General features: G+C 47.7%; 1 long non-coding RNA gene across 2 annotated transcripts; it reads left to right on the forward strand.

Annotated features, from left to right (window-relative positions):
* Window positions 1-49,884: 49,884 nt before the first annotated feature.
* On the forward strand, window positions 49,885-60,445 carry LOC113613385 (uncharacterized). Of its 2 annotated transcripts, XR_003430223.1 has the most exons (6): window positions 49,885-50,070; window positions 51,595-51,648; window positions 52,246-56,598; window positions 56,840-57,093; window positions 59,644-59,912; window positions 60,121-60,445. It is a non-coding gene; the product is annotated as an uncharacterized LOC113613385 (long non-coding RNA). The 2 variants fall into 2 exon arrangements; XR_003430222.1 differs by lacking the exon at window positions 60,121-60,445 and having other exon boundaries at window positions 59,644-59,930.
* Window positions 60,446-71,136: the final 10,691 nt, after the last annotated feature.

A 71,136-nucleotide genomic window follows, 5' to 3' on the forward strand; every position in this document is an offset into this window, starting at 1 on the left:
CTGACAGGAAGCAGAACCAACAGGATTTACTGATGGATCAGACAGGGATGTGAGAGAAAGAAGGGAATCAAGGATGACCTGAGAAACTAGAAGGATGGAGTTGCCATTTGATGATACTGACTGTGGGAGGAGGAGGTTTGGGGCAGGGAATAAGCTAATAGTTTGTACGTATGACATTTTAAATATCTATTAATAATCCATGTGGAGATCTGAGGAGGTAGCCATATAAAGAATCTGGAATTCAGAACTGAGGTCTGGAGAACAGTATGGAGGTTCCCTAAAAAACTAAAAGTAGAACTGCCATATGATCCAGCAATCCCACTCCTGGGCATATATCTGAAGAAAACCATAATTTGAAAAGATACATGCACCCCAATGTTCATTGCCTCACTATTAGAATAGCCAAGACATGGAAACAACCTAAACGTCCATTGACAGAAGAGTGAATAAAGAAGATGTGGTACATATTTACAATGGACTATTACTCAGCCATAAGAAAGAATGAAATAGTGCCATTTGTAGCAACATGGACAGATCTAGAGATTGTTGTACTAAGTGAAGTAAGTCAGACAGAGAAATATAAATATCATATGATATCACTTATATGTGGAATCTAAAAAAAAAAAGATATAAAAGAATTTATTTACAAAACAGAAACAGACTTCAAAAACAAACTTATGGTTACCAAAGGGGAAACGCAGAGGGAAGGGATAAATTAGGAGTTGGGGATTAACATATATACACTACTATATATAAAATAGATAATCAACAAGGACCCACTGTGTAACACAGGGAACTCTACTCAATATTCTGTAATAACCTATATGGGAAAACGATCTGAAAAAGAATGGATATATGTATATGTATAACTGAATCACTTAGGTGTACACCTGAAACTAACACAACACCATAAATCAACGATACTCTAATATAAAACAAAAAATTAAATTAAAAAAAGTGTATGGGCTTCCCTGGTGGCGCAGTGCTTGAGAGTCCGCCTGCCGATGCAGGGGACACGGGTTCGTGCCCCGGTCCGGGAAGATCCCATGTGCCGCGGAGTGGCTGGGCCCGTGAGCCATGGCCGCTGAGCCTGTGCGTCCCGAGCCTGTGCTCCGCAACGGGAGAGGCCACAACAGTGAGAGGCCCGCGTACAGAGAAAAAAAAAAAAAAAGTTTAAAGGTCTGGGTTAGAAATATGTATTTAGAAATCATTAGCATATAGAAGCTATTTGAAGTCAAGAGACTGGATAAAATCAATGAGGGAGTGAGCGTAGAGAATAGTTCCCTGTTCAAAACCTCACACTGGCTTACCGTAAAACACAAACCTTTCAACATGGCCAACAGAGCCCCACGTGTGGCTCCCTCTCATTTCCTATTACTCCCACCTCACTCTCTTAGCTCTCTTAGGCCATTGTGCTATCCCTTGGGTAATCTCATTCCCAACTCAGGGCCTTTGCACTTGCTGTTCCCTAGGACAAGGATCTGTTCCCCCATATGTGAGCCTGCACACTCACATCATTCCACTCTGTGCTTAAACGCCAGCTCCTCAGAGACGTCTACTGACACCCTATCTAAAATAACTACCCCCAACCATACCTACCATACTCTCTAACCCCTTAATCTGCTTTATTTTTCCTCCATTTACAGGTTGCCTGTTACAGTTTCTATTGCTGCATTAACAAATTACCCCCAAACTTAGTGGGTTCGCGGAACTATCTTATTATGAACACGGATTCTGTGGGTCGGAATTTGGATAGAGCACAGAGAGGGTGGCTTGTCTATGCTCTACAATGTCTGGGGCCTCCACAGGGAAGACTCAAAGGCTGAGGGTGACTTGACAACCAGGGTTTAAAATCATCTGAACGATTCTCTCATGTATCTGGCATGTGGGCTCGGCCAACTCAAAGACTAGGACTGCAGACCAGAGGTCTACGTGTGGCCTCTCCATGTGGCTCAGCAGCGTGGAAGCCACAAGACAGTCAGACTTCTTACCTGGTTACAGAGATGCAAGAGCATTGTCCCAGCAAACAAAACAGAGCTGCGCTGCCTTTTGTGACCCAGCTTCAGAAGCTGTACAGTGTCACTTCCCCCATACTTTCCTGGTCAAAGTAGTCTCAAGTCTGTCAAGAGGAGGGACATGGACTCTATCTCCTACTGGGAAAAGAATCAAAAGAATTCTGAGGCTAGGTACTGCCACATTGCCTGAGATGTATTCTCATTGCTGAGCTAGTCTTCCCAAGCCTGCTACCAGCTGTCTGTTGAGAGAATTGTTTCCTTAACGTTCTTCTGTTGACCTGTGAATATCTTGCTCTATCTCCCCCTACTCCTAACTATCTGAATTCTCAGCTGCTCTACTATTTATCAAGAAGTCTTCACTGGATATAAGACCCTGACTCCACAAAATGGAACACACAGTGTCTCCCTCTTTACAGGAGGGTTTCTAAATCTGTCAACAGCCCCTCCTCCATGATGGATGGTCTGTCTCCAGTTTACAACCTGGTCCCTGTTAATCCTCTGAAAATTCTTGTCAGGACTCCTTAAAGGGATGAAAGACTTCTCTGAACATTGAAAAACAACACAAAAACACAACAGAAGAGTTATTAAACAAGTTCACAGTGGCTTCTTCACAATGCCATTTGATTGAAAATAACTGGACAGGAAAAATTAATTCCAGACTGCACTGAGTAGTTATTTTCCGAAATGGAAAGAAATGCTTCTCTTTCAACCATCAAAGCCCCTAAAAATGCCACCAAGATTGTTGAATACCACTAACCTGAGACAGGAAGCCAAATGACTGGAAATCCAGCTGCCCCTGGTTTATTCATATTCACGCCCACAGATTCACCCTTTGGCCTGAGCATACTTGACTCAGAGAAGAGTTACATGTGTCTGAACACCTAGCACTGAATTTGAGAAGCTTCCCATGGCAATGACCAACAAGAATCTCTCTCCGAGTAAACCTGAGGCTGGGCATGGAATTATATGACATAATGGGACAGAAAGAGGCAGGGGACTGCATCCCAGAGGGAGATGGAATGAAGCAAAACAAAGGAAGAGAAGGACCAGACCCAAACCCAGACCCCACACACAGGCTAGGACATGGCTTGGGTTGTCTGGAAGCAGTTCCCAGACAGAAACCTCAGTGTGATGAATCAGTTTCCTTGGACATTGAGGGGATAAAGAGTCCGCTGTAGAGACAGAGCATATTTATCCAAGGAATGGCTGTGAGAATTGGGCTTGGGGGGTGGGGGGCACGTTGGAGTGTGGAGTATGTGGTGGGGAAAAGCCACCATGAATCCCCAGTCTAGACACTGAACCCATAATGCCTGAGGAGAAGCAAACTATCTAAAAGAAAGGGCGTCTTTGGGAGAAGCCAGTTGACCCTGACTCTGAAATCGCTGGTTGTGATACCAGAGTCAGATTTTGCAGACAAGTCCTTAAAAATCACAGAGAGGAGAAAATAGAGATGAATTTAAGACAGATATTAATAGGAGCACAAGTCTTCTTTTCTACCCCATACAATTCCACTGTAAACAATGCCATAAAAAACATCTACACCTCTAAACAGCAAAATTTTCCCAATATTATAAAAAGCCCCCTTTATGTGAAGCAACACAATTACATTAAGCACAAAAGCAATGTTTAGACAACCTTCCATTATTCAGGACTATTGTCAGTCTCATAAAAGAGTGTTGAGACCAATGATGTGCATCCCACGCACAGGCAAACCCCACCATGAGACCAGCAGAGACCCACAGTATACACTTTGGAAAAAATGGTACTCTTCCTCTTCTACCACCCCTCCAAAAAAGTCCCAGTTCTTTTGTGACCAGCCCTACAAATGCCTGATAAATGCCAGGTTGGCCGCGGGAACTAGGGCTCTAGGTTACTTTCAAGTGTTTTCATACTGAAGAAATAACAGCAACTGATATTCATATCACATTTTTGTGCTTAAGAGGCATTTTTGCATATATTATCTCTGTGGATTCTCACAAAAACCATGTGAGGTCCGTTTGGCACATACAAGCCCTTAGCCAGAAGCCCTTCTGTCTCTCCTTGGAGAAGGGGAGGCATTTGGAAGGAATGAAAACACTCTCCCTTCCCTGGCCTTGCTGTGCACCAGGGCTTTCTCATCCTCCAAGAAAATAAACACGTTTTTATGGTCCTAGGGTGTAGGTGCCACTTTGGTGGGCAGGGGGCACCGTACAGCATGCTTTTGTCGCGGGGACTGGAAAAGGGAGGGAGCTAGGATGGGGAAAGGGGAGTCAGTCTCCAGGTCTGAAGGACCATAGACGGTTGGGGATCCCGGAAGTTCTGAAGGCAGTGCCAGGGGGCGAAGAGTAGCACGAGAACAGTGTCTGAGATGCGTCCTTGTGCTCGGGCAGCACCAGAGAGCCACGGCCAGTACTGAGGAGGGAAGGCAGCTGGTTCAAGTAGGAAGCCCACAAGGACGGGGTGTGAGATCGCCGACCTTCCCAGGAGCACAATCAGCTTCCTGCCGGGACTTCCACTTCCCCCGCTCAGTGCCAAATTGCTCTGCCACCCCACAACAGCCCACGGACACCTGGGAGACCTAGTGGAAGCCTGGACCCCCAGGGACGATGGAACAAGAGCTCTCACTCTTGTTCTGTGGGGCCACGTGGGCACACTTGAGACCCCCACAAGCCAGGGACAGATGGGAGTGGACACCACCTTTCCACTGGATTTATCACCATCATCACCATTATCATCATCCCATCTTTACTGGTAGATCCTTAAGGCCCAGCAAAGTAAAAGGACTTGCCAGGATCTCACAGCTGCTGAGTGACACCACCAAGTTACTCTGCCTCTAAGGCCCTGATTACTTTATTATACCAGCTCTAAGGGTAAATAACCCCAACCTCTGTGTTCACGTGTCAGGTGAGGGAGGCCCTGGGACTTCCCTGGCGTCCAGTGGTTAGGACTCAGCGCTGTCACTGCTGGGGCCCAGGTTCGATCCCTGGTCTGGGAACTAAGATCCCGCAAGCTAGGCCGCACAGCCAAAAAAAAAAAGAAGAAGAAGAAAAGAAAATGAGGGAGGCCCCATGTTCTCTCCATCCCCTCATTCCCTGGCCCCATGGTTCTAGCCGTGGGGCCCTGACTTGGAAGAGGTCAGCGTGTGCCTCTCCTGCGGAATGAGCACCCTCCCTCCGTTCGCCCTTGGCCTCCTCTCAACAGTGTTTCCTTTGTCTCTGTCCTGGGCCTGCTTTATAAGGTGAGAGACCTCCTTTTCATAATGAAGCCCTTTTAATACTGAAAAAAATGTAAAACCTTGGCTTGGAAAGAATCCCAGACAGGCACGGCTGACACAGACTCCCCGGAAGCGGAGAGCGTTTCCGCTCAGCCCAGGTGCAGTCACCCAGGACGTGATTTGGAGGCGAGGGGCTATTTTGTGACCAGACAGAAGAGCCCTCTTCTCTACTATGCTTGTGAAAGTAGCAGCTGTGCTGTGTTCCTCTGTCCAGGAAACTAGTGCACAACTCAGAGAAAATTCCCGAGGAAAGCGACAAAGATGATTAATGAGCTAGAAAAGCAAGTGACGGCCTTGGGGGATCACACTGGCAGAGCCGGGTGGGCACCACGCATGGCAGAAGGAGCCGGACCCAAAGACAAATATTCAGCTGGGCCCCGGGGGTAGTAGCTCCGTAGGCGTAACGGGAATGAAATGGAGAGAAAAGTAGGATGTCAGCTGAATATCAGGAACAAATTCCTCATGCAGGGCACCCCCAGGATGCAGATGGAAAAGCACACTGTTTTGGTTGTGTCACGGAAGGCCAGGATGAAGATTCAAGCTGAGACCGGCTGGGACCTGGGACCCTTTGCTGCAGGGCTGCAATGCTTGCACCTGGACACACCTCTCTCCTCAAACAAGGAAATACAAATAAACTATATGGCACTAAAAATAACTACGTGTATGCGCAGCTGGGGCAAATGATGGACAAAAAGATACAAAAGACCAAAAATCTCAACTGCCACTTCTGAAGAGCTGGAAGCAAAAACAGGGTGTTGGGAGCAAAAGCAGGGTACTGCACGTGCCCCCTGCACACACCACCTACGGGGTGGGCAAAACTCCTAAGCCGCCCCTCCAGCCCCATCCCTGGACACACCCCTGCCCTCTCCCCAAGCTGGCTCCACCCCTCCGGGAGGGAGCAAGCAGAGGAACCTCCGACTTGTTTTTCCTCCTCAGCCCCAATAAAGCCTCGCCTGAATTTCTTTTCTGGCTTCTAGTCAATTTCTATTGACTGGGGAAAGCCAAGAACCCTGGTCGGTATCAACAGCAGCTGGATGTTTGCAGTGCCGAGGGTAATTCGACTCTCTGGGCAGGGAGGCTGGCTGAGGAGGTCCCACAGCAGCTCCCTGGCCACCAGGCCCCTTGACTCCTCCAGAGCCAGCTTCCCTCCAGGGTGCAGGGCTCCTGCAGCCCACGCCCCTGGACGGTCACTGTGATTTACGGGATCACCGGCCCTTCCCAACGTCGTCCAGGGACCCCAGGAACAAGTCTTCCTTTCTCAGTCCGCCGAAGTCACTGGAACCCATCAGTGAAGTTTCATCCCCGTCTGTAAATCACTGCCTTAGTCAGGCAGCGTAACTCTCAAACAACTGGGTAGGTTTGTTTTTAATTCCCTTAGAAGATGAGCATAGGTGCAAACACTGGCTGAAAGCGGCCTTGGCTCCTATTGTCCTTGCGCACACCACCTCCCAGCCTCTGCTCAGCTGCGGGAAGCGGCCAAGGCCAGAGGGCTCTTTGGGGCGTTGCAGGAAAAGGGGCAGGAGGGGTGGCCGCTGTTAAATCAGGAACACTGACTTGGGGCCGTCAGTCACTGGGGGCCGGCTGCAGGGTATTTTCGCAGCAGCCGCTAACCCCAGACACCCTGATCTTTCCTCCCACACACCCTCCTCCTCAGCCACGGCTTCCACCTGTGGCCTTTTTTCACAGCCAGTCTCGGAAGTGTCTGCCCAGCGCGGACCGAGCTCTGGCTATTTCACTCCCCATCCCTCCCCCTCCCCCCTTCTCCCTCCCCTCCCCTTCTTCCTCCCCTCCCCTCCCCCTTCCTCTTTCCTTCCCTTCTCCCCTCCCCTTTTCCTCCTTCCCTTCCCCTCCCCCCCGTCACTCCCCCTCCCTCTTCCCCTCCCTCTCCCTTTTCCCCCCTCCCCCCCTCCACTTGCCTCCCCTCTTCCCCTCCCTCTCCCTTTCCTTCCCCCTCTCCCCTCCTCCTCCCACCCCCTCCCACTCCTCCCCCTCTCTCACTTCTGAAAGCCAGTAGGCACCGTGAGAAAGGCATTTTTTCTTTCAGCCCACACGGAACTTTGACCCTCGACAGTGTTCTTAAATGCAGAGAAGGCTTCCCAGGACTCCTATCAGAAACCTTAGCGTCAGGCTCTCTGGGAGTCTCCCAGGTGCTTCACCGGCTGCTCTGGGAAGATGCGCTTGGTCGGGGTGATGGCACCCAAAGCTGTGGGACCCCTCTCTCCACCTCCTCCACCCGGCTCTTCAGAAGTTTGTTCCATCTTAGAGAAGCCACTTCACCTCCCCAGGGGTCATGTTCCTCCTCGTGTAACACACCCGCCACCATTCAAGCCAGAGGCAGAAGACTCCAACGATTTTGCTTGAAGGTTATGTGCACGTATTTCCAACGTTCCTATATTCCATGGAGGTGTCTTCAATAGACATTTGTTTTCTGCCTAATTGGAGCACCGTGTGGTATAAATGATAAAACCCAAAGGCAGGCTCAGAGTATTAAAGAAATATTACAAACATCACACACCTCTTGAAGCACCAAGGCCAAGTTTCAAACCCGTCTTACTCCAAAGCCTTTGCTTTTTCACTTATGTCCTCCTTTGTTGGACCTTGTTGGTCCAACAAAATGCTTGCTTCCAGGCCCTTGGGCTGACTCTCTGAGACCCAGTGGTCACCTGAGGATGGGCATATTCATCAGAGCTCTTGAAGGCACATAGCTTAAGCAAAAAATAATAAAGAAATGAACAAATTCTCCACCCCTGAGAACTCCAGGAATGGACTGGAATTGCAGCTGGGCCCTGGGCTCTGACAGGGCTCTCAGGTGCCTGCCTCCTTCGAGGCCCTGCTCTGCTTTGTCATTTGATGTCATTCTTAGGCAGGTCCCCCCACCCCACCCTGAGGGAGAAGAACGGCCACAGGTGATTTCACATTCTCCCTGAGCAGCCCAGAGGAAAGACACTCCAGTAAAAGTCTTGGGTTGGGTCTCATAGAACCAGTTTGTGTCAACATGCTCAGCCCTTACTGGGTTTAGGAGGTCAGAATATGTTGAGTGGTCAGGTCTGGATGCTCAGGTCGCCCCTGCACCTGCGGAGCGGTGACACCATTTACAGAAGAATGGGACAGACACAGAGTGGGCCAAAACAGCCAATGGCCCTGCTGAAAAATTGTCAGGTACAACGTTGTACACGAGGCCGGCCCTGCCACCTCTCCTGCCTTTTCTCAGTTCCTTCCCCCTAAAACCACACCCTCTCCCCTCCCTCCACTGCCCCCAGTTCCCACCTGTCCTTCTCTACCAAGCTGCTTCTGACCTCCCTGGTCTGAAAGAAACGACCCTCCTTTGCATTCTCACGGTGTCTCATCCTGGGATGGCCATGGCCCTTCTCACAATGGGTCATCATCACCAGCTTACTTGCCTGTCTGCCCCGTGAAACTGAGTCTCTCGATGGTGAGACCATGTCACAGTACTTAGTGCATAATAAGTGCTCGATACACAAGTATAAAGGAAAACAGGCCTTTGGGGAAATGAAAGAAATCATTTTCAATAAAGTCTATTATTTTATATGAATTGTAGGAAAATGAATCCATTAATGACTGTCTAACTTGAGTTTCAAAATACAGTTTTTCAGCAGAGATCTGATTATGATAACCAACCCTAATGAAGGACTATTCCAAAGCCTGTTTAATGGTACCTCCAATATACTATTCCTCTAACTTCCTATTCAACTGATACATTAAAAAAAAAAACAGTAATAGCAGAAGCAAGAAAACTACAATCCTGCAGCCTGTGGAACAAAAACTGCATTCACAGAAAGACAGACAATATGAAAGGCAGAGGGCTGTGTACCAGACGAAGGAACAAGATAAACCCCCAGAAAAACAAATAAATGAAATGGAGACAGGCAACCTTCCAGAAAAAGAATTCAGAATAATGATAGTGAAGATGATCCAGAACCTAGAAAAAGATGGGAGGCAAAGATCAAGAAGATGCAAGAAATTTTAACAAAGAACTAGAAGAATTAAAGAACAAACACCTAAAAAAGAACAGAGATGAACAATACAATAACTGAACTGAAAAATACACTAGAAGGAATCAACAGCAGAATAACTGAGGCAGAAGAACAGATAAGTGACCTGAAAGACAGAATGGTGGAATTCACTGCTGTGGAACAGAATAAAGAAAAAACAATGAAAGGAAATGAAGACAGCCTAAGAGACCACTGGGACAACATTAAATGCAACAACATTCGCATTATAGGCATCCCAGAAGGAGGAGAGAGAGAAAGGTCCCGAGAAGTATTTGAAGAGATTATTGTCGAAAACTTCCCCAACATGGGAAAGGAAATAGACACCTAAGTCCAGGAAGTGCAGAGAGTCCCAGGTAGGATAAACCCAAGGAGAAACACGCAGAGACACATAGTAATCAAACTAGCAAATATTAAAGACAAAGAAAAATTATTGAAAGCAGCAAGGGAAAAACGACAAATAACATACAAGGGAACTCCCATAAGGTTAACAGCTGATTTCTCAGCAGAAACTCTACAAGCCAGAAGGGAGTGGCATGATACACTTAAAGGGATGAAAGGGAAGAACGTACAACCAAGATTACTCTCATTCAGATTCGAAGGAGAAATCAAAAGCTTTACAGACAAGCAAAAACTAAGAGAATTCAGCACCACCAAACCAGCTCTACAACAAATGCTAAAGGAACTTTTCTAAGTGGGAAACACAAGACAAGAAAAGGACCTACATAAACAAACCCATAACCATTAAGAAAATGGTAACAGGAACACACATATCAATAATTACCTTAAATGTGAATGGATGAAATGCTCCAACCAAAAGACACAGGCTTGCTGAATGGATACAAAAACAATAACTATATATATGCTGTCTACAAGAGACCCACTTCAGACCTAGGGACGTGTACAGACTGAAAGTGAGGGGATGGAAAAACATATTCCATGCAAATGGAAATCAAAAGAAAGCTGGAGTAGCAACACTCATATCAGATAAAATAGACTTTAAAATAAAGAATGTTACAAGAGACAAGGAAGGATACTACATAATGATCAAGGGATCAATCCAAGAAGAAGATATAACAATTATAAACATATATGCACCCAACACAGGAGCACCTCAGTACATAAGGCAAATGCTAACAGCTATAACAGAGGAAATCGAGGGCTTCCCTGGTGGCGCAGTGGTTGAGAGTCCACCTGCCAATGCAGGGGACACGGGTTTGTACCCCAGTCTGGGAAGATCCCACATGCCGCGGAGCAGCTGGGCCTGTGAGCCATGGCCACTGAGCCTGCGCGTCCGGAGCCTGTGCTCCGCAACGGGCGAGGCCACAACAGTGAGAGGCCCGCATACCGAAAAAAAAAAAACAGAAGAAAAACATGCTGATGGTTGAAAGCAAAAATTATAATATTTTTGTAATTGTTTTCTGGTTGTTTTTGTAGTTCTTTTTTGTTCCTTTCTTCTGCTTTTTTGTTTTTCCTCTCTTCTCTCCTGATTTGATGACGATCTTTTGTGCTACAATTGGATTCCTTTCTCTTTTTGTGTATGTATTATAGTTTTCAGTTTGTGGTTACCATGAGATATATGTATAGCAGCATGTATATGATATCTTAAGTTGATAATCTGTTAATCTGTTAAGTTGGAATGCATTCTAACAGCTCTGCATTTTTACTCGCCCCCGCCATGTTTAATGTCTTTGACATCATACTTTACATCTTTTTCTTTTGTGTATCCCCTTAACCGCTTATTGTAGATACAGATGATTTTTACTACTTTTGTCTTTTAACCTTCCTACTAGCTTTCTAAGTGGTTGATCTACTACACTTACTGTATATATGCCTTTACCAATGAGATTCTTCCTTTCATAATTTTCATATATCTAGTTGTGGTCTTTTCTGCTTAGAGAAGTCTCTTTAACATTTCTCGTAAAGCCAGTTTAGAGGTGCTGAACTCTTTTAGTTTTTGCTTGTCTGTAGAACTCTTTCTTTCTCCTTCAAATCTGAATGATAGCCTTGCCAGGTAGGGTATACTTGGTTGTAGCTTTTTTCCTTTCACATTTTGATTTTTTAATTTATTTTTTATTATATTTTTTATTTTTGGCTGTGTTGGGTCTTCATTGCTGTGCACAGGCTTCCTCTAGTTGCAGTGAGTGGGGGCTACTCTTCATTGTGGTGTGCGGGCTTCTCATTGTTGTGGCTTCTCTTGTTGCGGAGCACGGGCTCTAGGCGTGTGGGCTTCAGTAGTTGTGGCACATGGGCTCAGTAGTTGTGGCTCGCAGGCTCTAGAGCACAGGCTAAGTAGCTGTGGCACAAGGGCTCAGTAGTTGTGGCTCTCAGGCTCTAGAGTGCAGGCTCAGTAGTTGTGGCGCATGGGCTTAGCTGCTCAGCGGCATGTGGGATCTTCCCAGACCAGAGGGATTCTTAACCACTGCGCCACCAGGGAAGTCCCCCTGCCATCATTTTGAATATATCGTGCCACTCCCTTCTGCCCTGCAAAGTTTCTGCTGAAATGTCAGCTTACAGTCTTATGGGAGTTCCCTTGTATGTAACTAGTTGCTTTTTCCTTGAAAGAAAAGAGTCTCTCTTTATCTTATACTTTTTAATAAATGAATTTATTTTATTTTTGGCTGCATTGGGTCTTCGTTGCTGCACGTGGGCTTTCTCTAGTTGTGGCAAGCAGGGACTACTCTTCGCTGTGGTGCGTGGGTTTCTCATTGCGGTGGCTTCTCTTGTTGTGGAGCATGGGCTCTAGGTACGCGGGCTTCAGTAGTTGTGGCACATGGGCTCAGTAGTTGTGTCTCGCAGGCTCTAGAGTGCAGGCTCAAGTAGTTGTGGTGCATGGGCTTAGTTGCTCCGTGGCATGTGGGATCTTCCTGGACCAGGGCTCAAACCTGTGTCCCCTGCATTGGCAGGCAGATTCTTAACCACTGCGCCACCAGGGAAGTCCCCTCTCTTTAATCTTTAATTGTTGCTGTTTTAATCATTATGTTTCTTGATGTGGACCTCTTTGGGTTCATCTTGATCAGGACTCTCCCTGCTTCCTGAGCGTGGATGTCTATTTCCTTTCCCAGATTAGGGAAGTTTTCAGCTATTATTCCTTCAAATAATTTCTCTGCCCCTTTCTCTCTCTTCTCCTGGGCCCCCTATAATGTGAATGTTAGTATGCTTGATGTTGTCCCAGAGGTCTCTTAAACTACCCTCACTTTTTAAATTCTTCTTTCTTTTTTCTGTTGAGCTTGGGTGATTTCCACCACTCTGTCTTCCAGTTCATTAATCTGTTCCTCTGTGTCATCTAGTCCACAGCTGATTCTTCCTAATGTATTTTTTATTTCCTTTATTGTATTCTTCAGCTGTTTGGTTCTTCTTCATACTTTCTAACCCTCTGTTAAACTTCTCCCTGTGTTCATCCATCTCCTCTCCCAAGCTTGCTGAGCATCTTTATGATCATTACCTTAAACTCTTTATCAGTTCTTCTGGGGTTTTATCTTGTTCCTTCATTTGGAACATAGTCCTCTGTCTCCTCATTTTGCCTGATTCTCTGTTTTTTATTTCTGTGTGTTAGGTACACTGGTTACGTTTCCCGATCTTAGAGAAGTGGCTTTATGCAGGAGACATACTATGGGGCTCAGCAGCATGCTCCCCTCTGGTCACTGGAGCTACATGCTTTAGGGGTGCCCTCTATGTGGGCTGTGTGAGCCCTTCTTTTGTGGCAAGCTGACTACTGTGGGTGCTGGTCAGCTGGGGCTGACCCTGCCCCATGTGGCTGCCAGGTCCTGCTTCATGCAAAGATTGCTGTGGGGCAGGTGGGGCCAGGCCCCAGTGCAATTGGCTGTGTGGCCCAGGGAGTCCCACTGCTGGTTTCGGCCCACTGATGGGCAGGGCTGGGTCTCAGAGCAATTGGCTGTGGGGTCTGGGGGGGTCTGAGACTGGTGTCAGACTGCTGGTGGACAGGACTGGGTCCCTGGGTGGCTGGCTGTAGAGTTTGGGGATCTCAGTACAAGTGCCAGCTCACTGGTGGGCAGGGCCTGGGCCTGGGGGGTCCTGGGCTGGTGACAGCCACTGGTGAGCAGGGCCGGGGCATGAGCCTACTGGTGCGTGGGGCTGGGTCCCCAGATAGCTGACCACTTGACCTAAGGGGTCCCAGAATTGGTGTTACGCAGCTGGTGGAAAGGTAAGCCTTCAGTGCTAATAGGCTAGAGGGAGGACTCCAAAATGGTGCTTGCCAGTACCAGTGTCTTTGTGGTAGAACAAGCTCCCAAAAATGGCTGCTGCCAGCATCTATGTCCCCCAGGGGAGTCCTAGTTGCCTCCTGACTCTCCAGAAGGTTCTCCAAGATCAGCAACATGGTCCAACCCAGGCTCATTTCAAATTACTGTCTCTGTACTGGGTCTTGGAGTGTGCGAGATTTTACATGTGCCCTTTAAGAGTGAGTTTCTGTTTCCCACGGCCCTCCAACTCTCCTGTACACATGCTCCCCTAGCCTTTAAAGCCAGATGTCTGGGGGCTTGTCTTCCCAGTGCAGGACCCCTGGGCTGGGGACCCTGATGTGGGGCTCAGGCCTCTTGCTCCTTGGGGAGAACCTCTGCAATTGTGATTATCCTCCCATTTGTGGGTCACCCACACAGGGCGTGGGTCTTGATTATACTGCATCTCCTACCCCTCTTGCTATGGTTCCTTCTTTATATTTTTAGTTGTGGAAAATATTTTCTGCCAGTCTTCAGGTCATTCTCATCAATAGTTGCTCTGTAAACAGTTGTAATTTTGGTGTGCCCGTGGGAGGAGATGAGCTTGGGGTGTTCCCACCCTGCCATCTTGGCCACTCCCCTCTAAAATTAATAACTTCTGTTCATAAGCCTTTAAAAGGGAAATAACAAGCTACAAACAGAGAAGATAGATAAAGCCTTGTCATAAATTGATAAGCAGGATCTAAAAAATTCAACTTCATAAAATGCAGGATTGCATTTTTGCAAAATTGTGAAAAAGTATTTTTGAAAAAAAAATTTTCAATCAGTATTTCAGTTACTGTATGAAAAAAACTGGGGAAAATGTATTTATGAGTTGTGTAGGAGATAGACATTTAAATGCTGACCTAGAAAATTCCAAATGATCAAGAGCATTTGTTTCCAGATGCCATTCCCCTCTCAACAGAGGAAAAGAAATTTAACCCACTCCTGTTTGTATGCCCAACCGAATGGGAAATATTTTTCAAGAAGGAGAGGGAAAAAGAGCATTTTTAGACAACTCAAACCAAGCAGACTTTTGCTCACTTCAGACAGAAGTAAAATGATCCCAGAAGAGGAAGATCTGAATGCAAGAATAAATGAACAGACAAAAATGTAAATATGTGGGTAAATCTAAATAAAAATTGATGGTGTAAAACAATGATAATTATGTTCAATTTGTGCAATTAAAATAAAACATGTCAGAACTAGAATACATGACAATAATAGTACATACATCTGGAGAGAATGATGGGAATCAGGTGTTCTAAGGTTTTACATTATTCAGGAGGAAGGAAAAGACAGTAATTAACTTCACATGTTAAAAATTTAAGGTTAACTACTAAAATAATAGAAATAAGAAATATAACATCCAAACCTGTATAGGGAAGTAAATGGAATAAGAAAAAATACTCATTCAATTAAAAAAAAAGTCAAGAAAAATGGAAAAAAGTTTTTAAAAGTTCAGGACAAACAGGAATCACCAAAGATGATAAAAAGAAATCCAAAATTATAAGTAATTACAATAAATGCAAACAAACTAAATACTCCAGTTAAAAGACAAAGATTGTCAGATTGAGCATTAGAAAGTGAATTCAGCCTTGTGATGTTTATGAGAGATAAAACTAAAATATAATAATACAGAAAGAGTGAAAATAGAATGCAATATTCCAGGCATGCCTAAAAAAAAAGAAGCTTATGTATTCATATATTAATATGAATTAAAATAGACTTTAAGGCAAAAAAATAATTGCTAGGGATAGAATCAGTACATAATGATAAAAGGTACAATTCTAAATTTGTACCTACCTAACAATGTGGACACAAAATATATAAAGGAAAAACTACAAGAAGAAAAAGACAAAACCACCATCACAGTAGGAAAGTTTAGCACATCCTTTCATAGAATAAACAAGTGAAAAGTCAGAAAACATAAAGCATATTTTAACATCACAATTGACAAGCTTGATCTGAGAGATCTGTAAAGAAAACCTCTAACAACTACCTATTACACAATTTTTCAAGCACATACAAATATTTATGAAAATAAATCACACACTCATCTATAGAGCCAGTTTCAACAAATTTCAAAAGATTAATATTTTACAAACCATATTTTTTAACTAGAATGCAATAAAGTTAGAAATCGATAGTAAAAAGATAAATAGAAAACTTAAAATATTTAGAAGATATATACTTCTAAATAACTCATAGATCAAAACAGAAATCAAAATGGAGATTAGGAAATATTTCCAGTCAAACTATAAGATAAATACCATATAAAAAAAATTGTGAGATACAACTACAGTGCACTTAATAGAAATTTATAGCCTCAAATGCTATGTGAAGTCAGTTTTCAACTTAGGAAAAAGACAAAAAAATAAACCCTAATAAATTGAAAGAAAAAGTAATAAAGGGGAGAAATTAATTAAATAGAAAACAAATATATGGGGGGATGAATTAGGAGATTGGGATTGACATATATACACTAATATGTATAAAATAGATAATAAGAACCTGCTGTATAAAAAATAAATACATGAAATTCAAAAAAAAAGAAAGAAAACAAATATACAATTAGGATTTTAAAAGCTGATAGGTGGGTCTTATAAAGACTAATGAAATTGACAAACTTATGATAAGATTGATCAATTAAATGAAGAAAGGATACAGATAAAAATTATTAAGAATGACAAGTGATTAAGTTGCTGGGGCATGGGCAGGGCAGGGGTGTGGTAATGAATAGACAGAACACAGAGGCTTTTTGGGGCAGTGAAAATACTCTGTGGGATACTATAATGGTGGATACATGTCATTCTGCATTTGTCAAAACACACAGAATGCACAACATCAAGAGTGAAACCAAATGTAAACTACAGACTTTGGGTGACAGTGACGCCAAGGCAGGTTCATCAACCATAACAAACGTACCGCTGTGGTGAGGGATGCTGATAGCAGGGGAGGCTGATCCCGTGCGGGGACAGCAGGTATATAGGAACCCTCTGCACTTTCTGTTCAATTTTGCTGTGAACCTAAACCTGCTCTACAAAAAAGGAAAGTTTATTATTTTTTTAAAAAGTGACTTAAGTATAATGTTGTATAGAAAAAGAAAAAGGTTAAGAAGATAGTGCAAAAAATAAATGCCAGGAAGTTTGCAAATGAATGCATTTCAAACCTACCAAAACTGACTCTAGGGAAAAAAAAGCGGGGGGAGTATTAATAGTTCAATAACCGCTCATGAAATCGAATTCAGTAGGTAAAACTCTTCTCACAATGAAAACACTAGGTCCAGATGGTTTTACTAGCAAGTTCTACCAAAGTTTTGACTTGTTCTACCAAGGAACCAATACTATTCCAGAGTATAGATAAAGAAGGAGCGGTCCGCAACTCCTTGTATTAAGCTATCACAGTCTTGATTAGAAAACTCAGTAATAATATTACAAGAAAGGAAAGTTATAGGCTACATCAATGAAAGTCCCAGCGGGAAATAAGATGATTTGGGGAGGATTTATTTACAACGTGTGGTTGAAGGGGAACAGCAAAGGATCTTGTACCTGGGATAGGAAACAGGGAAGAGAGAAATTACCAGAATCCAATAGGACAGAGAGTGAAGTAAACTGGGCCTCTTTGACAGGGCCTTCTATCAAAGGGTACAGCCAGCCTGAGGTGACCTCACTTTCCTCCCTCCCACCAGTCTCCTGCCAGGGCTCCCCATTCACCCAGCCCAACTGTGAACCAGAGAGTACACTGAAGATGGTCATACCTTTATACCAGCCAGCCCCACTTAGCAGCGAGCACATCTGCAAGGGCAAATAGAAAATCTCCAAATCACAGGCCAAACTTGCTCACGAATTTAGATTTAAAATCCTTTTGTAAAATTAGTGAATTAAATCTAACAATGTATGAAAATTCTAATACAGAATAACTACGATGGATTTCAATTAAAAATGCAAGTTCGGTTTAACTTTAGAAAACAAATTAATGTAGTTCACTATATTAGCAAATCAAAGGAGGAAAAATCATGATTATCTCTATAGATGTAGAAAAGGTATTAACTAAAATTCAATATCTGTTCATGATTTTAAAATAAACATATTCTCAGCAAACTAGGAATAGAAGGGACTTCCTTAACCTACCAAAAGCCTAGCGCCAACACGAGAAACTAAAATGTTGAAGGTTTTCGCTTGAGACTACGAATACGACAAGAATGCCTGATAACTCCACTTCCTTTCAACATTGCATGGAAAGTCTTAGACAACACAATGAGGTAAGAAAAAGAAATGAAAGGCAAGAGGCTTAGAAAGGAAGAAACAAACTTATTATTTGCAGACGATATGGTTTCTACAGAGAAATCTCCCTAAATAATTTACATTTAAGTTACTAGAATTAATAAGAGTATAACAAGACTCCTGAACACAAAATCTAAATTTAAAAATCAGTTGCAATATTTATACACCAGCAACAAAAATAAAAAGTAGTTTTTAAACATTCCAAAAGTATGAAAAAATAAAATACTTAGAAGTACCAAATAACCAAAGATGCGCACGTCTTTAGAAGAAAATTCTAAGCCTTTATTGAAAGATATTAAAGAGCTAAACAAATGAAGAGAGGGGTCTTGTCCCCGGATTAGGAGACTCAATATTGCAAAGCTCTTCCCTGAATTAGTGCACACGGACCCCAGGTCCTGAGAACTATGGGGAAAGGGGCTCGCAGGGAACTTCTGAAAAACCCAAGAAAGTGACCACAACTAAGAGTCGGCTTTCATCTTTTTTTTTAAGGTGACAATTTTTAGGTGATTTTTAAGGTGCTTTTTGTTTAAGGTGCCAGATGTTTTTCTAACACAGTCCTTTGTTTCCCCTTGGTCTGTGTCTTTTGTTCGATGTTGGGCCTTTGTCCATGTGTAACCTATCTATAGTTTGCAAATTGTACAGGCCAAGCAGATAGGACTAGTCCAAGACTGCTCCAGCTGCGGGCAGTGGGGACCAAGGGCCAGAAGAAAAGCAAGAAAGCGGTTTATACACCAGGTATATTAGTCTGCTACGGCTGCAACAACAAAGTACCACAGACTGGGTGGCTTAAACAACAGACATTTATTTTCTCACAATTCTGGAGGCTGAAAGTCTGAGATCAAGGGGTCAGCATGGTCGATTCCTTCTGAGGCCTCTCTCCCTGGCTGGTAGATGGCCGACTTCTCCCTGTGTCTTCACATGGTTTCCGCTCTGTGTGTGTCTGTGTCCTGATCTCCGCCTCTTATAAGGACACCATTCATACTGGATTAGGGTCCAGCCAAATGACCTCATTTTACCTCAGTCACCTCTTTAAAAGCTGCATCTCCAAATACAGTTACATTCAGGGGTATTGGGGTCAGGGCTTCAACATATGAATTTGCATGGACCCAATTCAGTGCATACCACCAGGTTTCAAGTACTTTACGTGCTTGGTTTCAAGTAATCCTCCCAGCAACGCTATGAGGCAAACATTCCTTCCTCATTCATATATGATGAAACTGAGGCCCGAGAAGATTAGGTAAACTGACCAAGGCCACACAACTAGTAAATGGCAGAGATGAGTCAAAGCAGGTCTGACTGCCCCCAGTGTACCACAATGCCTGCTGGGACCAGGTGGCTACGGGTCACGAGGGCTACAGTGGTATATTATAAACAGGCACTAAAATTACTGCACAGAGGGTCACATGCCCATGTGTAGTCAGCCCTAAACTTTCCTTCTCACTCCCCTGTCCAATGCCCCATTGTGTCTCCTTTTCCCCTAGGTCAGCCCTTATATTTTATTTATGTCTAATTTGACTGCGACTCTTGGCAGGAATTGGAGAGATTCCCTCTGCCTAGGAAGGAGGCGGCCTCTTATGGTTTCCATAGAGGTGGGTCTTAAAGGAGCAAAGAAGGATGCTCAGAGCCAGGGAGAGGTCTGTCCCTGACTGAGGGCTGGTGCGGGGAGCAGCTCGGAGGCTGGAGCAGGAACCAGGAAGAAAGCTGTGGAATTCTGCTGTGGGTAGGAACGGGGCTGTGAACAGGCAAGTATGCCCTTACCCACTTCTTCCCCGGGAATTCAATCCCAGTCTGGTCCAGAGGGGCTGAGTTCAGATCAGGGGTTCCCAAGTGCTATGAGCTGAATTGTGTCCCCCAAAATTGATATCTTGAAGTCCTAATGCCCAGTAGGTCAGAAAATAATTGTATTTGGAAATAGGGTTTTTAAAGAGGTCATTTAGGTTAAATGAGGTCATTAAGGTGGGCCCTCATCCAATATTATGGTGTTCTTATAAGAAGAGATTAGGAAAGGGTGGGATGAATTGGGAGATGAGAATTGACATATGTACAATACCATGTATAAAACGGACAGCTAGTGGGAACCTGCTGTATAGTGCAGGGAGCTCAACTTGGTGTTCTGTGACAACCTAGACAGGTGGGACGGTGGGGGGGGAAGGGGGGGGGGGGGGGGGGGGGGAGGGAGGTATACATATAGCTGATTCACTTCGTTGTACAGCAGAAACTAAGACAACATTGTGAAGCAATTATACTCCAATTAAAAAAAAAGAAGAAGAAGAAATTAGGACACAGACACACACAGAGGGAAGACCATGTGAGGACAGGGAAAGGAGACAGATGTCTACAAGCCAAGGAGAGAGGTCTCAGAAGGAACCAGCCCTGCCAAACCCTTGATCTCAGACTTCCAGCCACCAGAGTTGTGAGAAAATGAATTTCTGTTGTTTAAGCCACCCAGCCTGTGGTACCTTGTTCTGGCTGCCCGAACAGACTAAGGCACCAGGTCATAGGTCTCATCACACTGGAGAAAGCCTGGCTACCAAGGCTGTCCCCAAATCTTCCTCAGTTTTCCCCCAGGATTCTCCAAATAAGAGAGATGGGCCCACTCACAACAGACCCTCATCTGAGCCTCTGAGAATCAAGAATAAGGTGAGTTGGGAGAGAATATGAGAAAACTCAAACTTTCTACCGTCATTGGTAGGGATTTTGTGGTGGCAAAAGGAGAGAAGAGGGGGAAAGAAATATTCAGTAATAAAAAAAATTAAAAATCAAGGCACACTGATCCATCCCTGAGTAAGCTCAGCCTTTGGTGACTGTCTTTTTAAACAATATCTTTAGGGATATCTGTCACCCTCTTCTATAAACTGCAATTCTCCCAGGTAGCTCTGTGAACCAATGGGTTTCATGTTACCAGCCGACCCAAATCTTTAGGAATTTAGCCCAGGTCTTTTGATTTTCTATCCCCTATCCTAGCAGCCAAGAGGCAGGCTACTTGTCCTCACTACTAAGGTGGAAGAAGGACATAAAAGGATTTATGACCTGAACATTCCAGAACCTTCTGAACAAATCCACCCCACTGTCTCCCCTAAAAGCTGGACCCACTTTCTGCAAGCTGAGGAATTCCTTGTGGACCAGCCTGTCCGTCTCAGCTTAGTTCACACAAACATGAAACCCTTATCAAATGACAAGCTGCTCACCCACAGAATAGGAAATTTCTAGATCAGCATGACAGTTGCCAAGTTGGAAGCCCAAAGATGGAAGTGGCCTGTGTCATTTGTCACCAAAGTTCCACAGCCACGATGTAGCCCCGGCATCTCTGCCCTTCCCACTGGCAAGTCCTTGGACTGTTCGAGAACTCGTCATGGTCTGCCCTGCAGTGTGAACTCACAAACGGGGCCCCGCGCTCCCCACAGGCGGAGGTGTCCATGCCAGTCTTATCAGGCGCATTCCAGCCCCTGTGGCCTCTTTTGCAGGGACAGCCTTGAAGGCCACAGTCCCGGGCACCATCAACCACTAATCATTCCACTACAGAGGTAACAGAATGTTAAAAGTGACACTTCGGGGGCCAAGCTACTTTCACCGTGAAATTCCAAAGCAAGACATGTTCACAAGAAATGCTCGAGGTCCGTAACCTGCCAGCCTCCTCTCCCATCTGGAGAATATAATGAGTCAGCATGTTGAGAGACGGGATTTTATTTATTTATTTATTTATTTTTATTTTTGGCTGCGTTGGGTCTTCATTGCTGCACGCGGGCTTTCTCTAGTTGCGATGAGCGGGGGGTTACTCTTCGTTGTGGTGTGCGGGCTTCTCATTCCTGTGGCTTCTCTTGTTGTGGAGCACAGGCTCTAGACACTCGGGCTTCAGCAGTTGAGGCACGTGGGCTCAGTAGTTGTGGCTCACGGGCTCTAGAGCACAGGCTCAGTAGTTGTAGCATGCGGGCTTAGGTGCTCTGCGGCATGCGGGATCTTCCCAGGGCAGGGCTCGAACCCGTGTCCCCTGCATTGGCAGGCGGATTCTCAACCACTAAGCCACCAGGGAAGTCTAAGAGACGGGATTTTAAAGAGAGGATTTTCTGAAAAGAGTATCTTTGGAGAAAGCTGTGCTTCTTGGGCAGGTGAGGGCCTGCCCCCTCATCTGAAACACGTTGGGGGTTTCCACAAAGCCACTTGGCCATCTTACCATGTGACTCCCTCCCGCTGAGGGCAGAAAAGGCTGGGGCCCTTTCCCAGACAGGAAATCCAGGGGCGGTCAGGCTGCAGTGGGCTGAATAAAGGCCCATAGATGTCAAGTCTAATGCCTGGAACCTGTAAATGTGACCTTATTTGGAAAAAGAGTCTTTGCAGGTGTGATTAAGTTAAGGCTCTTGAGACAGGGAGGTGATCCTGTATTATCCAGATGAGCCCTAAACGCAATTACACGTATCCTTGTAAGAGGGAGACAGAGGGAGACTTAAGCGCACACAGAGAAGGCCATGTAACCAGAGATGCAGGGATTAGAGCGACGGGGCCACAAGCCAAGGAACGCTGGCAGCCACCAGAAGCCCAGAGAGACAAAGAGCAGATTCTCCCCCAGAGCCTCCAGAGTGAGCTCAGCCTTCCTGACACTGGATTTCAGCCCAGTAAACTGATTTCAGACTTCCATCCTCAGAACTGTGGAAGAGGACATTTCTTTTCAGCCATCAAGTTTGTGGTTATTTGTTACAGCATCCACAGGGCACTAATTAACATGCAGGGTGACTCCTGCTTGGGTGGTGACGCCAGATGCAAGCGTCTGAGTTGGGGTCACCCTCCATCCCGGAATTTGTCAGGGCAGGCGATGCATGAAGGTTAGAGCCAGATGTGGGCCACACAGGGCGGGAACCAGGATGGCCTCATCCAAACTCATCATCTCTGGCTGGAGGGGCAGAGACCCCAGCCGCAAGAAGTTGGAGGTAAACCCTAAGGGAAAAGTCCCAAGTGACCACCCAGAAGAGGGACACCTCCCCCTGGGTCAAAGACACACAGAGCCTTAGAAGAGCCCACCAGGAGAAAGGTCAGCTTAAACTGTAGTGGGTTCCCACTACACCCACTTAAGTAAGAGCTATCCTATGCCTCCCACTCGCCCCGAGCCCCAGCTTCCACCTTGGGGAAGAGCAGGAAGGAGACAGAAGCCCAGCAGAGAATCCCCCTTTCCCACGCAAGGCTCCAGCCCTGAGCAAGCTAAGCTGGAGAGCTGGAGTGGGGGTGGGGTGGGGGTGGGGGGTGGGGGTGGGAGGGTGCGGGGGGGGCAGGGGGAATGGAATGTCAAAGTTGAGAGTTTTGACTAATATCTTGGCCTGGACATTCAAATTCCAAATTGAGACTGTTTTCCATTTAAAGCGACCTTAGGACAGACTATTTCCTAAGAGGAGCAGAAAAGGCAGCGCCTGCCAGCGTTTTCATCCCAGGCCAGGGAACATTAATCCCACTGAACACATTTCAAAGGGGCAGCAGCAAAGAAACCCTGAAGTTGCATGCCCAGTACACCGCGAGCCAGGTTTATTCAACATGCTGGTTGCAAAGGCTGGTGAAAACATCTCAGTGGAACGGAGCATCGCTGAGCTCCTGTGAAAGGAAAAAATGCAAATTTGTTTTCGGTGTCACTTTGAAGCTTCCTGCGCAGAGCCCTTGGCCTTGACAGACTCGCACTGACGTCAGCGCAAGTTAGCCAGATCCCAGCAGCTGTTCACCTCCTCCCTCGACGGCCTCGAAACCTGGTGCACAACACGCTGATTTTGTTTCACGGAAGATTAAAAACATTTGCTGCTGCGTCCATAATTCACAGGCCCTGTTATCACTGGGACCAGGAATCCTGAACAATAAATGCTTAGTCCCCTCTCAAAACCGAGGAGCAGCCCCCAGAGAGAGGCCAGACACAGGATGATGCATCATCTGGGACCCAGCCCAGAGCCGGGTCATTACATCCTTTGCCTTTCTTCTGGAACAAGAGGAGAAGGATCTATACACCCTTCAGAACACGGTCATGCACCCCAAGCTGCTTTGTCCTCACATGCTGTAAGAGAGATGGGGCTACATAGCCCTGGATGAGCGCCCCCTTGCCTCCGGTCTCACAGCAAAGCATCAGCAAAGCAAGATGAGAAATGAGCTCCCTGGCTCCTCGCAGGGGTGTAGCAGGGCTGGTGTTGATGGTGGCAAAGCTGATTGTCATGCGGCCCTCCCTGAACCTGCAGCCGGGACCCCAACTCTACCTGGAACCTTCTGGTCCCTCCCCGCACCCAGCAGGAGACTTGGGCAGGCAAAGCCCAGCTGAGATGGTTCCTGCAGCAAAGAGCCAGTTCTTCTCCAGAAATCCTGGTGGGACAGATGGTTTGTCAAGCTGGTAGGTAACTCCACATCTTTCCATCAGGCTGCTCAGACACATCCCTTAGGTAACTATTGTTTGGCGCCTCCTCTGTTAAAATTCAGCAGAGGCCAGTAGATTCTTTATCCCTTTCATTTGTTTAGTTGCAGGAAGTAATGTTCTTCCCTAATTAAGCCAGTGAGTTGGGCGAAGAGAAGGGATGTGAGAGAAGGAAGCAGGGACTGGGGGAGGCTGGAATGACGGTCACACCTCTCTGTGGTCTTCAGATGCTCTCAGCAGGGACCTGAAACATGTGGGTGTGCCTCAGAGGTAACCCCCCCACTCAGAGCCAGCAGAGACCTGAGTCTGATTCCTCCCCGTGCCATCACTTGCTCTGGACACAGCAGTGTTGGTCTGAGCACTGCACCAAGCTCCAGCTAACGCTCAAGGTCCAGCTATTGCTGGACTTTCCCTCTCCCCTCTCCTGGGGGTCTCCCCTGTGCCTCCCACCCAGAGGCTGTGTGGGACCCTCATCTGAGATCACCTCCCTCATCATGGTTGGCTGCAGTGGGCCGTGGCATTTCCCAGTTGGCTGTGAGCCACGGGAGGGTAGAGACTGTGCCCTGTCTAAACCCCATCACATAAAATGCAAAATGAAGTATGCCAACCTCAGAAAAAGAGTCGAGATGTTACTGTTGTTGTTGCACTGTTGTTATTTATCTAGTAGGGTAAGTCCCCTACACACGAACCTTCAAGTTGCGAGCTTTCAAAGATGCGAACACGCGTTCCATCAACATCAGGCATGAGTGAAATTGCAGCTTGCCCTCCGTCTCCTATTGCTGATGATTGCTTAGCTCTACCATCTCCCACCTCCTCTCCCTCCTCCAGTCAGTAACTCTTCTTGCCTGTTCACTCAATACCAGCCCCTGTATGCCAGCTGCTGTACTGGACTACTGTACTTTTCAAGGGACTGTACTGTAAGATTAAAAATGTTTTCTTTGGGGACTTCCCAAGTGGGGAAGTGGTTAAGAATCCGCCTGCCAATACAGGGGACACATGTTCGAGCCCCGGTCCGGGAAGATTCCACATGCCGCACAGCAACTAAGCCCGTGTGCCACAACTACTGAGCCTGCACTCTAGAGCCCGCGAGCCACAACGACTGAGCCTGTGAGCCGCAACTACTGAAGCCCATGCACCTAGAGCCTGTGCTCTGCAACAAGAGAAGCCACCGCAATGAGAAGCCCGCGCATCTCAACGAAGAGTTGTGGCCCGCTCGCCACAACTAGAGAAAGCCCGCATGCAGCAACGAAGACCCAACGCAAGCAAAAATAAATAAATTAAATAATTAATTTTTTAAAAAGTTTTCTTTATTTTCTGTGTTTGTTTCTTTTTAATGTATTATTTGTGTGAAAAGTATTATAAACCTGTCACAGTACAGTACTACATAGCCGATTGTGTTAGGTGGGTACCTAAGCTAACTTTGTTGGACTTAGGAGCAAATTGGACTTACAAACGCACTCTCGGAAGGGAACTTGTTTGTATGTAGGGGACTTACTGTAACGATAAATAACCACGTTTCCCTTTCTGGAATCTGAGTAAACCCATAAGATGCTGCGGATTCACATCACGGACTGTCTGCACTCTCTGTTCGAAGTTGGGGGACTTTTCTGGAGGAAGGCAGACTGAAAGAAGGAGTTATTTTTGCTGTTGTTACTTGTAATCAATCTTTTACTCACAGCTGCAAACCTTTACTCAATTACGGATGAAACGTAAGAAGCTTTTTGAAATGCTAAGAAAGGGGTGGGTACCAAGGGACCAAAGTAAAAATCCAAAAGCTGAGTGGGGAACAGGCCGGGGTTGTCCACTGCACATGAGCCACACAGAGGCAGAGAGATGGTGGCACCAACGGGAAGGAATTCGGGAAACTCTTGTCTCCCCCCAGTTGCTAAATGCTATTGAAATACTATGGACAGAACAATGAGAGGAGGTTCAAGGTTGGCGTGAAAAAGTCAAGATGCCGTCAAAAAAAAGAAATTTAATGGGACTTCCCTGGCGGTCCAGTGGTTAAGACTCCGTGCTTCCACTCCAGGGGACACGGGTTCGATCCCTGGTGGGGGAACTAAGATTCCACATCCCACATGCCGAATGGCTCGGCCAAAGGAAAAAAAAAAAAAAAAGATGCCATCATTCCCTCAGCAAACATTTATTGAGCCACTTCATGTGTCAGGTCACAACTGTAAGGGGACGCACTCATTGTCCCCCAGGAGTTCCCAGCCTCTGGGAGACACTGTCACACCAGGCTGAGCAAATGCTATACAGTCAGGTCTGGAGGAGCAGTGGGCACAGAAAGGGGATGCTACGTGGAGGCTCGTGGTAACAGCTCAACCCAAACACCAGGCAGACCCGGGCCAAGCCCTGGGTCCGAATCTTGTTAGCACTGGGACCGAACCCTGCTAGCACTGGGACCATTGCCAAGTTATTCAATCCCTCTCAACCTGTTCATGCCCCTTGAAAATGAGACTATCAGTGCCTGCCTCAGAGGGTTATCATAAAATGATTAAATAGAACATACAATAAAGTGGCCAGCCTAGATCACTGCTTGAAGAAAATACTCAGTAATATTGACTTTCATTCTTCTTCACCTGTCGGACAAAGTCAGACACTTCCACAGAGGAGGTAAGATTTTAGATGCATCAGGGCTTACAAAGGAGGACCGGGGATTTGGTGAAAAGGAGATGTCATTCACAAAGAGACCAACACGTACGTAAATGCATGGCATGTTTGGAAACCAGCAAGGGGTTCAAAGTCTTTGGCCTGAGGGACTCACAGGAGGGAAGAGCTGGACGAGTGGATTTGATCCATGCTAAGGAATTTGGACTTTGTCCTGTGGGCATTTGGTCAAAAGACAATGGGTTCTGGAATCGAATAGTTGGATTCCATCCCCACCCAATATTGTGGGTGGTGAGATCGGGGTTCAGGGAGGCAAGCAAGTGGGATTAATAACATCCAACCTGATGGGCTCCTGAATGGTTTACATCTGGGGTCAGAAAACTTTCTCTAAAGAGCCAGGTAGTAAATATGTTTTCTGTTGCAACTACTAAACCCTGTCAATGCAGCATGAGAGCACCCATAGACCATATGTACATGAGTGAGTACAGTTATGTCCTAATAAAACCTTATTTATAAAAACAAGCAGTGGGCAAGATTTGGCCTTCAGGCAGTAATCTTCCCACCCCTGCTTTAGATTAGGAAACAAACCTGAAATCCCCTACAACACGGTGCCCCCCGACCCTTTCCACATGCCAACAACCAGCACTGTTCTTAGATCCTTATAGCAGGTCCAGTGGCTCCAAGACATTGCTAAATGATCTGAAGATTATCCTGAGCTCCCCCAATCCAAGCTCTAGAGGCTGCCACGCATCAAGATAATGTGTTCCACAGAATGAGAACTGCTTTGCCACTGAGTGTTTTAGTAATCAATCAATCAATCAGTCAGAGAAAACTCATTAAGCACAAATGCTGGAAACGTTGAGATCACTGAGGCTGGATCTGCAGGAAGAGCACGTGGTTCGGTGAGAAAGTCCCGCTTCCCAGTTGCCTCAGTTCTACTCACAGTTTTACACAGTTTTAGTTGTGCACAATCCTCGAGAGTCACAGTTTCCATTTCTTAATCTGTACGATGAAGGAATTCAGCCAAGCGAGGGTGTGGAGAAAAGGGAACCCTCCTACACTGTTGGCGGGAATGTAAATTGGTGCAGCCACTATGGAAAACAGTATGAAAGTTCCTCAAAAAACTAAAAATAGAGTTGCCATATGATCCAGCAATCCTACTCCTGGGCGTATATCCGGAGAAAACTCTAATTCGAAAAGACACATTGGGCCGCAATATTCATAGCAGCACTATTTACAATAGCCAAGACATGGAAACAACCTAAATGTCCATCAACAGATGAATGGATAAAGATGTGGTACACAGAGGACCTGCACGGAAGGGGAAAAGCAGCATGTGGAAAGGAGGGCCTCTGGAGTGTGGAGTTCTGGAGTTTGGAGCCATGTGGCTGACAGAGTCTTGGTGTTCCAGCCAGGTGTCAGGCCTGTGCCTCTGAGGTGGGAGAGCTGAGTTCAGGAAATTGGTCCACCACAGACCTCCTGGCTCCAGGTAATATCAAACAGCGAAAGCTCTCCCAGAGATCTCCATCTCAACGCTAAGACCCAGCTCCACTCAACAACCAGCAAGCTACAGTGCTGGACACCCTATGCCAAACAAATAGCAAGACAGGAACACAACCCCACCCATTAGCAGAGAGGCTGCCTAAAATCATAATAAGGTCACAGACACCCCAAAACACACTACTGGACGTGGTCCTGCCCACCAGAAAGACAAGATCCAGCCTCATCCACCAGAACACAGGCACTAGTCCCCTCCACCAGGAAGCCTACACAGCCCACTGAACCAACCTTAGCCACTGGGGGCAGACAAAAAAACAACAGGAACTACGAACCTGCAGCCTGCAAAAAGGAGACCCCAAACACAGTAAGTTAAGCAAAATGAGAAGACAGAGAAACACACAGCCGATGAAGGAGCAAGATAAAAACCCACCAGACCTAACAAATGAAGAGGATATAGGCAGTCTACCTGAAAAAGAATTCAGAATAATGATAGTAAAGATGATCCAAAATCTTGGAAATAGAATTGAGAAAATACAAGAAATGTTTAAGAAGGACCTAGAAGAACTAAAGAGCAAACAAACAATGATGAACAAAACAAAAATGAAATTAAAAATTCTCTAGGAGGAATCAATAGCAGAATAACTGAGGCACAAGAACAGATAAGTGACCTAGAAGATAAAATAGTGGAAATAACTACCACAGAGCAGAATAAAGAAAAAAGATAGAAAAGAATTGAGGATAGTCTCAGAGACCTCTGGGACAACATTAAATACACCAACATTCGAATTATAGGGGTCCCAGAAGAAGAAGAGAAAAAGAAAGGAACTGAGAAAATATTTGAAGAGATTATAGTTGAAAACTTCCCTAATATGGGAAAGGAAATAGTTAATCAAGTCCAGGAAGCACAGAGAGTCCCATACAGGAAAAACCCAAGGAGAAACACACCAAGACACAGATTAATCAAACTATCAAAAATTAAATATAAAGAAAAAATATTAAAAGCAGCAGGGGAAAAACAACAAATAACACACAAGGGAATCCCCATAAGGCATTAGCTGATTTTTCAGCAGAAACTCTGCAAGCCAGAAGGGAGTGGCCGGACATATTTAAAGTGATGAAAGGGAAAAACCTACAACCAAGATTACTCTACCCAGCGAGGATCTCATTCAGATTTGACAGAGAAATTAAAACCTTTACAGATAAGCAAAAGCTAAAGAGAATTCAGCACCACCAAACCAGCTTTAAACAAATGCTAAACAAACTTCTCTAGGCAGGAAACACAAGAGAAGGAAAAGACCTACAATAACAAACCCAAAACAATTAAGAAAATGGGAATAGGAACATACATATCAATAATTACCTTAAATGTAAATGGATTAAATGCTCCAACCAAAAGACACAGACTGGCTGAATGGATACAAAAACAAGACCTGTATATATGCTGTCTACAAGAGACCCACTTCAGACCTAGGGACACATACAGACTGAAAGTGAGGGGATGGAAAAAGATATTCCATGAAAATGGAAACCAAAAGAAAGCTGGAGTAGCAATTCTCATATCAGACAAAATAGACTAAAATAAACACCATTACAAGAGACAAGAGACAAAGAAGGAAACTAAATAATGATCAAGGGATCGATTCAAGAAGAAGATATAACAATTGTAAATATTTATGCACCCAAAATAGGAGCACCTCAATACATAAGGCAAATGCTAACAGCCATAAAAGGGGAAATCGACAGTAACACAATCATAGTAGGGGACTTAAAAACCCCACTTTTACCAATGGACAGATCATCCAAAATGAAAATAAATAAGGAAACACAAGCTTTAAATGGTACATTAAACAAGATGGACTTAATTGTATTTATAGGACATTCCATCCAAAAACAACAGAATACACTTTCTTCTCAAGTGCTCATTGAACATTCTCCAGGATAGATCATATCTTGGGTCACAAATCAAGCCTTGGAAAACTTAAGAAAATTGAAATCCTATCAAGTATCTTTTCTGACCACAATCCTATGATACTAGATATCAATTACAGGAAAAAAATCTGTAAAAAATACAAACCCATGGAGGCTAAACAATACACTACTAAATAACCAAGTGATCACAGAGGAAATCAATAAATACCTAGAAACAAATGGCAACATAAACAGGACGACCTAAAAGCTATGGGATGCAGCAAAAGCAGTTCTAAGAGGGAAGTTTATAGCAATACAATCCTACCTCAAGAAAAATCTCAAATAAAGAACCTAACCTTACACCTAAAGCAATTAGAGAAAGAAGAACAAAAAACCCCTAAAGTTAGCAGAAGGAAAGAAATCATAGAGATCAGATCAGAAATAAATGAAAAAGAAATGAAGGAAACAATAGCAAAGATCAATAAAACTAAAAGCTGGTTCTCTGGGATTTTCCTGGTGGCGCAGTGGCTAAGAATCTGCCTGCCAATGCCGGGGACACAGGTTTGAGCCCTGGTCCGGGAAGATCCCACATGCCACAGAGCAACTAAGCTCGTGCGCAACAACTACTGAGCCTGCGCTCTAGAGCCTGCAAGCCACAACTACTGAAGTCTGCGTGCCACAACTACTGAAGCCCGTGGGCCTAGAGCCCGTGCTCCGCAACAGGAGAAGCCACTGCAATGAGAAGCCTGCTCACCACAACGAAGAGTAGCCCCTGCTCGCCATACCTAGAGAAAGCCCGTGTGCAGCAATGAAGACCCAATGCAGCCAAAAATAAATTAATTAAAGAAATAAAGTATAGTTTTTTAAAAAAAATAAATAGTAAAAGCTGGTTCTTTGAGAAGATAAACAAAATTGATAAACCATTAGCCAGACTCATCAAGAAAAAAAGGGAGAAGGCTCAAATCAACAGAATTCGAAATGAAAAAGGAGAAGTAACAACTGACACTGCAGAAATATAAAGGATCATGAGAGATTACTACAAGCAACTAAATGCCAATAAAATGGACAACCTGGAAGAAATGGACAAATTCTTAGAAAAGCACAACGTTCCAAGACTGAACCAGGAAGAAACAGAAATATAAACAGACCAATCACAAGAACTGAAATTGAGACTGTGATTAAAAACCTTCCAACAAACAGAAGCCCAGGACCAGACGGCTTCACAGGCGAATTCTATCAAACATTTAGAGAAAAGCTAACACCTATCCTTCTCAAACTCTTCCGAAACATAGCAGAGGGAGGAACACTCCCAAACTCATTCTACAAGGCCACCATCACCCTGATACCAAAACCAGACAAAGATGTCAGAAAGAAAGAAAACTACAGGCCAATATCACTGACGAACACAGATGCAAAAATCCTCAACAAAATACTAGCAAAGAGAATCCAACAGCACATTAAAAGGATCATACACCATCATCAAGTGAGGTTTATCCCAGGAATGCAAGGATTCTTCAATATACGCAAATCAATCAATGTGATAAACCATATTAACAAATTGAAGGAGAAAAACCATATGATCCTCTCAATAGATGCAGAAAAAGCTTTTGACAAAATTCAACACCCATTTGTGATAAAAACCCTCCAGAAAGTAGGCATCAAGGGAACTTACCTCAACATAATAAAGGCCATATATGACAAGCCCACAGCCAACATCATTCTCAATGGTGAAAAACTGAAAGCATTTCCTCTACAGTCAGGAACAAGACAAGGTTGTCCACTCTCACCACTATTATTCAACATAGTTTGGGAAGTTTTAGCCACAGCAATCAGAGAAGAAAAAGAAATAAAAGGAATCCAAATCGGAAAAGAAGTAAAGCTGTCACTGTTTGCAGATGACATGATACTATACATAGAGAATCCTAAAGATGCTACCAGAAAACTACTAGAGCTAATCAATGAATTTGGTAAAGTAGCAGGATACAAGATTAATGCACAGAAATCTCTTGCATTCCTATACACTAATGATGACAAATCTGAAAGAGAAATTAAGGAAACACTCCCATTTACCATTGCAACAAAAAGAATAAAATACCTAGGAATAAACCTATCTAAGGAGACAAAAGACCTGTATGCAGAAAACTATAAGACACTGATGAAAAAAATTAAAGATGATACAAACAGATGGAGAGATATACCATGGTCTTGGACTGGAAGAATCAACATTGTGAAAATAACTATACTACCCAAAGCAATCTACAGATTCAATGCAATCCCTATCAAACTACCAATGGCATTTTTCACAGAACTAGAACAAAAAATTTCACAATGTGTATGGAAACACAAAAGACCCCGAATAGCCAAAGCAATCATGAGAAAGAAAAATGGAGCTGGAGGAATCAGGCTCCCTGACTTCACACTATACTACAAAGCTACAGTAATCAAGACAGTATGGTACTGGCACAAAAAGAGAAACATAGATCAATGGAACACGATAGAAAACCCAGAGGTAAACCCACACACATATGGTCACCTTATTTTTGATAAAGGAGCCAAGAGTATACAATGGAGAAAAGACAGGCTCTTCAATAATTGGTGCTGGGAAAACTGGACAGCTACATGTAAAAGAATGAAATTAGAACACTTCCTAACACTGTACACAAAAATAAACTCAAAATGGATTAAAAACCTAAATGTAAGGCCAGACACTATCAAACTCTTAAAGGAAAACATAGGCAGAACGCTCTATGACATAAATCACAGGAAGATCCTTTTTGACCCACCTCCTAGAGAAATGGAAATAAAAACAAAAATAAACAAATGGGACCAAATGAAACTTAAAAGCTTCTGCACAGCAAAGGAAAACATAAACAAGACAAAAAGACAACCTTCAGAATGGGAGAAAATATCTGCAAATGAAGCAACTGACAAAGGATTAATCTCCAAAATTTACAAGCAGCTCATGCAGCTCAATATCAAAAAAACAAACAACCCAATCCAAAAAATGGGCAGAAGACCTAAACAGACATTCCTCCAAAGAAGATATACAGATTGCCAACAAACACATGAAAGGATGCTCAACATCACTAATCATTAGAGAAATGCAAATCAAAACTACAATGAGGTATCACCTCACACCCGTGAGAATGGCCATCATCAAAAAATCTACAAACAATAAATGCTGGAGAGGGTGTTGAGAAAAGGGAACCCTCTTGCAGAGTTGGTGGGAATGTAAATTGATACAGCCACTATGGAGAACAGTATGGAGGTTCCTTAAAAAGCTAAAAATAGAACTACCGTACGACCCAGCAATCCTACTACTGGGCATATACCCTGAGAAAACCATAATGCAAAAAGAGTGATGTACCACAGTGTTCACTGCAGCTCTATTTACAATAGCCAGGACATGGAAGCAACCTAGTGTCCATCGATAGATGAACTGATAAAGAAGATGTGGCACATATATATACAATGGAATATTACTCAGCCATAAAAAGAAACAAAATTGAGTTATATGTAGTGAGGTGGAGGGACCTAGAGTCTGTCATACAGCGTGAAGTAAGTCAGAAAGAGAAAAACAAATACCGTACACTAACACATATATATGGAATCTAAAAAAAAAAAAATGCCTCTGAAGAACCTACTAGGGGCAGGACAGGAATAAAGATGCAGACGTAGAGAATGGACTTGAGGACACGGGGAGGGGGAAGGGTAAGCTGGGACGAAGTGAGAGAGTGGCATGGACATATATACACTACCAAATGTAAAACAGATAGCTAGTGGGAAGCAGCCACATAGCACAGGGAGATCAGCTTGGTGCTTTTGACCACCTAGAGGGGTGGGATAGGGAGGGTGGGAGGGAGACGCAAGAGGGAGGAGATATGGGGATATATGTATATGTATAGCCGATTCACTTTGTTATACGGCAGAAACTAACACACCACTGTAAAGCAATTATATTCCAATAAAGATGTTTAAAAAATGTTAAAAAAAAGATGTACACATATACAATGGAATACTACTCAGCCATAAGAAAAAAGAATAACATAATGCCATTTGCAGCAACATGGATGGATCTAGAGCTTATCATACCAAGTGAAGTAAGTCAGACAAACACCATATGATATCATTTATATGTGGAATCTAACATATGACACAAGTGTTCATTACCTACGAAAGTTCATTACCTACGAAACAGAAACAGACTCGCAGCCATAGAGAACAGACTCGTGGTTGCCAAGGGGGAGGGGGGGTGGCATAGGGAAAGACTGGGAGTTTGGGATTAGCAGATGCAAACTATTATCTATAGGATGGATAAACAACAAGGTCCTACTGTATAGCACAGGGAACCATATTCAGTATCCTGTAATAACCCATAATGGAAGAGAAAAAAAAAAAGAAATTCAGCCAAATGGCAATGTGATTCTGAGTTTGCTTCAGAGGGCTTCAGGGGTGGGGGAGGGCTTTCTGGCGCCACCTTGAAGGAAGCCATGCCCATGGGTTGGCCTTGAGGGGTCAGGCTGGCATTCTTTGGGGGAAGGGACAGCATGAGCCATGGGGAGAGGAGGTAACTGGCAACCAGTGTATGAGCCTTCCTTCATCGAGAAAGGGTTCAGGGAGGGAGATGCAATAAAATGGGAGAAACGGGTGGAGCCAGTGCATTGAAGACTCTTGGTGTTTTCTGCTGTCATTGCAAGAAGAAGGAGACTTTCTGGTGTATAGTATAGATCAGGAATCAAAAACGCAATACCTTCAGGGGCTAGACAGGTAGGAGTGAGTATGTGGGACGGATATAACCACAGGGAACCATAAGAACAGGACAGACTGGCGAGTGCAAGCCCTGCCTAGGAGAGGTTCTGGCACTTAGCTCCAGATGACTGACTGCCGCCATGTGGTCTTCATGGCTCAGCGTGGTTGATCTGAGTTTTTTTTAAGAATGTTGGAAATTTAGTTTTGTATGTGAGAGCTCCTGATTTTTAAAAATTGACTTAATTGTTTTTATTAACATCATGCCAGCCAAACAAAACACAGCTGATTAGATTCTGCCCAAGTTGCCAGTTTGAAACTTCAGCTGTAGATGGGGAGGCTGATTTCAGAATGAGCTCCGGACAACCAGCAAAGCCAAAGAGCGACGCTGAATCCAGTCCCAGCCTCTGCAGACGGAGGCCTCCTTCAGCATTAGATCAGCTACGAGCTTCACCTGAAACTAGGATTAGCTAGTTACAGGACCCCCAGTTAAATTTGAATTTTAGATAACCAGAATACTTTTTTAGCATAAGTATATCCCAAATATTGCATGGGACATAGACTAAAAAGTATTCAGTTTATCTGAAATTCAATTCAAACGTAACCGAGCATCTTGCATTTTTATTTGCTAAACCTGGCAGCTGTCCCTGGAACCCCATCCCAGGCTCCAATAGGGTCAGGCCCTCCCAGCTCCTCTCAGAGCAGCAGACTCCACCCTTGAGGACACAGGGATATAGTCCACGATGCAGATTTCAAAGGAAAGGGAAGCAGATCACACGTTGGAGGACCTGAACATGGCCATAACTTCAGGTGATCTGTATTAACTACCCTTGGCATCAAAGGATGGATGTTCTGGAGCCATCTCACCTCTCCAGTTGTGTGTCCTTTGGCCCTCTGAGCCTCGGTTTCCTCATCTCGTAAATGGAGAAGGGAACTCCAATCCCACACGATTGTCAAAAGGATGAAATGGAATAGATGTAAAAGCATTATCACACTGTGTCTGGCACCGGGCAGACGCAGAACATTTGTTGTGTGAAATTCTTCCACCTCAGAATGACTGTCTTCCTACTGCTCCCGTCACCAAGCCAAGACCTGTCTACTGAGGGTCCCAGAAGGATGAGGCAGGGCAATATGAGAAGCCCACCATGGCAGGTGACATCTCTGGGGACGGGGGAACAGCCAGGGAGCTGAGCTCCTGGTGAACCACCAGGATCACAGTTCAGGGGGAGAATGAGACCCTGGCTTCCTACACTTTCAAGGCTGGAAGTCAAGTGTGCAGAAGCCTCCATTTATTTGTTTGTTTGAAATATAACACTGTAAGTTTAAGGTGTACAACATGTTTGTTTGAAATATAACACTGTAAGTTTAAGGTGTACAACATGTTTTGTTTTGGTTTTTTTTACAGTGGGTCCTTGTTGGTTTTCTATTTTAAATATAGCAGTGTGTACATGTCAATCCCAAACTCCCAGTCTATCCCTCCCCCCGACCCTTCTCCTCTGGTCACCCGCAAATTCATTCTAAATCTGTGAGTCCGTTTCCGTCTTGTAAATAAGTTCATCTGTAACATTTTTTAATGCCGTTTGCAGCAACATGGATGGACCTGGAGATTCTCATTCTAAGTAAATCAGACAGAGAAAGACCAATATCACGAAGTCTCGACTATGTGCTGAATCTGAAAAAGATTGATACAAAAGGTGTAAAATATGTTGACTTGAGGCGTTTATATATTGTAACATGATTGCCACTGTACCGACAGTTAGCACTTCTGTCTTGTCCCATAATTATCATTGCTTTTCTGTGGTGGGAATAATTAAGATCTAGTCTCTTAGCAAGTCTGATGAATATAATACACCCGATGTTGCTGTCTATATTCACTACACTGTGCGTTAGATCCCCAGAACTCATTTATCTGCTAGTTGCAAGTTTGTACCCTTAAATAACTCTCCAATTCCCCACACCCCAACCCCTGGAAACCACCGTTTTACTATCTGTATGCATTTGGATTTTTTAGATTCCACATATAAGTGATACATAATATTTGTTTCTCTCTGTCTGACTCACTCAGCCTAATAATGTCCTCAAGGTCCATCCATGTCGTCCCAAATGGCAGGATGTCCTTCTTCCTCATAGCTGAATAATATTCCCTTCTAATATTCCCACATCTTCTCACCCATTCATCTGTTGGTGGACACTTAGGTTGTTTCCATATCTTAACTACTGTGAATAACGCTGCAATACCCATGGCAGTGCACATCTCTCTTCAATATCCTGTTTTCATTTCATTTCCCTTGGGTATATACCCAGAAATGAATTTGCTGGGTCATATGGTAGTTCTATTTTTTAACTTTTTGAGGAACTTCTATATTGTTTTCCATTGTGGCTAAAGCAATTTACATCCCCACCAACAGTGCACAGGGGTTCCCTTTTCTCCACACCCTCACCAATGCTTGTTATCTCTTGTCTTCTTGATGAAAGCCATTTCTAACAGTGTGAGGTGATAGCTCACTGTGGTTTTGATTTGCATTTCCCCAATGATTAGTGAAGTTGAGCATCTTTTCGGGTACGTGTTGGCCATTTGGATGTCTTCTTTGGAAAACTGTCTATTTAGTTCCTCTGCCCATTTTTAATCGAATTGTTTGGGAGTTTTTGTTATTTTGGATATTAACCTTTTATCAGGTACAGGGTTTGCAAGTGTTTCTCCCATTCTATATGTTGCCTTTTCATTTTGTTGATTTTTTTCTTTTGCTGTGCAGATGCTTTTAAGTTTGATGTAGTCCCACTTGTTGATTTTTGCTTTTGTTTTTTGCGCTTTGGTGTCATATACCCAAAAAAATCACTGCCAATGCCAAGTTCAAGGAGCTTCTTCTCTACGTTTTCTTTTAGGAGTTTTATAGTATCAGGTTACATTTAAGTCTTTTTGATCCATTTTGAGTAAATGTTTGTAAGTGGTATGAGACAGGGGTCCGATTTCGTTTTTCTACCTGTGTTTATCCAGTTTTCTCAACATCACTGTGGAAGAGACTATCCTTTCTCCATTGGTGTTCTTGGTTTTCTTGTCAAATATTAGTTAACTGTATATGCTGGTGGGGGGTGTAATTTTGAGCTCAGAATTCTTCTCAATTCATGGTCTGCCACTGTTTTTCAGCAGCATGGCTACTCTTGCAGGTAGTACAGAGATGGTCTCTTATGCACTCAGAATGTTTCTTGAGAGGTTCAAAGAAACCCAGGACTAGCTCCAGCCACCCTCCCCACCTCCATGTTCAGGCCTGAGAGCCAAACCCAAACACAGAACAGCTGGGAAGGCCTTCAAGCATTCTGAGGCACAAAATAGAACCAGGAGCTTGAAGTTCTCTGATTCCTTCCTCAGACTGCTTAGAGGATGACAAAGGATGTCTTCAGTTAAACACAGAGATGCCACTGCCACACACTTATCTGACACACACACACACACACACACACACACACACACACACACACACACATTAAAGGTCTCTGTGAGAATCTGTTTAAACTACGTCCCTTGGGAACACTGTATCAGTTTCCTAGGGGTGTGTCTTAGTCTATTCATGCTACTATAACAAAAGCACCATAAACTCTGTGGTTTATTAACAACAAACATTTATTTCTCACAGTACTAGAGGCTGGAAGTCCAAGATCAAGGCACCAGCAAGCTCAGTGTCTGGTAAGGGCCTGCTTCCGTGTTCACAGAGAGCAACCTTCTCACTGTGTCCTCACAGTGAGAAGGGATGAGGGAGCTTCCGGGGTCTCTTTTATAAGGGCACTAATGTCATTCACAGGGGCTCCACCTCTTGACCTAATCACCTCCCAAAGGCCACACATCCTACTACCCTCACACTGGGCGGTTAGGTTTCAATATATGAATTTTGGAGGACACATACATGCAGTCCATAGCACCAGGTGACCTCTACGACTTGAAATCCCTGTAAAGGGAAGCCAGCCCTTCATTCCATGGTTAAACATAGGCTTAAATGCAAACGCAATAGCTTAATACTCTTTTCCTATGAAACTCAACTTCAAAGTAGCTAAAAGATAATAATTCTGCCTGGCATCTGTCTTTGTGTTTTCAGGCACTTTGATGTATGCTCACCACACTCACACCAAGAGGACCCCCAAAAGGAAATGCAAACTTTATCATGCTGGAAACCAGAGTAAGTGTTAGATTTCTAGAAGCCTGACCAGGGACTCGGGCACTCAGGATTGGCCTAACTGACCCCTTCCAAGCACACCCTCCAGGAAGGGGAAGGGCACGTGGGTAAACCAAGCTCTCATCCAGACACCACTGCCATGGGAGACCAGCCGTCCCTGTTCTGTGCCTGCACGGCCTGATCAATGAAATGCGGATAACGGACTTGATTTCTCTCATTGAAATTCTTGAGAAGTGTTAAGTACCAATTAAAGACGTGTCTAGATGCTTGACCGAAATAAGAGTAAGCTACAGAGAACGTGACTTGAGCTGAAGGCGGCAGGATTTCTGGGGAAGTTTTCTTCCCTCTGTTCTTTCCACAAGTGGTTCTTGGGTCTTGAGTACCTTGTGCTAAGTGCTGTGATCAAAGTGACCAAAATAGAGGGTCCACTCTCTGCAAGTAATCAGTTCACTGGGCCACACAATCCCCCCAAAATAATCCCAACACCTGTAATCACGGGGCAGCTCATGTTCACAGGGCCTGAGGAAGCGGTGCTGTCCTCCAAGCAACAGGAAATGAAGGTCACAGGTCATCCGTTGACTGCAGCTCAGGCAGATGGGCTAGATGCTTCCTCAGGCTCCGGACAGGCCTCTGATTCATTAAAGTGAATAGGATCGTAGGTCCCTGGGCTGGACAAATTCTAGAGGTCAGTGAGGCCAAAGCTCTCCCCTAACAGATCCGGAAACTGAGGACACCCGGGTGGGGACCAAGCCTCCCACACTTCCTCAAAACAGACTAGCACCCCAGGCCTTCTGTGTAAACAGAGTCGATTTTCCCTGCCTAGTGATTTAATTTATGAGGTTCTTTTATGGTAATGAGTTGGAACCGCGCGCGCACACACACACTGAAATGTAGCGCAAACCACTGTGAGAGCTGAAAAATGCTAATCTCCCTCCAACATCTCCACACCATTCTCCTGAAACTACCTACTCCTGCAAGGTTCCTGCGCGTTAATTATTGCTGCAGAGGAAATGGCAGTGATTTGCATCAACTTCCATCTACTGGAATGAGGCAATGTCAGTCCTGCAGGAACAGGCTTGGGTTAACCTACAAGCCCCACTGCTTACAGGTAAGAGGGATGCAGCTTTGACCCATGGCACCGCTTCCCTCGACGAATCACACACAGTGCCCCTGCCGCCTGGGGGCCCCTGCAGCGATGTGGTTACCTCCTCACCTGTGCTTGACACATCTGATACTCCCGGAGCTTTCCCACCTGCTCCTCGTGGCAACAGCCTGAGGCCCTAAGCTCAATTTGGCCTGGTATTTCATTTGGCCTGTTTGAAAGTTCCATCCATACCTGGTGAGCTCATCAATAACCATCAAAGCCATCTTTCTTCCTCTCCAAGTTCCAGGCTTTTTATAATGACTGGCTCCCAACAGAATTTCAAAATTTGGCTGGCTAGTGCAGGCCAGGCCCACTTCTGAAGGCAGGGCCAGTTACCAAACAGAATCACGTGCATTCAGGGAAAGCGTAAAGAAATCACTACATAGGACTGGCCTCTGGGGTTCTGAAGGCCTGAGTCCTCTGCTCTCATATTGCAGGGAATTTGAAAGCTCACTGGCTGTTTGTCCACCTGTGTGTGTAACAGGGCACCGACTAGTTCTGAGAAAAGGAAGCGTCTGTAATCCATATGTTGATATGCAAAGGTGAGGTGCATTGTGAGAGATGCACCTGAGGTAGGTTCCCATTCTGCATTTCACCTTTATCCTGGGATTCCTGTGTCACACGGCTGCCCAAAGAGGGTTTCGAAAGGAAGTTCTGCTTGTACACACAGCTCATCTACAAAAATCTTTCACTGAGCCACGTTTCAACCAAAAACACTAATATGTTTGCATTCGTATGTGTGGACTGTCATTAGGTGATGAGGCACCTAAGGGCACCAAGAGTTTCACATCAAGATAGCACCTGTCCTGGAAGATTCTCGATGGTGCTATGTTCCTATGTATAACAAGTATTTCATATTTAGAGATGCTGCTGCATTTTCTCCCTGAAAGGCGCTGAGCAACGCTGTACTGATAACCGTGGGCCCCAGGAGCTGTTCTGAGCGCTTAGCTCACTCCCTGTGGCTGGTTCTCACAAGCTCTGGAGGGCAGGACTGAGCCCTTCCTGTTTCCCTACCTGGGCTGAGGAGGGCAGCTGGCTTAGCGGGTGCTCAGTAGCACTGGGGCAGGAGTGAGTGGGTGAAGGTGTGTAGGGATGGACAGAAAAGCAAAGTCTACTTCGTAGAGAGCGAGCCGGTCGGGGAGGAAGGCTGTGGCCACCAGAGAAACCCCACTAGGTGAGCGTGAGGGGCAGAAGGGGGCTGCTGCCTGTGGCTGCCTAATGTGCCAGAGGCAAGTATCTGCTGAGGAGCTTGGCACACGACACATGGCATCTTGTATGACTAGTTTCTAGGGGTCTTCCTGGGGGGAAAATATGGAGGACTAAGGAAGTGTAGCAATGGCCGACCTGGTGGCTAATGCCAGGATTACACACCCTGATCAAGATCGAGTCCATCCCGGTGCTACTCAAGACCACCCCCCCATCCCTGACAGGTACTATGGAGGCCAACAGCTGGGCCCAAGTCCCCTCACCGATGGGCATGTCCTTCAAATGCTGCCCAGGTACAATCGGAGCTGCACACCTAGGCGCCATGCCATCTCAGGGTGGGCTTGTGTCATGGCTGACGGCCGTGACCGGTGACTGGGCTTCCCCACATGTGTGACGCCCGCCTGCACCTGCAGCAGCACTGAAAGGAGACCTGCCTGCGTACAGGGGCCTCACCCAATCCCTACCTCCCACCCATCCTCCAACACCCACTCCCACCTACTCCCACCAAATCCCCCCCGGCCACTCCCACCCAAGCCCCACCTTCCACTCTCACCCAGGAGTTGCTGACAAATGCACTGAGTCAAAACAGAGTCCACTCCACGGCCTCCCCTTTGCGGCTCCATCATAGTGTCTAACCTTAGATGACCCAAAACAGTGCTATTACCTTCCTCAGCCATCGCCCCTATAGAGAAACACAGCTGCTAATGTCCTTAACCATTGCCAGCTGAAGCCACATCCTGTCAGTGCCTCGGCCTTTATAAACAGGCCTGCCCACAGGCCAGGGGCACACAATACCCCTGTGCTCCCAGCTAACATGTGGGTGCTGATGGCAGGAAGAGAACTCTGCAGCAGCCCCCGAGGTTCACAGAAGGCTCTTGGCTGCGTTATCCTATCAAATCCTTGTCTCCTTCAGCAAACTGAAGCTCAGAGGTTCAGAGTCAGAAAATGACAAAGCCAAATCAAGCTCAGGTCTTCTGACCGAAAAAGGAAATGTGAGAGCAGTCAACCACCCCAGAAAGGGGGAGAAGAGCCCTGTAATGTCTCTTGGGGCCCTGCAACGTGTTTCTCTTTGAATATTATTAGCCATAAAGAGGCCTAAGGACCAGGACCAAGGACTTTTCTTTGTAATTTCCTAGAATATTTGAAGTCTCAATTCAACACGTTTACTGAGAATCTACATGCTATACGTCGTGCTAGAAACCGGGTTGTACAGAAACAGTTCCTGCCCTCAGGATGGCCACAGTCCCCGAGATGAGAGCAGCAAGAAAGGAGATAATGGCAATAGAGTCACGGGGAAAATGAGAGAGGTCTCTGTGCAGGTCAGAGGAGTGTGACTGATTCTGCCTTAGGGAGGAAGCTGTCTTTGGAGGAAGCTGTGGTGACACTGAGTGAGGATTTTGCAGGATGAATAGGAGTTTGCCAGGCAGTTGAGAAATTGGGAGTTATCCCTGGCAAAGGCAACCATATCTATCAAGGCCATGGGCATGACCAGCACGCAGATGCTGGAGAACACAAGTTGCTCAGTACTTCTAGATCCCAGAGTGACAGGAAATAAGGCTAGAGATATAAACAGGGTCCAGGTCATGGCACCAGCTTGGCATGCTAGGCTAAGAGCTTGGATGTGACCCACAACTAATCAGCAGTCATGGAAGCATTTCAACAGGAGTGCATAAAGAAGATGTGGTACATATGTACAATGGAATATTACTCAGCCATAAAATAGGATGAAATACTGCCACTTGCAGCAACATGGATAGACCTAGAGATTATCATACTAAGCAAAGTAAGCCAGAAAGAGAAAGACAAATACCACATGATATTACTTACATGTGGAATCTAAAATATGACACAAATGAACTTATCCATGCAACAGAAACAGACTCACAGACATAAAGAACAGACTCATGGTTACCAAGGAGGACGGGGGGAGGGGAGAGTTGGATTGGGAGTTTGGGGTTAGCAGATGCAAACTGTTATATATAGGATGAATAAACAACAAGGTCCTACTGTATAGCCACAGGGAACTATATTCAATATCCTGTAATAAACTATAATGGGGGGAAAAAAAACCAGGAGCTCATGGTCAGATTCCCACTGTCGATGGTCACTCCACTCACAGTCTGGAGAGAGTTTCAAAGGAGAAGCAAAGAGACTAATAGATCAGCTATTGCCATAGTCCAGGCAAAAGAGATGTGGACCCAGGTGGGGCTGCCGAGCTGCTGAAGGGAGGACTGCCTCAGGTGACAAGAGTTAGAAAGTAAACTCGACCAGTAGACTAGAATAGGGGAGGTGCGGCAGAGTCGAGGATGATGTCCAGGTTTCCTGCCTTGTGCACCTGGATGAGTTGTAGCATCCCTGACTGACGTGGGAAATACCGGGAGATGAGCAGACTTAGGAGGATGGTGCGTTCATTCCTGGCCATCTTGGATTTGAGATGTCCGTGGGACCGTCCTGTCCAGGTGCCCCTTGTGCACCTGGAAATGTGAGTGTGGAAGAGAGCACAGACGAGCGACCTTAGCAAGCGTGTTTTCCGTGGGCTGGTAGGGGAGTTGTGAGAAAGTGAAAACAAGAGTGTAGACGAGTCCTGAGTTAGTGCAGCTAAGGGTGAAGAGAAGGAAAATCAAAGTCCTGCAGGGCCACGGAACTGACTTCCCTGCGACACCAGAGAGCCGGAGGGAGTGAGGGGTGGCCTTGGGGCCAGGATGCAGGCATACGTGCAGATGGGCGGCCAGGAATAGGAAAGGGCAGCTTGTTCTCAGTTCCTGGAGAGAACAAGAGACAGATGCATGAGGGCAGACATCACTTGGTAAAAAGCTGAAACAAAGGGGGACAAGAAATCGAGAACTATATGTTGTTCTTCTTTATAAAAAATGGGCTTAATGAAAAAGTTATCTAGGTAATTAGGTTACACTTTAAAGTGACCAGGTAAGAGAGTCTTTAGAAAGATAAACTAATTCTAAGTATAATATGCTCATACCTCTCCGTAGCGTATGCACATACATTCGTGATACACCAAATGCCATAGGGTAAAACTCCTCTTGGATCTGACAACACTGTAAGATTCTTTAAAACCATAAAGACAATAGGTTCCAGTGGGTTTTAAAACCACTGCCTATCGAACACCATGTAGACTTTGGCTACCCCTACTTAGAATAACCAAAATCCATGAAAATATAACATAAATTTCTGCTCATCTGACAAAAGGGCTCTCTGTCTCGGTATCTGTTCTTCCAAACATCACCAAACTCGAGAGCAGAACACAAGCTTCAACCTCCCAAAGGAGAAGCATCTCCCATCGCGCAAAGTAAAAATGACTCTGGAGACAAATTTGAGGGCATTTGGAAGATTTTGATGTGCAGAGAAATCTGAACCTTGAAAGAACAAGAAGCAAGGCGAAATAAACATTTCCAGTATCTTAAAGAACCAAGGCATCAAACTGCTCATTTGACCAAGGGGAGACTTACAAAAGCCTTGGTATGCAGGTTGAATCCAAAGTGGATCGCCATGGCTACGGGCTTTTAAACCATCACTCGCTGAGGACTGGGGTGGGTGTCGGGTCCACATTTGGGCCCCATCCATCAAACACCGGCCTCTGCAGAGCACGGTGCAGGCGCTATACAGACACAGGTCCCACCACCCTGGGGTCACCCTGCAGGACAAGCTGCAAGGCAATTACAGCATCTGCCACACAGGGGCGCTGTGAGAGATAAGGGATGTGGTCCAGAGTGGAGCAAGGTAGCCCCTCCCACTGCCTGAGAAGAGGAGCTCATACCTCCCCACCAGCAGCACTTGGGCAAGAGAAAGGACTTGAAGGCAGGGGGCTGAGCGTGTCCCCTGGCACCAGGCGAATCCCAGCCCTTCAGCGAGTCACTCTCTGGCTGTGCTTCTCAGGAGTCCTGCTTTCTCTGCCTCAAGAGTTTGGGGGATCAAATCAGGGTCTTCACGTAGGCTTCTGGCTCCAGAAGCTCACTGTTCAACTGCCACATCCTCTTAGCAGGATAAGTGGGGGCAGGAGAGGAAAGGAAGAAGATTCGGGAAATGTGCTTGCCTCCTGGGAAGGAGGAGACCCTGGATGCTGCACCGGGCTGGGAGCCCAAAGGCTGGGTGTGATACAGGCACCCGAGGAGCAGATGGCGAAACCCTCCGCGCAAAGCTGAGGACTTGGGCGTCCAAGTGAGACAGTCTCCTCTTCCTGATTGCATTATTTTCCTCTTGGAAAGGTTTTTTTGTACATCTTGAGTTCAAAGGAGGGTTTTGGGCAAAAGAGAGGCTGTCCCATCCCCAAAGCGGGTACTTGTCGGAACATGTGATTTGCCGAGTGCCGATGGGGAAGGGCAAGGAGCCCTGGACCGACGTCCCCGAAGTCCTGAGGCAATAGCAGGGCACCCGCTCTGAGTCAGAGGAAGGGTATGCTTCTACTATGACCAGCTCCTCCAGCACTGTGTCTTTCTCCTTCCCACGTCCCTCGGCTGAGAAGCAGGTGTGGTCCATTGCGGCAGGTTTACATCAACGAAAATCACATTCCTGGGCGCCTTGATTCTTTGACACATGCAGTGTCTGAGGCTGAATGACCCCTGACCTCTAGCCAGTCCCTGTTTACTCCTCTGCACAATCCACTCATCCATCAGGGAGTGGCCGTGCCCTTGGAAGGCGCCTCCAGCTCAGCCCCAGGGGCAGCCTTGCAGGGGTCCAGGAGCGCACAGGTTGCCCGATGCTGGTGCCCAGAGCATCCTCGAGGGCGCTTGCTGGGCACCTGCTCATATGAACCCACCCCACCCCCGCCCACCTACCTCCGTGTCAGCGACCTGGTTGCATTCATTCATTCGGGGGGATAGGAACCATACGTCCCCAATGCCAGGCTTTGCCAGGTGTCAGGGATGTGATGGGAGGTAAACCAGGCACAGTCCCATCCTTGATGGAGCTCACCTTTTGGTGAGAAGAGATGTCAGAAGCAAACAAGCAAAGAAACCAGGTTCTGGTGGTGGTTAAGTGCCATGGAGAGCATCGAGATCGTTGGGGGCATGGGTGTTAATACCAGGGAAGCGCTCTGAAGAGGGGACACTGAGCTGAGGACTGACTGATGACCTGCAGGGATACTTCAGCTCTGGTCCCTGAGCAGGAGAGCCCAAAAGGAAGCCATGACGGAGGGCCAGGTCGCAGGCGTGACGCAGAAGGCCCCAGCGCTGTCCCAGCTCATCAAATACAGGCGCCCAGGACTGCCCTGGCGGTCCAGTGGTTAGGACTCCGAGCTTCCACGGCAGGGGGCATGGTTTCTATTCCTGGTCGGGGAACTAAGATCCCTTGGCCAGAAAAAGATACAGACGCCCACTGCCTGGAACATTTGTGACAGTGTACGGGCCTCTGTCCCCACCCCCCGACCCCTGAGGCACAGGGCTTTCATGGACAGCAGCATAGGTGGCACGCTGTGGACTCCCTCACAAAAGGAAAGCAAGCACGGCCTGCTCAACTGGGAAGAGAGGTCATCCCTGTGAGGACACTCCGGTAGCTCACAGTTGGTCCGATTTCCCCAGGTGACCCTCCAGTCACATCCATCACAGGATCCAAAAGACCTCAGCCAATGGAGGCAGTCAGCCAGCTCCTGTAACTGGCACCCTTGCCCCAGCTCTTGGGTGTGAACCTCACTTAGTATTTGGTCCCTTTCTTGGAAGAGGGGCTGGTTCAGGTATGGCCAGGGTCCTTGGGGCTCTGGGCTCCTGGTCCTGGCTGCCTTGCACACACTTCCTTCTGAAAGCTCCCCTTCTCCCTGCCACGTGGAAAGGTGCCAGGCCACACCGTGCCTTCGCTTGGGAGCAGGGCGTCTCCCTCCTGAACATCACAGGTCCACGTGCTTCCTGAGGTGATGAGTGACCTTGACTCACGTCGGTGAAATAATGGCCTTCAGTCTCAACCTTCTTGGTCACGTTGCAACACAGCCCTCTGGAAGGAAGAACTAGTTCCCAGGGCCAGCTCAGGGAATTTCAAACACCTCCCAGTCTAGGCTTACCAAACTCACTGTCAAACGATCGGTCCACGTGCCAGAACCACCCTGGCCCGCTGCCACAAAAGGTGCAATGGCAGGGCCTTGGGGAGGTAGAGGCTGGAGGACTGGGGCCGATTCCCAGCTCTCCCTTTGCTGTGTGACTTTAGACGAATAACTCAACCTCTCTGAGCTGCTGCATCTGTATCCGCATGTGAGTTGTGGGGAAAATCGAGTGAGAAAATGGCCGTGAAAGCACTTTGTTAGTTTGAATGCACCACACCAGTGACAGTCCTTCTGTCCGGTTGAAAAATTGATCCTAATGGGTGAACTTTTGAGTTTTTACCCAAGGAGCTCTTGGCTTATGAGAAATGATATCCCTGAATCCACTTCGATGTTTTTAGTATATCAGCAAGTAAATTTCCGGGGTAAAATCCAAAATATAAACTCCATGCCACATTGTAGAGCATTATGATAAGATGTCAGGAGATCCCCATAGATGTAAACATCATAATATACTCTTTGCTCCAAAATAATTCCTTGCAGACCCAGAATTGGAACTTCCATGGCACTACTGGCTATGAGTTGACCCTGCAATGAGATACAGTATTGGGGCCCAATAGGGCCTTAGGCTGTTTTCTCTGAAACAAGTCTTTTTGTAGCTTACAATTTATACTATGAGAGAAGAATGAACAAGTTCTTCGAAGCTACATGCTTTGGAGTTGCACAAAGACTCCTGCCCTCCTGGTCAATGACCCTTGCTGCTCACATGGGTCCATGTTCCTCAAATGCCTCTTCTTAGAGGAAATTGCTAAACTTTCACCATTCCATTTTATCAACCAAAAGAGAGGCAAGACTCAGGTCCTTCCTCACCCACAGGTAATAACATCAGCCTAATTATGATGCCCAAGGACAAATGACCAAGGGTGTGGCTGTGAACAGAGGTGGGCTGGACAGGAAGGGACAAGCAGGCTGGGTCTGCAGAAGGATGTTCACCACATCACACGCACCCGTCTTGGCTAGTCTCCTGCCCCAGCAGTAGGAGAGACCTCCCCCACATCAGAAAGTAGGAATCTGATCCTCCTTGAAAAATACGGGCTGTGAGGGACTTCCCTGGTGGTCCAGCGGTTAAGACTCCGTGCTTCCACTGCAGGGGGCCTGGGTTCGATCCCTGGTCAGAGAGCTAAGATCCTGCATGCCACGTGCAGTGTGCCCCCCAAAAAAAACCCAATATATGTGTGTGTGTGTGTGTGTGTGTGTGTATATATATATATATATATATATATATATATATATATATATGGGGCGTGAGTGCTGGAAGGCTCCAGTAAATTCAAAACCAACTGCAGTAGAACCGTCCATCTTTCTTCTCCATGATCTCAGAGGGAGAGTTTAGAAACGCCAATACCCAAGCCCCACTTGCAGCCAGCTAGAAGGTGGAATCTCAAACGCCCCATGTCCAAGACCATCCTCTCGTTTCCCCTCTCCGTGTGCTCTTCCTAAGTCCTCTCCATCTCAATCCACGGCTCCATGCTCCAGCTCCAGCAAACACCCAGAAGTCATCCTTAATTCCTCCCTCCTTCGTGCCTCGTGTCCTGTCCATCACAATCGTATGTCAGTACTGCCTCTCCAAGAAATCCGGGCTCACGTACTCCTTCCCCTCGCCCGGTCCCCTGGCCAACGACCAGCTTACTCCCAGCGTCGCCTCTTGCAGTGTCTTTCTCCCTAAGCTGTGAACAGGCCACCCTCATTTCCCTGTCGGGGCCTCTGCCCGGCTGCCCCCTCCCTCTGGAATGGTCATCCCAGGTCTGGCCCTTCCCCATCATTTGGGATGAGCTCATGTAGACTGCTCTGCTGCCCTAACTAAAGTCGGTCCTCCCCTCGCAGCCTCCCCTCCAGCCCATCTCTGTTACATCATGCATTTTTATTTTCCTTTTCATTTGATGTGTTGATTATCTGTCTCCTGTGAGCCCCGTAAGCCAGGGGCCATGACTGCCTCATTCACCACCGTATCCCTGGCACCTGGAGCCATTCCTGGGCCAGCACGGGCTGCTCAGAAAGTACTTAATCACCACCTCTGAGAGTCCAGCAACTTCGAGCAGACTGGGCTTGGTACAGTACACTGACACTTCCTGGGGTCACCAACGGCCAGTGTCAACACCTCAGACCACAGGGCTGCGACCGAGTTCCCGGGGTGGCCGCCAAGGCCCGTCAGTGCTGAGGAGAAGTCCTGAGCCTCCCCCACCCCCCGCCTCCTTCTCTGCGGGGCGGCCCCTCCCTCCAGGAGTCAGGCCGCCCACGCCCCAGAGCCCTAGGGAGGAGAGCACCCTTCTCCCCTTCTTGGCCTCACCACCCAGCCAGGCAAGCCTTGCCATTTCCCCATCTATAAGACAGGGACAAAGAATGCTTTGTCACCCCACCTACTTCTCACGGTCTTGTGAAACTACAGTTTGCTTGGAAAACACTCTGAGCAACTTGGGTAAAGGTGCCTGTGGTTCAGATGACGTTGCTGTATTCGGTCCAGGCCCGGGGCCCTCCAACTCATCATCCGGTCACCGCCTTGCCTGCCTGAGGGATGGGAGGTGCGCAGCCTCTCCTGTGTCACCAGGCCTGTGTCACCAAGCCTACTGGCCACACTGTGGTCCCAGAATAAGCCCAGGAGGTACGTGTGCATTCCCGGGGCCGCCTGACCCACTGATTTCAGCAGAATATGAGCTCTCCGCGGGCCTGGACATTGGCCACCGAGTGCTCAGCCTGCCCTGTTGTCAGGAAGGAGAGCCAAGGGTTACCTGGGGATAACCTGCCCGGGCTCTGGCCACGTGGGGTGGGGCTGAGGCCTCGGTGCCAGCCTCTCAGGCCAGGAGCCGGGAACAGAGGAACTCGGTCTTGGCCCCTGGCCTGGGGAGGACAGAGCGCAGCCTGCAGGCACTCAGGTGCCCCTCATCGGCTGCAGATGCAGCGGCCACCACGTTGCCATGACAACCATACTTGGCAACCGTCTCTCTGCCCCCCCGCCCCACGGAGGGGACGACCCCCAGCACTGACCGGGCATTTCCCGGAGCAGCTTGAGGTTGACGATGGAGAAAGGCCAAGGGCTGGGCAGTATGAGGGGACAAGGAACACACCTGCTGGTCAGCCAACAGTCCGGCCTTCACTCCCGACTGGATGTTGGACTCAGCGCCCCCAGATCTCTCTCCCTGCAGCCTCCACCCAGGGGCTGCTGCTTCCCTAAAGCGGGTGGCAAGGCGTTTAGCAGACGGTGAACAACAGACAGCATGTACATTTAATTATAACTCTCCCGGATAGGAAGGGCTGGCTATATACAGTATGTCTGCCTGTTACTAATTATATTTATTTTCAAATGAGGGGGGCGGCGGGGAGGGGGATCTTCTGAAGATGAGTCAGAAAAAAAACCGTTCGGTGTTATGAAAGCAGAGCCACGTCTCCCAAGGGTGTCTGTAACACGTGGCTGTCACCGCCTGACAACGGAAAACCTGAGCCGAGCCAGCTACACTGCTGAACACGGCGCGATGGCTCTCCTCGCCCCGGGGCCCCTCAAGTGGGCGCCTGAGCAGCTGAAAGGCCTTCTCTCCGCCGGAGAGCCCGACAGCTGGCTGGGCCTCCTCCCTCCTGCAAAGACAGGGCCATGCAAGCGTCTGCTGTCACCTCAACTGGGAGGCAGCGTTCCAGCTGAAACACAGGAAAGACTTTTTTCCTCATCAAAGGAAAAGCATTCTGCCCAGATGGCCGAAATGAAAAGACTTCAATTTCAATCCCCACACAGCCCACGATGTTATTTCTAACAACACCGTGAACACCTATAAACCCACGATAGTCACCCCCATGCCTGGCAGAAGCCGGCCACACTATGGAGGCGGTCAGAGCGCTGGGCTGTCTGACCAGCGGACGCGGGCCACACACACGTGTGCACTCCCCTCCGGGTCCGTGTGTGTGAGGTGCACACGGGCGTTTGGGGCAGGGGTGTTCCTCGGGCCCCATCAGCTCCTCCGACTTTAAGGCGCTCGGCTGCCCTGCCTTCTCGCCACACGTACACCGTGGAGTGAGGAACAAAGGGGACCCAAGGCGACACTTCCGCCCAGGGGAGACGTTCAAAGCCATAGCATTCAGAACGGGTTTTCCAATAATTTTTAAAATAGTCACACTTGTTTTGTTTGCTTTCTTCCAGGAAGGCTGCACTGTTTTGGAAAAGGAGGGGGAGGACAAAAAAAAAGAAAAAAATGTGAGTTCATTTCCTGAGTCTTTTAAATATTTCTCCGTAGACAGAGCACTGAGAAGCCAGGACCAGAGGGCAAGGCGAGCTCCGGGCGGCAGCACACCTGAGGTGCAGAGCGGAACTTGGTCCCCACCCATGCTCTTAACGGGCCGTCGGCGGGGAAACCAGATTCAGAGACAGGGGGGGGCAGGTCCCCAGAAATGTCATTAAGGCAAGCTGTTCTTGGAATGGGTCTAGCTGTTTGTCCAGGCAAAGTTGGATGATTAACTCAGTTTATCTGAAGGCGGAGGCAGAAAATGGACCCGGTGACTGATAAATCAGGGAGCCAGGAGGGAGTTACAGGTGCAGCCAACGCTTGTCGGAGTGCTTTTCACACATGCTATTTTACCCCACGAGCAGTGGCACTGTGCCCGTTCCACAGGGGAGGCTCTGGCGGGTACGCAGCAGATCCGAGGGCATCCTACCCTCTGCCCCAGACTAAGCCATCTTCCCCGGGTGGCTCTCCGAGCCCTCTGTCCCTTTCCTTCAGGGCTGTTAGCTGGCATCATGCGCAAATGGCACTGCGGGGTGAGCTGGCCTGCATCTGTTTCTCTGCCCCACTAGGATAAAAACTCCACGAGGACAAGGACGCGCCTTCTCACCAGCGTGTGTGGGACCAGCACAGAGCCGCGAGCACAGCAGCCCTGCCGTGTGTATTTGTCGGATGAGTGAAGGAATGAATGAATGAACCAAAAACTTCCGCCTGAAAGGAGGAGAGAAGGCCCAGGAGAGACGCATGGCAACTCCGAGCCTGCCAGCTGTGACACAGCTGGGTTCATTTTGAAACCAGCGGCAGCAGCCAGCCCATACTGAGCCTCCACGGCCAGGGCACCCGGCTGCCAGGCCTGGGGCAGCTCTGCCCTTCCTGTCAAGGTTCTGTGCAGCGTGGGCAGGGCACGGACCCCCGGGCGGCAGATGGGGGCCAACACCCTTGGGACGGATGGACACTCAGGACCCAGGAGACCTGCACTTTATCCTAAAGGCATCCTGGCAATTCAGGGGCAGAGCCTGGAATCAGACCCGTCAGTCCTGCCCATAAAGTCCCTGATGGGCTCATGGATTGAAGCAATGATCTGGTTTTCAGAGCAATGGTCCCAGTTCCAGTTGAGCCGCACAAAGATGACCCGCAGGCTCAAAGTTTCAGGGCCTGGCCACTGAGAAAGCCTCCCGGCTCTGCAGCCCGGCCTCCCCTGCTCTCCTCCGAGACCCCAAGGCGGATTCAGTGACAGTGAGACTGACTGAGGGAAAGAAAAAGGGACAGGACAGAAAGACATGTAAAAAATGGGGACCCCGTGAGGCAGGGGACCTCTGAAGGCTGGTCCACTGCTGTGTCTTTTATCCTGGTTCTACACACAAGCATCTGTAAGCGCTGTTTGCACCCCTGGCTTTGCCTTCAAACCAGGACTTCTGGGGAAACACAGGGCCCAGCCCTTGAAGGCTCCCAGCCCACCGATGATGCCAGGTGGGGAAACCGCAGCGCAACCCACCTCTGTGTGGCACAGAGGCACCCACCGGACTGTCACCACCCCGGGGTCTGCAGCTCCTCCAAGGAGATGGAAGGGGGCAGTGGGCAGTCCCAGCCTCCAGTGGCCAATTCCTCTCCTTTGCCTCTAACTTTCTGATTCTGCTGGGTTGAAGTTTATGAGAAAATGGATCCAGCCATTTCTAGGGGAAAGAAGTGAGGAGCTGGTATTGAAATCACCCTTCAATATGACCCCATTCTGTTCCCGGGTCACACAAAGTACTGTTGAAAAGCCTCCTTCCCCCTTATAGGTGGCCCTTTGGAGCCGAGGCAGAAGTTACTCTGCTGCCTTGTGGGCATGACGAAGCATAACGCAGCAGAGAAGACCCGAGATGCCAGGACCCGCTCGTGTGGGCTGTATCCCACCACCATGCTCTCCAAAGGGCCATTTGGCTCCAATGTATCATATGACTTGTTCTTAGAGTTACATTTTAACTGACAAAGTTTAACAACAACTATGACTTATGGCCTTCTAAAATTGGCAGCAGAAAAATGAACTGAGGAAGTAATGGAAAAAACCACAAGTGAAGCCACTCTGTATTATGCACAATTTCTGTTGTGTTTTTTCTTCCTTTCCAAGCATGTGTGTGTGTGTGTGTGTGTGTGTGTGTGTGTGTGTGTGTGTGTGTGTTTTCGAATGGTAGAAAATATTTTCCAGATACGCTGCCCTGGCTTTCCCAAGCACATATTTATGCCAAGTTTATAAAAAGCAGCTGCAGACAGGGTTGACCGAAAGGATTGCTCTGCTGTCTGGCTTCCAGAAGGTGCTTAGGTCCTCAGCCTGTCAACAGGACACAGACTTACTGCCTAAAACTCACCTTCTGCGTCGTGCACCTGAAAGAGGACAAAGCCACGGCGCGGCGTGACCTGGAGGGACATGGGGCCCCTGCCGTTCTAGGTGTTCACATCCCACTTTTGATTTGCAAGGTGCTTTAGTGACCTGTGCTTTATCATTTTTAGTCATTCGAAATCCCCACGCAGACACAAAAAGAAAGTGTTCGGAGGCGCATCTCACAAACGTCTGGGTGGCTCAGGGGTGGGCGGCGCAGCGATGGGAAGGCCCATCAGCTTCACTTTCTGAACCGTCCAGAGCAGATGGTGGAGCCGCGTGGCTGAGCCCGTGTTAAACCGTCTGCATCTACTCGCGTTGGCCTGAGACTCCAATCCCCTCCCCTAGCCCCTGGGTGGGCGAAGCTGCCCAGTGAGAAGCTCCAGCCTCCTCTGCACCGTGGAGGGACATCACCCTGGGACACCCTGAGCCACTGCCCGCCTGCGCCCAAATCCAGACTCTCACTGGCCCGGGGACGGGGCGTCCACTTGCCTTCCTCCGCCCCACCGGCCTTAATGAGGATGATAATACCTAGCTCTGTGGCTTTCCTGGGGGTGACTAACTGGTTAATCCTGGGAAGGCCCTTTGAAGGTGGCAAGCAGGGTATTACTCATGGGCTTGAAGGCAGGCACCTGCCCCAGTCTGGGCCTGAGTCAGCAGAGAGACCTCCCTCCTGCAGGCAGACTAGGCGCGCTGGCCCGAGTCCCTGCTCAAGGTCAGGGCTGGCCAAGGGGAGGGGTGTGGCCAGCACGCCTCCATGGCCTGTGCCATGTGGGCCCGGAGTTTGGGAACCGTGTGTCATGGGCGTTTGCGTGGTTGAATAAGCCTCCAAATGACTCCGCCAAAAGGGCAGCGTTACCTCCAGAATTATCAGTCGAGACAGTATTTCCTGGTCATTGTTAGGGGAAAATGCTTTTCTCACAGCAAATTCCTCCCAAGCGATGCCGTTTTTCTCCTTCCTCTGGAGGAAGGCGGGCTGGGGTGGTAGTTGGGCAGCCTGGGAGACCTGAGGTCAGGGTGCCAGGACCAGTGACGGCTATGCTGTCTCGTCTCCAGCCCCTGGTCTGCCCAGTCTGCTCCCCGCTCACATCTCCCAGGAAGAGGAAGTGGTAGCAAGAACTGGGAACCAGAGGCCAAAACCAGTGGGTGAAGGCGAGGGTCGCTCGGGACCACACGGTGGAGGGGGATTCTGACACGGCGGCAGCTGGAAAGCCAAGAACAGAAAGCCTTTAAGCAGCGCGACCTGATGCCAAGATTCCGCGCCCAGAGCCCCCGCTTCCCGCGCTCCACACATTCCTCCCCCCTCCCTCTCTCCCTCCCAGCACCTTCTCCCAGTGACCCCTCTCCGCGCAGCCTCTGTGCACGCAGCACTAGTTTCTTCTTTCTTCTAGAACACAGGTCATGCGGCCAGAAGGACTGCAGGCACTTCTGCTTTCTCTTTTAGTTCCCCAGGTCCCTGTAAGTTTTTCACGGCCCTTTCTCCTTCCGTAGGCCGCCTGGAACCCTAGAGGCCTCCACAACACACAGAATGACAAAGATCCGAAAAGAGGATGGAAGGATGGGACCCTGAGGGCGGGAAAGAGGGCAGAGGGGCTACTCATCTTTGCAGGCAGTCAGGAATGGATGGGGTGCAGGGGGGAGGTGCAGAGCAGAGGGAACAGGCTATGAAATGATCTTCTTCTGTTCTGTTTTGAAGGAGGTGGGTGGAAATGACAGTTTGGAGAGGATTAGAATGAGGGAAAATGGTTTCAGGGGAAGCAGCCTCTTTTCTCCAGTTCTAACAGTGCCACCAAGTGGCTTGTGCAAGCAGGTGCAGGGCAGAGCCTCCGGACAGCCCACGCTGACCCCGTGGAGAGAGGAGCAATGGGGCTTTGCAAAGGGCACCCTGCTGATTGCCAGGGGCCAGCCTCTCGCCTCTCAGCCGCATAGCCAAACACCTTTCCCTAGATCGGCCGGCAAGGAGGTGGGGGAGGTAGCTACCCAAGTGTACCCTTAGTCACCCCAATGCATACGGCGACCAAGTTCACCAGGTTCCTGATTCATTTGGCCTCTGCCCACACACACTTGCATCACTGGGAGGAATTAGGACAGAAGTCATGGTCCCACGAGAGGCACAGAAGTACATTTCCAACCAGAGAAGTGGTCAGTGACCAGAGCAAGCCTGTCTGGGCCATTAGACCCTTGTCTATGTTCAAAGGAGAGCTGAGGGCTGAAGGGTGCTGGGTGAGACTAGGCAAGGTGAGCACACCTGGGGAAGCCTGGCCAGCATCCCTCAAGCTAAACTTCCGGCCAGGGACACAAGTCTTCTGGCATTTCACTTAACTGTAGTTGCATTCTTTTTTTAACTCTGCAAATCAAAATCAATTCGCCTTGGAACTCCACAAGTTGTTTTTCTTTCTAAAGAGAGACATTTTACTGAAACGGAAGACTTTGCCAGCAGTTGTGTATTTGGTACCTGGAACCGAGCAGCAGATGGGGCAAGGCTCAGGGAGAACATCCCCCCAGGAGTCCAGGCGCCTGATGCTCGTCAAGCCCTAACACTAAGCTGCTGTGTACCTCTGAGGAGGTAACCTCAGGCTCTAGCCTCACTTTTCTGTAAAAACGGGACACAGCTAGAGCCACGGTTTTCAAAACACTCCTCAGTCCCAGGGGAGGGATGCCAGTTTGGTGGGACTTTGGCCACCATCTCCTTTACCAGAACAACTCAGCCTTTATCCATCTTTCATAGTTGGCTGTTAGGTAAGCCCTTATGTGAACAAAGGGTTCCACAGTGTCATAACCACTTTTTCCTTTTTTTTATCTTTTAGCCACGCCACACAGCCTGTGGGATCTTAGTTCCCTGACCAGGGATCAAACCCGCGCCCCCTGCATCGGCAGCACGGAGTCTTAGCCACTGGCCCGCCAGGGAAGTCCCCGTCATAGACACTTTGGGGGCACCTGCCCAGACCACGGCTCTCATGATGGTCCACCCCGCCAGCAGAGCTGAGGCCCTAACACTCTGTACTTCATGACTGCAGACCCGGATGAGGACTGACTGCACAGAGACGGACACCTGCTCCTGGTGAGCCAACCTGATTCCCCTCCCCAGAAATTGAAACTGGGTCAGACTGGGTCCAAGTCAGTCTCCGTTAGAGCTGAAGTGGCCATTGGGGGTGGCCGTCTGGGATCATGGGATGGAGGAGGCCTGACAGCAGTCCCAGCTTTCCACTCCCCACGGTGCCCCGCCCTACGTTCCCCTGCATAAACTTCCCGGGTTAAAAGCTTCCAAATCTCTAGACAACACCCTCTGAAAGCTTCTTCCCGTCCCTAGGAAACAGCAAGATCACCCAGCCCAGCGCGATACACCTCATCTCCCCAGAGCCACATTCTGTTTTGTTTCGTTTTTTAAGGGCAGTTTCTAAATAGACTATGTAATCTTATGAACAAAAATGTTTACCAGAGCAGGCATATAATGACTCAGTAAGTAGCAACATTATCATTACCTCTATTATTGATATATTCAAAAGTCCTTTATAAATCGGTCATACTGTTCCGTTGCTATACATTTTAATTTCGAAAACATTTTGTTGTTCATAGCTCCTTGAACCACACCTACCGATAACACTTTTTAAAATCTATTAATCCTGAAATCTTCCATCCGAGGACTTAAGTATCTGTAAATATGCTAGTTCTTTCATTCATCTATTTTCTTAGATGCTCTGAGATCTACCAAAGAACTAGATGACAAAAATCCCTTCACTAAGAGCTTACAGGGTAGGAATGAAATAACGCCATTTGCAGTAACATGGATGGACCTAGAGATTATCATATTAAGCAAAGAAAGTCAGACAGAGAAAGACAAATATCACATGACATCACTTATATGGGGAATCTAAAAAAAAAAAAATGATACAAATGAACTTATTTACAAAACAGAAACAGACTGGGAGACTTTGAAAACAAATTTATGGTTACCAAAGGGGAAATGCAGCAGTGGGGGAGTGGGTGATAAATTAGGAGATTGGGATTAACATACACACACTACTATACATGACATAGACAATCACAAGGACCTGCTGTAGAGCACAGGGAGCTCTACTCAATACTCTGCAATAACCTGTATGGGAAGAGGATCTGAAAAATAATGGGTATGTGTATAATTGAATCACTTTGCTGTACACCTGAAACTAACACAACACTGTAAATCAACTATACTCCAATATAAAATAAAAATTAAATTTAAAAATGGAATAAGAAAAATCTTTTTAAAAGAGCTTACAGGGTAGAATTTGAAGAAATCATAATTTTAAGTGGGTATTTCCTAAATTAGGTATTCTTACATTAGAGAAGACCTGTGCCTTACTCCACAACAGACCAAAGAGTCACATATTGTCAATTTGAGAAAAGGCTTTCAAGGCGCCTGTGTATTTGTCACCCTGGGCCACGACCTAATGGTGGACCCTGAAATCAATTTAGTGGATCAGAACCAGCATTTTAGATTTTTAAAAAAATTTTATTGAAATACAGTTGATTTGGGCTTCCCTGGTGGCGCGGTGGTTAAGAATCCGCTTGCCAATGCAGGGGACACGGGTTCGAGCCCTGGTCGGGGAAGATCCCACATGCCGTGGAGCAACTAAGCCCGTGCGCCACAACTACTGAGCCTGCGCTCTAGAGCCTGCGAGCCACAACTACTGAGCCCACATGCCACAACTACTGAAGCCCACGTGCCTAGAGCCTGTGCTCCTCAACAAGAGAAACCACTGCAATGAGAAGCCCGCGCACCGCAATGAAGAGTAGCCTTGGCTCGCCGCAACTAGAGAAAGCCCGCACGCAGCAACCAAGACCCAACACAGCCAAAAATAAACAAATAAATAAATTTGAAATACCGTTGATTTACAATGTTGTATTAGTTTCAGGTATACAGCAAAATGACTTAGCTATACATATATCCATTCTTTTTTTAGATTCTTTTCCATTATAGGTTATTACAAGATACTGAGTATGGTTCCCTGTGATATACAGTAGGTCCCTGTTGGTTATCTATTTTATATAGAGTAGTGTGTATATGTTAATTCCAAATTCCTAATTTATCCCTCCCCCGCCTCCCCTTTGGTAACCATAAGTTTGTTTTCTATGTTTTTGTAAATAAGTTCATTTGTATCCTCTTTTTAGGTTCCACATATTACCGATTAGATTTTTTTTTGTAATTAGTGTGTGTCACATGCAACAAGGCTAAGTATTGTTATGTAAAACCTGATTTCAGCCATATAAATGGATGTGCAGGGTGACAATGTCAAATGCATGTCTCACTGTGGGTTGGGGGGTGGCAAGGGGCAGGTGGCTGGTGGGATGAGCAGAGTCCAGGAAGCCAGGCTTGAAACCCCCGGTCACTTTTGGTGGCGCTGGCGCTGGGCCTGGACGATGCGCACAGTCCAGTAGCCGTTATTCTTACACGTGTGAGAGCTACAAAGGTCCTCGCCCATCACCGCACTGAACCCCTGGCAGGACAGCGGTCGGTGGTCTCTGACAGCCATGGCCATGGCCACACAATAGCAGAGAATCTAGTTGATTAAGTGATGTTTTTATTTACATGACACAAAATAACCATTTTACCTGATTTTGTCCTTTGCAGGCTTGACAGAAGCTCAGGATTACTTGGGGCACAGTACAGGTCAGAATCTTGCTACTCAAAGCCTGGAACTGGGAGCTTGGCCTCACCTGGGAACTTATTAAAAGGAGACTCCCAAGCCCCATCCCAACTTAATGAATAAGAATCTGCATTTTAACACGGGCCCAGAGATTCGTGCTTGCATTTAAAGTTTGAGGAGCTCCGACTCAGAAGTGCTGGTCCACTAACTGACACGCAGCTTCGGTAGAGTTTTCACTGGTCCACATGAAAATGTCAGTGTGAAATTTGTCCTTTCTCGGCAAGAGCCATCTTCCACTCTGATTGTATTCCCTTCCTACTACTTTTTAGGCATAAAGTGTGCTTGAGGAAGCGAGACTGATTGTGATTGTGGATGTAGTTCTGTCTTGTTTTGTTTCATGTGTTCAGCAGTCAAAAATAAAACTTGGTTACCTATGCCTTCCACGTTGTCATTTTTTCTAGCCCAGGGACCCGAAAGCCTGGGAACAACTAGTAGAAGTCAGAAGCGTGTCTTGCTGATTTCTGCGCCGTCTAAAGCAGAACTGGAAAGCACTATTTGTTCCACGTGAAGATGAGAGGTACAGCAGTGCTTGCCTTTCTTTCATAGTCTTGGAAACTCCAAGGAGTGCCCCCTCTGTAAGGAGCATCACACGCTGCTCGCACATAGACCCGGGAAGGCAGCAGGCTGGCTTGCACTTCCAGATTCCAGGTGGCCTTCCAGATTCCAGATCCCACCGGAGCCCAGGCTCGCCCACCCCCCGTGCACCCCGGGACCCCCCGCACGTCCACAAACTAGCCGATCAGTGTAAGAGGCCATGTGCTTGGGAAATGAGCCCCTCTGGCCAAAGCAAACTGGACATGAAGTCTTATAAACATGGCCCTCGCATTCAGACCCGCTTAAGAACCATCAGAAAACACCTGCATGACTGGAAACCCAAACATGCCTGGGTTTGTTTTCTCTGACATCCTCTCCTGAAAACTGGAGGGCCTGTTATGAGCAGGAACTAGGTAGAAGGTGAGGACATCATGCCACTCGGTAAATAGGAGTGACCTTCCTGAAGAAATGGAACACTGGGAGTGATTCTGGGATCCTGGCATGGTGAGAAGGAAGGAAACCTGAAAGGCAAGCAGCATCCGGCCGGTGGGCCTGCAGAAGGCGGCAGCAGCCACGACCCTGCCCCACATTCTTGGACCCCGAAGCCCACCTCCCAGCAAAGGCTCCGGGCCCCCTGCGTCCTGACCTGGCAGGCAGGTCCGCCCTTCCCCCAGTCCTGGGATTCTCAGCATTCCAGAGCCCGGCAAATAACAAAGGCAGTGTTTGTGCCATTTCAGAACAAGCTTGGAAACTTTTAAATGTCAAAATGAATGATGTGGAAAGACTTGTGGGAGCAGCGAAGAGGCAGAAGCTGAGCTGGGGAAACGGAGAGGCCGGGGGCACCAGCGGGGCCACCGGTTAACACGTCTGTAGGGCTCCGACGTCTTTTAACAAAAGGGATACTCAGAAGCAGAGAAACATCTTGAGCTGTCACGAGAGCCAGTGATACGGCAAGAATGAGAAGATTTATGTGGTCCCGGCGGGGAAAGCTGGGTGCGTGGCATTCATTTACAGAGGATCTGCTGTCTGAGGGAGCAAGCCTCTGATGTGCACGAGGAGGTGGCAGCACTGTCACCCCAGCCGCCCCAGACCCGGGCTCTGGATCTGAGGACACACGCAACCTCGCTAAGGGCGGGGCGGGGTCCCATGACCCGGACGTTTCCCACATCGAAGGCCGGATTTGTCATTCGATTCCACCGCCCACGCTGGCCCCTTGACAGGACAAGGGATACTCTGGCCTCTCAAAGCCCATTATCACCTGGGTGGAGATGCCCGGTGCACCACAGGCAGGAAGCCAGGGCTCCAGCCCCACTCTGCCTGCCGCTGGGGGCTCTAAGGGAGGACAGCCACCTCCCTGACCTCAGTCTTGTCATCTGTGGGTAACAGGCCTGGGCTGGGGCGTGGTGACGTCCCCCTTGGACGGGGAGATCAAAAAAAAAAAACAGTGTAAAGTTTAACCTGCTGAATGGGAAGTCAGCCCTTATATTTCCACAGTGTGCTCCAACATCTGGAGTACTTTCATATACATTGTTTGGTTTTTTGTTTGTTGGTTTGTTTGTTTGTTGGTTTGTTTTTTGGGGGGCCGCACGGCTTGCGGGATCTTAGTTCCCCGACCAGGGATTGAACCCGTGCCCCCTACAGTGCAAGCGTAGAGTCTTAACCACTGGACCCCCAGGGAAGTCCCTAATATACATTGTTGAAACCTCATAACAATCCTGCGAATTAGGAAGTCCCGTTTTAAACATGAGGAAACAGGTCAAGAGTGAGATACAAGGTTCCAGAGAACCAAGGTCTTCAGAGCCGGTCAGAGCTCCCTCTCTAACCTCTGCTGCCTGTAGGAAATGTCATCCAGGTAGGAGGTCCACACGGGTGGCCCCAGCCAGGGCTGAGGACCGTATAAGCAGTGGGCATCTGGCCACTTCCTCATGGGGCAGCTTTCCCATGCCTCCGAGCTCAACTACGCTCCCCTGCAAAATCTCCCCTTTGCCTTGCCCTCTGGGAATGTCCCTCAGCTTTACTGACCTGTGAGCCCCAAGAGGAAAGGAACTGGTTTAGTGTTGATAAAAATCTGGAACACATCCCCTCACCCAATGTTCCATGCCTGGTCCTTCCATCAGGATTCCTATCCTAATTCCTGCCGTTCCCACAAACCCTGCCCGGTCCCAGCTCATTCCCACCCTGGGCCCAGAGCTGGTGGTCAGCTTCACCCCTGTTGGGACTGGGACTCCCCCACCACCCCCACGGATCACCCCCACACCTCACCCAGAGCCCAGGTGCCCACCTTGATGAAGACAGGGAGGAGAAGGGAGAACAGACCCTTGGGGCCCCTCGCCCTCTGTCACGTGTCACCAAAGCACAGCGAGGTTTCCTGGTCAAGACTGGGAACCAGGACGCAGCAGGCTCACCCCTTCAGAAGCAGTTGCTATGGAGACTAGGGCCCGGGTCCCTGATGCTGTCACCCTGCCTCTCTCTGCCTCCACCCCTCACTCACACGCACCACTCAGATAACCAGGAACAGCGGCTGAGCTCTGAGAATGCACCCCAAGGCCTCCACTCCACCCCCCACCCCCCAACGACTCAGCCTCTCAATGGGAAAGCACCTTCGCTTGGTCATCTGCCATTAAAAACAGACAAAAAAAATCCTCCACTCCCTCATAACCGCCGCCCACCCCCAGCCCCCAGAACAGTGAGACCAAGGTCCCTCCAAGCAGAGAGCAGGACAAGGGTACACTCTGTCCTGATCCCACTGCAGCCCCTGCCTCGCAGCAGGAAGGGGAGTGTAAGGCAGGCTGTATCACCAGGCAGCCCGGCTGGGATTCTCATCTGAGGCTCCCAAATGATCCATGACTTGTAGGCAAAACCCGCAGCCGCCTTCAACTCCCTCACACGGTGCGGGCTTGCGCCCCTGCAGGGAATCAGCCCACTGGTCCAAATGCCTACAGCAGCCATGATGGTAGTGACCCTGGGCGACTGGTGCATCACTTCCGCTCAGCTGAGCAGAGCGCGGGGGGTGGGGGGGGGAGCTCAGCAGAAGAACCAGTCCCACTGGCTGTGGTTGTCACCATGGCCACACGGCTCCTCCTTGACCAGAGGCCAGCAGGGCGGGCCAACTGAGGCACCCTGACCTTCCCAAGTGGAATGTGCAGAGGGAGACCACACAGCCCCAATCCTCCCCCACAGAAGCAACCACGTGCAGCAAGGCAGACGCTCTGGAGCAAAGCTGCAGTGAGCAGGGCCACCTCCTCCTGGCTCTTGGGAAATCATGGTCCCCGTCTAGGAAGAGCAATGTGGTAACCGAAGCATTCCAGTGCATGTGGCCCGGGGGCCGGTTTAAACAGAAGAGGGGTTGAGCACTCGCTCTTTTTGCTGCGTATAAGCAGAGCTTGGTTCAGCTGCCTGCCCTGGGTGAGGCGTAGCGGCCCTTCTCTCCGTGGCCCAGACCCACCCGGGGTCAAGCCCAGATCCTGTCCAGGCACCTGGCTCTACCAAAGTCAGGGTTCCCAATGAATTCACTGAAAAGTCATCTTATCATGGAATAAAATGAAGAGTGAGACAAAAATATATCCCACTCTAAAGCATCTGGTTTCTAGCAGTCATTAGCGGCCGGCAGGCTGGCAGTCAGCTCCAGCTCTCAGCTGCCTGCGAGAGATGGGCCCATGCCCAGGACAAGCCTGAGTGTGTGGACATTGACCGCGTCTCCCGGCCGCCCCCGACCGGAGGCCATCACACGGCAGCACCTTCCTGGCGGAAGCCTCAGCGTCTAGCACAGAGCAGACTGCGTAGGGAAGGGATGGGTGAGGAGGGTACCGGCCCCTCGTTGGGCCTGAGACTCTGGAGGCGGCAGGCAAGCCCTCCCACCCGTGGGGTGGGAGGCGGATCTCAGAAGAGGTGACCATACCCCACCCACCATAAGCCCCTGTGGGGGGCCGTCCAATGATGCCTGAATTTATCTGGGATTCTCCAGCAGCAGGTCGAGAAGTGGGAAGAACCCGGGGCTGGGTGGACCTCGATCTGCTGCTCACGCTTGTCTGGGCTCAACGACCCCCAGACTCTGCGACAATCGTCCCATCTGTAAAATGGAGACAAAAGCACCCACCAAGTGCCCAGGATATTGGAGAGAATGTAATCGTAAGGAAAGCACCCAGCACAGCGCCCAGCATATAGTAGGTGCTCAATACGTGGTCCTTACCATGGGCTTAAGGTGGCTTCTCCAATAAAGCAGTGCCTACATGTCTGGCCTGAAGGAGCACCCCCTCCAGCCTCAGGACGCTCACTCAGCACACGTGAGCGCCACACGGGAGCGGGACGGGGCCGTGTGAGGGAGGGAGGGTGGCCTCGGGGGGTCTGAGTAGGGGCAGGAGGCAGAGACCCCGCCAGGGAGAGGAGTGAGGGGTCGCCTACCCTGGGTCCAGCCCTCACCCCAGCCGCACAGCCTGGCTCCTGAGGGACGTCCCGCCCCTTCCCAAGAGCTCCCGCACTGGCATTGCAGGGTGCTTAGGAGTGCAGGGCCCTGATCTTTAAAGAACCACTGCCACACTCTGGCAGATGCAAGGAAATCACCCCGGTGCCTGAAGGACAGCATCCAAGTGTCCTCTGTTTCTGAGACACCAAATCCAAACAGGGCTGAGGCCAGGCCTGCCTGTGACAAGAGTCGCACATCAGCAGGAAGGTCACCGTGAGGGGTGAGGCAGAGCAGCTCCCTGGGGGGCCAGGGCTCTGAGGCCAGGACCGTGTGGCCCAGCAGAAGTTCCTGATGGGCAAAGGGGGGACTTGCAGGAAGACTCAGGTCCACTGATTCCCCACCACCCACCCCGGGAAGCAGAGTGGACCCTCTGCGACTCTCGGCTCCCTCATCTCGGATGGACTCCCAGCGCCAGTCCAAGGGGACCGGCACCGGCCCCGAGGGGGGCTCCACACTCTTGCGGCACTGACCGGCACCAGGGCAGCCCCTGTGGATTCTCCTTCCCGGCCCTGCCTTCTGCCCAGCCTCACAGGAGGGGGCGTCCAGGTGTGCCCAGAACCCGCACCTGATCTGAGCCGGGCTGCTCAGGATCTCTGCCCACGGATCTGATTTGCTGAGAGGTGCGGTCTCTCCCTAGAGGACCAACGTACAGTGTGTGAACTTGGAGTTGTGAGCCGCCCTGCCATCCTCCACGGAGACTGTGGAACAGACAGTCTTTCTGCAGAGAGAGGCCAGAACAAAGCTGGTACAAGACTAAGAGCTGAGAGATGGAATATTACTCAGCCATAAATAAGAATGACATAATGCCGCTTGCAGCAACACGGATGGACCTGGAGATGATCATACTAAGTGAAGTGAGTCAGACAGAGAAGGACAAATACCATATGACATCACTTACAAGTGGGATCTAAAAAAATGATACAAATGAACTTATTTACAAACCAGAAATAGAGTCAGACACAGAAAGCAAACTTATGGTTACCAAAGGGGATAGCAAGGGAGGGGGCAGGGAGGGGGGTCAGTAAATTAGGAGTTAGGGATTATAGCATATCCACACTACTATATTTAAAACAGGTAACCAACAAGGACCTAGTGTAGAGCACAGGGAACTCTACTCAGTGTCTCGTAAAAACCTCTAATGGAGAAGAATCTGAAAAAGAATATATATATACACGCACACATATATATGTGTGTGTGTGTATATATATATATATATACATATATATATACATATGTATAACTGAATCACCTTTATTGTGCACCTAACACAACATTGTAAATCAACTATACTTCAATTTAAAAAAAAGAAAAAAGAAAGAAAAAGTCGAGAGAGAGAATAGAACTTAATAGAAACACTTCTAAGTCCACTTGCATTTCTGTGAGCTATCTGACATTTCCCCAAGAAACTGCATTTTCTACTTAAGTTGGCCAGGTTTGATTTTTGGTGTTCGCAATGAAAAACTCAGACCAGTCATGCATGTTATCACGCTGAATTTCCCTAACATAACCCTACACACGCAATACTATTCTTTGCATTTAACCCACAAGCAAATGAAGGCAAGCTCTCCAGAGCTTGGATCTGCTCCTAGACAGTCTACCTCCAAAGCCCACTGTCCTCACTTCGGGGCTACGTGCCTCTCTGCGGCCGCCGTGCCTCAAGCATAAAGTAAGGAGACTGAAGGAGACAGTGTAGCTGAGTTCCTGCCGTTGGCCGCCACAGCTATGCTCACTGTAGGATGAATGCATTGGGAAGGAAGCAAGCAGGGGAGGTGAACGGGCCCAGGAGGCCCAAAGCTGCTGGAGGGAAGCGGCCATGACCCCCTCTGTCCAGAGCCAACACTGTGCCTGGAGCAGAGGAAAACACTCCATCCCACAGTGCTCACCCACAAATCTTCCTTGTTCATCCCTTAGCTCCTTGTTCACGTTTCTTGCTTGGCCCTGAGCATACGTGATTACAATCATCTGCTTTTATTCCATGTCTCCAGCTTAGCTGTGAGCTCCGTGAAGGAGAGAGACCGCCTGCTGCAAAGCCTTGCGCACAAGGAAGCCTTCACTAAACGTTTGTTGAGTGAATAAAAGAGGGAAAGATGTACATGAGTATGGAGGTCTACTAACATGTGCTCAGGGAATTAAATCTGTGATGATGGGGATGAAAACAGTGAGTAGAGGGATGGCTAGACTTTGCAGTACCTAAATTTGGCACTAGATGGCACCCAAGCACACCAAGAAGACACTTCTGAGCCGGGCAGGAGATGTGTGTTTTTTGGTCTGGGGTTTTAAGGACCTTGATTGACCTTGATTGGAGCAGATCCCATTGACCGGAAGTCTGCAATCTTGCACAAATGAGCCAGCCTCAGCAGCACCGACTGTGTTAATCAGGGTTCTCCAGAGAAACAGAACCAATAGGCTATGTATAGAAATAAATTTATTATAAGAAATTGGCTCCTGCAATTACGGAGGCTGGCAAGTCCCAAATCTGCGCCGTCAGCTGGACACTTCCTCCAGCTTAGGGAGTCAGGTCTTTCTGTTCTATCCAGGCCTTCAACTGATTGGATGAGGCCCACCCACATTAGGGAGGGCAACCTGCTTTACTCAAAGTTCACCAATTTAAAAGTTAATCTCATCCAAAAACACCTTCCAACTGACACATAAAATTAATCACCACACACACCCTTTGAGCTGTTGGTCCAGAGTGGCCGTGACCTTGCATAGAGGCCTGCCTCTCTCTTGTCCTCTCCTAGTAGCCTTGTAATGAATGCAAAGTGCTAGAACAAAACCCTGTTTCCTCCCCTCAAAAATCCAAAGTTTAGACTATCAGTGTGTTTTTCCCACATGCACCACCCCCAGAAGGCAGTGCAGGGAATATGACCCATGATCGTGGTTATAAACTAACTTTCTGGGGCACCATCCTAACCTGTGGGGCTTAAGTATACTGTTTGAAGAATTTTAGTCAAGGTTTAAAAATTAGCTGAAAATCCCTAAAAGCTTGTGAATTGATTGTAAGAAATTTAATTAGAGATGAGTAAGTGGGAAGACAAAGGAGAAATTTCACTCTCTCAGCGGCTCACAGCTAAAATCACAGCTAGGAAAGCTCTGTTAGCAAATCACTAACTGGAGTCACGTTTACACTCCTGTTGTCAACTAGAAACCTTTGCTTGTTTAAAGGAAGTCTCCTGAGTTCCGTGTAATTGTTCCAACCTCTCTACTGACAGAAAGCCCAGAGTGGAGGCACAGACGCAGAAGTTCCGTAAAGGACCCTTCGTTAGGTGAGGCACAAACTTGCTTTAGCTGCTAAATTATTTTCTTTCACCATAAAACTGCCAATGGTTCCGCCATCAGTAAAATCACTCAGGATTCTTCCGTGTTGGTGTTTCTAAACAGCCCTTCTCAGGAAAACCCTTTAATCGGTGTTTATACACGGTCAGTGTAATAAAAGACCTTTTGTTTAAAGCGAAATCTGTCCATTTGTAATAGACTCATAAAAACCACTGGGAGGAAAAAACCATGTTCAATCATACGAGATACACTCTACTTTGCAATCCAATTTTTAAAATAAGGCTTCTAACTAGATAACATCAGTGACTTAGCGGGGCTTCTGTCTTGAAAGAAAGCCATTGTGGCCTGCCCCTTGGTCCACCTGGGAGAGAATGAAGGGACAGGGCAGCAGAGAAAAAGTTCTGTATGGTAGGGATGTCTTTCTACCACAACACACAACCTAGGCACAGCCTTATTAGGTCATACCCTGTCCCCAACAAAAGGCTGAAATACACTGCAGAAAACAGTATGGAGGTTCCTCAGAAAACTAAAAATAAAGTTCCCATATAATCCAGCAATCCCACCCCTGGGCATATACCTGGACAAAACTATGATTCAGAAAGGTACATGCACCCAAGTGTTCACAGCAGCACTATTCACAATAGCCAAGACATGGAAGCAAAATAAATATTCATTGACAGATGAATGGATAAAGAAGATGTGGTACATATATACAGTGGAATACTACTCAGCCATAAAAAGAATGAAATAATGCCATTTGCAGCAACATGGATACAACTAGAGATTATCATACTAAGTGAAGTCAGAAAGAGAAAGACAAATACCATATGATATCACTTCCGTGTGGAATCTAAAATATGGCACAAATGAACTTATATACAAAACAGAAACAGACTCACAGACACAGAGAACAGACTCGTGGTTGCCAAAGGGGGCGGGAGGGAGAGGGATGGATTGGGAGTTTGGGGTTGAAAAAAACAAAAAGAAAAGCTGAAATAATTACGACCAATTCTGAGCAATGGTTCTCCCCTTGGAGATGAACGTGGCTGTTGCCCCGTCACATATGTTCTGTGAAGTAAAACAAACAGATGCTCCACAGACCATACAACTCCAAGTTAAATACTAAATCCAGACTATAAATCAGGGACTTCCCTGGTGGCGCAGTGGTTGAGAATCCGCCTGCCAATGCAGGGGACACGGGTGTGAGCCCCGGTCCGGGAAGATCCCACATGCCGTGGAGCAACTAAGCTCGTGCACCACAACTACTGAGCCTGCACTCTAGAGCCCACAAGGCACAACCACTGAGCCCACGGGCCACAACTACTGAAGCCCACGTGCCTAGAGCCCGTGCTCCGCAGCAAGAGAAGCCACTGCAATGAGAAGCCCACGCACCGCAATGAAGAGTAGCCCCCGCTCGCCACAACTAGAGAAAGCCCGCGCGCAGCAATGAAGACCCAACGAGCCAAAAATAAATAAATTAATTAATTAATTAAAAAAAAGAATAACACAAAAGAGAGACTCGACAGATTATAGAGGAACGGTTACAAATCATTCCCTTGCCACAAATTGTTCTCCTGTCTGCCTTTTCCAGGGGGGAGAAAAAAACGCTGGCACTTAAAAAGGTGCAAATAGAACAAATCTAGGAAAGACAAGACCCCAAGCAGGAGTAAGGCCAAAAGGTGCCCCCCTCTCCCCCATATTTGGGATCCCACAGTTGCCTGTAGCTACTTTGTAAACTTGAAGCGTAGGAGTAGGAAACAGGGGTCAACCTTTTCTTTCCCCAGAGCACCCGTGGTGTTTGTCAGCAAGGCTCCCACAGGGCCGGCCCCTCTGCACATCTGCAGCTGCTGGCTGCCCTGGGAGAACAGGGCAGGGGACGCCAGCACCACGCCTGCCCCGGAGCAGATGTGCTTCCTCCGGCTGTCAACACAGGAAGAAGAATGGAGTGTGAACTGCTTAGGATCTGTGAGAAACTGCGTGGTCTGGGCAGAAAATCTCTGAAAACCATTTTGATGCAAAAGACATTGTGAAATGGGGTTCTGTGGGAGAATTCTACTTTCCCACCGCATAAAGCACTTTGCAGAGTTACACGGGGATGCTGGCATCCGATCCAGTGTATCCCTTTTCCAAGGGTCCAGGGAGGGTAGATGACTCGAAAAGAGAAACTGGACTAAACTCCGGCTGACCCTCCGAGGGCAGTGGATTTTTAGCCTTTAGTTTTAAGGTTAACCCCTCCCTTCAGGAGCATAAGGAAATGTTATCACAGCACTAGTCTAAGTCCCTGGAGGTCCTTATGGTTTCCAACTCAACAAACATATGAAGAAAGGTCGAGAGACAATATGGTGGCTCTAGGCAGAGACAGGGGACAAGGACTCATCTCAGCGGCATGAGAAAAAAGGCGGAGATTGCCCAAGAGAGACAAAAAGTGAAACAGTAAGAAACACTGGAAATGGAGAGAGAAGACAGCGGAAGAGGACAGCTTAACTGAGCATTGGACTCTTAGGCAAGTTTTATCATCAGGGTTGTCGATCCTAACTTACTCTTTCATTCTGATGAGTTAGCCTTTCCCTTTTGCCTTGGTTGCCAGGAACCTCAGAGCTAAATTCTGGGTTCACTTAAAGCAGCTTTCCTTAGCCTAAGTGTCCTCCTTCCTGCATCCTTGCAAATCCTTTCTGGGAGCAGGAAGACGAAGTATGTGTGATTTTCTGGTTATGTTTCATGCATTCCCTCATTTTGCTAACTGGACACCACACTGCCTCTGGGAAATGACCCTTCCTTCTCCTAGCCCATGTGCGTGGTCCCACCTCCATCTCAGGGGACAGGAACTGATCAGTTGCTCTATCCTTCTTGCCCCAGCATTGGTTTTTAGGTGGGTACATGAGCCAAGGAGACGCAAAGAACATTTTGCCAGGAATCATGGGCCAGAAGTTTTTCCCACTAGACTTGACGCTGGAAAGAGGCACGTCTAAAGCTGTGTTGTGACCACAAGGGAAGCATCTGCCTGAGAGTGGACCCAACTCGAGAGGGAGACCTGCGGGATGAAGAGAGAGAAAGACCCCCAGGCCCAGCGGTACCCAAGACCCGCCCCTGCCCGTGAAGCCACGAATTCCCAGCATGCTTCAGTTTCCTCTGGACAGCAGAACAG

This window comes from Aethalodelphis obliquidens, unplaced genomic scaffold (assembly GCF_003676395.1).
Source record: "Aethalodelphis obliquidens isolate GAN/ISIS:26980383/991018 unplaced genomic scaffold, ASM367639v1 scaffold87, whole genome shotgun sequence".
NCBI lineage: Eukaryota > Metazoa > Chordata > Mammalia > Artiodactyla > Delphinidae > Aethalodelphis > Aethalodelphis obliquidens.